Source organism: Podarcis vaucheri (assembly GCF_965113315.1).
Source record: "Podarcis vaucheri genome assembly, chromosome: 4".
Lineage (NCBI taxonomy): Eukaryota > Metazoa > Chordata > Lepidosauria > Squamata > Lacertidae > Podarcis > Podarcis vaucheri.
In genome coordinates, this window is record NC_138762.1 from 21,485,791 (window position 1) to 21,547,724 (window position 61,934).

The window sequence follows — 61,934 nt, forward strand, 5'->3', positions numbered from 1 at the left end:
TGCACGCACACCTGACATCTAGTCCAACTCCCTGCAGTGCAGGAATCTGCTGCTTTACCTTATGAGGATCGAACCTGCAACCTTGGCGATATCAGCACCATGCTCTAACCAATTGTGCTATCAGAGAGAGAGAGAGAGAGAGAGAGAGAGAGAGAGAGAGAGAAGCTCCTTAAGAGTAAAACCTGATACCAGTTACATTGAGAGTAGGGAAAGGAGCCTTCTTGGTAGTTTCCTCTAGGCTCCCCTGGGAGAAGATCACCTTTCCCCTCTCTCTCTCCCTGTCTTCTGTTGTCTGCTGAACGCCTCTTTTAAAAGAGCATTGGAATAAGCCCTGCTTCAAGCCGCCTGTTAATTATGCCGCTACTCTTCTTGCTGCCGTTGCTTTTATGGAATAGTGGATATGCCCACAGCGCAATGTGATTCTACCTCTCTGTTTTAGGCTCTTTAAATTGAGCTTTGAATTTTAATTGCCTTTTATTGCCCCTGCGTGTGTGTGTGTGTGTGTGTGTGTGTGTGTGTGTGTGTGTATAATTTTGTGTTGTAAAGCTGTCTCGCCTTGGGAACATTTTTCAGGAAAGGCGGGATGCAGTTTCTAAGTAAAGCTGCAAAATAGGCTTGGTGATCATGCTTAGCCACCCAGACATGCAAAGAAGTCAGAAATAGGCTCGGTAACATGGTAGATTTTTAATGGTTGGTGTTCTATTGCGTTTATCATATTTTTGGGGGAGCTGCCCAGAGTGGCTGGGGCAATCCAGTCAGATGGGCGGCATATACAGTAGTAGTAATTATTATTATTATTATTATTATTATTATTATTATTATTATTATTATTATTATTATTTTGTTGAGGCAAGGAAAATTCCCAACAGGTAACAAATTGGAATTTCTCTGGATAATTCCCCAAATGGCAATATGAATGTACAATTTAAAGGAGGGGGGACACAGGAGACTGGGCAAGTAGGAGCTGTAACAAAATGTTGCAGTATAGAGTGCTCCTGTTCAGGATTCCATTCGCCCTTGACTTTGCATTCCATGGCCACTGAGCATGCTCAGTCTTCATTGGGCTTTTTTTTTTTTTTTTTGAGGGGAGTGCTCATTTATTTATTTTTTTGTACTTCTGCCAACCTATGAGGATCCCCAAACTTGTTGATCCCTCGTTTCTTTGATAAACATTTTGGTTCACCTTATTTTAAAAGGAGCCCATTATTTTAATAGAAGCCTGTATTTTAATAGGAGCCCATTATTCAAACACAAAATATTGCTTTACTATGATATGAAGATTTTGAAACCAGGTTGTGTCCATGGCATACATTTAAAGCATATGGCTTTCCCCCAAATAATCCTAGGAACTCTTATTTTGCCAAGCGTGCTGGAAATTGTAGCTCTGTGAGTGGGGGAAACTACAGTTCCCATGGTTGTTGTTTTTTTGGGGGGAAGGGGAGCCATGTGGTTTAAATTAAAGGTAAATATGTGACTGAAAATACAACAAAAAAATGATCAAGAATGGTGAGCAGGAACCCAGACATCTCTTTTATTTTCTGGCAACTGGCCCAAAAGGAATTCATCCAGACTTTGTGGTGAGGTGAGGGGAGAGTTAGTTAGCAATCCTCACTAATGCTACTGCCAGGGGTGCTGTGCAGATCAGGGAGCTGGAGGGAGAGCAGCTGGGAGTGTCTTGCTTTGCTCCAGGCACCGTTGAACATGCTTCAAGAGCAGCTGAGACAGGGCAGCAATGCACCATTGGCAGAGAGGAGAGCCCTGTGCTCTAATAGAGTCGTTCTTTTGCTGCCTGGAACTGTTGCTTTTCCTGCACGGTAGTTGCCACTGTGCCTGAGGCCTGGCACTTTAAGCCCCTCTTTGACCTTGGAGACAGCAGAGGAGGACAGACACGGAGGAGGAGATCCTATAGGCTTGACAAATCCCAATACTTGACTCTCTCCTTCTGCCTCTTCCTGCAACTCTTCCTCCCTCCCCTCTGTCAGCCCCGCCTCTTCCTCTTCCCCCAGCCCCTGTGGATGCCACAGACACTCGCCCCTTCCCCTAGATTCCCCTCCAGCCCCCTTGCCTCCTCTACACAACCCTAAAAGTCCTGCCTGTCCTCAACATTGGGGCGGCTTTCTACCTCATGCCACTTCTTCTGTGGACCCCAAGGCAGGCTGGATGCCTTCCTTGTCCCCACAGCCTGTTCTGACTGTCCCTCCATGACTTGCCTGGACAGCCCATCCACCACCTCTCATTGCGCTGCAGCTCACAGTGCCATCTTTCTGCAGCCACGCAAACTGCAGGGTGACGACACTCTTATATGCTTATTATATAGGTAAGAAAAACAGCTTGGAATAGCCAAACTTTTAATGCCTGTTTGAGTCCAACCAGAGAAGAAGCTGGACATACCTCGTGTGAGCAAATACTTTCTTTTGTCTGCCAGTCAAGCTCCATTTGCTTGATGGTGACAGCAAGTTAAGCGCATTTCTCAATGCTTCCCGAGTTTGGTTTATTTTAATAGCATGTTGATATTTTCAAAGCATGTACAGTACAGATATTTCCCACAGCATGCTTCCCTGTTTCCTGTTTCAAAACCTGTGACCTTTATTCCTGAGAACCTCTTTAAATAGATTCCAGAGAAGGGTATGAGCTGATGTTTTATCATCAAGGGAAATATGTGAAGACAGCCCCCACATGACATAGGAACTGGCGGTGGAGGAGGAATGTTCCCATTACCCCAACATGATAAACAATTGCGGCATTTTCTTTTAAAGTTTGCACAGTGTTAGCTTTCATGTGAAAAGGAAGCAAATTCCTCGTTTTCACAACACTGTACGCTGCTGCATCATCTGACGTCAGTCTGCTAATATCCAGAACTAGCGTGTGTCTTTCTGGTATGCACTCATCCTCAGAGCAAAGAGCTTTCAGAAACAGATGTCAGCAGGTTAATCAAACATCACCTAGAACCAGTTGGTTTCAATCCCAGCAATGCCAGGGCTCCTAAACCACTGGACATTCCTTACTCATTGATGGAGACCATAAGTCAGGCTGGTATTTATTCTATGAAAGATGAGTCAGTGCCAGGAACTGCTGGATTCTTTTTTAAAGCACATTTATTCGTTGAGTATATCTGGAAAAACCAAGCTGGGGTGATCAATAAAGCCCCAAAGGGATAGACCGGTGAACCAAATAAACAATGCAACCAATAAAGCAGCCTATGGGCCTTCCCTCGCTTACTTCCAGGCAGCAGCCCCAAGCAAGGGAAGGCCAATTGATTTATTTATTTACTTCATGGCAATCCACATAAATGCAGTCACACATGAGTGGAATGTGCATAAGGGAGGGCTGCTCGTACAGTGGTGCCTCAGGTTACAGATGCTTCAGGCTACAGACGCTTCAGGTTACAGACTCCGCTAACACAGAAATAGTACCTCAGGTTAAGAACTTTGCTTCAGGATGAAAACAGAAATTGTGCAGCAGCGGCAGTGGCAGTAGTGGCAGCAGCGGCAGCGGGAGGCCCCATTAGCTAAAGTGGTACCTCAGGTTAAGAACAGTTTCAGGTTAAGAATGGACCTCCGGAACGAATTAAGTTCTTAACTCGAGGTATCACTGTATTGGACATAGCAACTATCCTCGTAGTGTTTGTTGGCATCCGTCTTTCTTGGGAGACAGTGGAAGAGTCCGCCTTCAGGGTGCGGTAGTTGGGTCCGCTTGTCGAGTGATACAGTGGCACCTTGGTTGTTGAACTTAATCCGTTCCAGGAGTCCATTCAAAAACCAAGGCGCCACTTCCGATTGGCTGCAGGAGCTTCCTGCACTCAATTGGAAGCCGCAGAAGCCACGTCGGACGTTAGGCTTCTGAAAAACATTTGCAAACCGGAACACTCACTTCTGGGTTTGCGGCGTTCAGGAGCCGATTTGTTCAGGAGCCAAGCCGTTTGACAACCAAGGTACCACTGTACAGTGGTACCTCAGGTTACATACGCTTCAGGTTACATACGCTTCAGGTTACAGACTCCGCTAACCCAGAAATAGTACCTCAGGTTAAGAACTTTGCTTCAGGATGGGAACAGAAATCGTGCTCCGGCGGTGCAACGGCAGCAGGAGGCCCCATTAGCTAAAGTGGTGCTTCAGGTTAAGAACGGACCTCCGGAACGAATTAAGTACTTAACTCGAGGTACCACTGTACTCTAGTTCCAGGCACCTATTGAAGCAGGCAGACAGTGGCTGGCCAGCACTTCATTGACCGCCGGTTGCCCAGCTTAAGGCGGGCGGTAGCTGACCAGGGAGACACAATGAACTCTCCCACCAAGGAAGGCAAACCATAGTGCCCGTACCTGATGCCGATCAGGTCGAGTGCGTAACTCATAACTGCTGCCCCCCTCGTGCTGTTTTTGCTGTGTTAGCATCACCAAAGTGACCTCCCTGGAGGTCCTGGGCTGCCCAGACAACAAGACCCCCCTCTGGGCCACGCTGATGTGGTCCAGGGGAAAGGAAAGCAGCACATGTGGGTGTATTTTTATTTATTTATACCCCATCTTTCCACAGAGGAGTTTTGAGATGGCATACATGGTTCTCCCCCTCCTCAATTTATCCCTGCAACAACCCTGTGAGGTAAGTTAGGTTGAGATATAGCTGCTGGCCAAAGTTCACCCAGTAAGCTTCAAAGCTGACTGGGGATTTGAACCCAGGTCTTAGTCTAATACTCTAACCACTACACCATACTGTTTCTCCCTATCTCTAGTCCTAGTGTAAAGGGTATACGGGTTCAGTGAATCTCATGGGCAGCCATTTTGATAAGAGCATTAATCTCTTATTCATTCGTGTGGTTCTAAGCTTTTCCTAAGAATTTTTCTTCTTGATTCTCATGATCTACCCTTTGCTTAAGAAAAATAAATTGTTAAACTACACGTATTCACCCTTACAACAGAAAGCTAGAGGAAAGGGTCAAGCAAAGCCCTTGGGTTTACACAGGAAACTTCTCCTTAGCTGCCCAGATCTAAATAAGAAACATGCATTTTCCCAGCATGGATAATTTTAGACATGGCAATCTCCACTTAAGAAAACCAAATGTGATTGAAATCTTTCAGGATGCAAAACTGTACACTTGGCATGCTACGGATCTGGATAAGCTCTGTTTATCAAGGACATACATTTTTCATTGCTTGTGATAATGAGTTTTCCACTTGGCACTCCTAAGAAAAAAAGATGCCTTCTCAATCTGTTTAATAATAATAATAATGATAATAATGATAATAATAATGATAATAATAATAATAATAATAATAATAATAATAATAATATATTCAGCAATATTCTTTTTGAGTCAAAACATTGCATTCCCCATAGAATGAACAGGACCTGGCCTTGCTTGCTGATGAAGTTATGCAGCTCTTTTTAAAAGGGGAGCCGTGTGGGTTTTGAAACAATGTTGTTATGATTTCTGTGCTTTGTACACTACCTTGTGAGAGCAATTGCCTTGTAAGGCGCGGTTTATAAATCTTTTCAGAAATAAACAAGCTGCCCTGAGCTCTTTCGAAGGAAGGGCAGGAGATAAATGTACTAGGATATAATAAATAACAATAGTAAATTTTCTTTTCTTCCTCCTGCTCCTCCCTCTTGTTTTCCCCTCCTACCTACAGCTTTTTAGCTTTTTTTCCCCAAGAGGTTTCCTCCACACACATTCCCCAGTTAGGATTGTTGCTTGTTTTGTGTGTGTGTGTGTGTGTGTGTGTGTGTGTGTGTGTGTATTAAAGCTTTCCTTCGTATTCTGGAGAAAGAAGACTGCTGTAGAGTTGGCCACGAGTGCAATCAATCTACACATTTATTCTTTTCCTTTGCCTGAGCAGTTATTTTGGGTTTCGATGACGGTGTGCGTGTTAGACTGCCCTTCATGAAACCCCACTTGATATATGTGCTTGTCTTTCATAAAACGCCTAAACTCCACAAATTGTCTTGTCAAAACTTATAAGCTGCCTGTCATACCTTCGACTGATTAATGTCCCAGAGACACTGTATTCATAAACCTATTCAAGGTCTTTGTGTGTGTGTGTTTGTGTGTGTGTGTGTGCAATATTCTGGGAAGGTGGTTTCAACACGTTGTCAACCTGCAGGCTTTGGGCTGTCTGTCTCTCGGGTTTATATCTTGCAGAGGAGGGGAAAGAAGAAAAGTCTGGCTGGAAGATGCTATGACTTCATTTCCATAGGCAATTAGGGGAAGAAAATAATGGGGACAGCTCTGGCTTAAGGCTTATCACTGGCAAATACTGCAAGGAAAAGATGTTCCTTCACTTGTTCATCCATTGAGGGCATGAAGATAATGCTATGGGAACTGAGCTTCTCATAGCCAAAGGATTTTATAAAGTCATTAAAAAAAAAGGTAGATTTTATTTTTAAAAATTTATGCTGTCCTAAGCCAGGTATGGGGGAATCTATGACCATCCAGATATTGTTCGGCCACATGGAACAAGGGCCCTGAGCTAGGCCAAAATTTGGCAGGCTCTCTCTCTCAGACAGACAGACACACACACACACACACACACACACACACACACACACACACCAATCCTTGCGCTATGCTGGGCTTTGGGAAGGAGGCATGAGGGCTTGGACAGGGTCCTAGACCCATTCTACCTCCTTCCCAAAGCTGGGCAAGTGCTAACTAGGCTTTGGAAGGAAGAGGGAGGACTCTAGGACCCTGTCAGAGCCCTCACACCTCCTTCCTGTAGCTGGGTACCCTCTCCAGTGAGCCAGTGTGGTGTAGTGGTTAAAAGCGGTGGACTCGTAATCTGGGGAACCACGTTTGCTTCCCCGCTCCTCCACATGCAGCTGCTGCGTGACCTTGGGCCAGTCACACTTCTCTGAAGTCTCTCAGCCCCACTCACCTCACAGAGTGTTTGCTGTGGGGGAGGAAGGGAAAGGAGAATGTTAGCCGCTTTGAGACTCCTGAAAGGGAGTGAAAGGCGGGATATCAAATCCAAACTCTTCTTCTTCTTCTTCTTCCACTAGGTGCCCAGTGAAATTGGTTGCACTGCCCTCAAATTGCCTCTGCCCTCACCGCCATACAGTAGGCCCAGTTATGTGCCTGAACATGTACTCAGTCGGCCCCTGAGCAAGGTATACAGTAGTACCTCAGGTTACATATGCTTCAGGTTACAGACTCCGCTATCCCAGAAATAGTACCTCAGGTTAAGAACTTTGCTTCAGGATGAGAACAGAAATCGGGCTCCAGCGGTGCGGCGGCAGCAGGAGGCCCCATTAGCTAAAGTGGTGCTTCGGGTTAAGAACAGTTTCAGGTTAAGAACGGACCTCCGGAACGAATTAAGTACGTAACCAGAGGTACCACTGTACACCACTTACACCCCAGCCCTTGCCCAGTCCAATGACCACAGATTCTCAGTATACCAAGGAGCAAAATGGACTCCACAACACTGGAGTGATCGTGTCAATGGCCCTACGAGTCCACAGTCCCATAGTGAACCTGGGGCCTCAACAGGATCACTTGCTCCATCCATTGGAAACTCCCCCAGAGCAGTTAGAGATCCGTCTGATTCCAGTCTCCAGAATATGATGACCATCCTAGCTGGTCCCTCAGCCTTTCAAGGGAGAATCATCACTACAAGTCCAAACCTCACCAGGAAGTGGTCAGACCATGCCCATGGGGTGATAGTTAACTCCACCGCATGTATGTTGAAGTAACTCCAAATGACAATTCTGGGTTCCTCCAACATCGCACTTGAGACAACTGGGTACCCAGGTGGGCAGAGATGAGTTGAATCTGACCTGCTCTGTAATGCTTGTACTTCTGCAAAATTGTCTTAGGCTGCTTTTTACTACATATTAAACAAGATGACTCGCAGCCTGAAGTTTGGAAATTGAACAATTGAGTGCTTATGCACATAAGGTATTTGGCTTAGCCTGCTATAAAGTCAAATCATGTTTAAAGTTTTGCTTTGGCCCTTAGAATAAAATCTAAGCGCAATCATATTTTTTCCTCCTCTCCTTTTCAACCTTGCAGAATAAAAATATCTACACTTCTGACTCATAGAATCATAGAATCATAGAGTTGGAAGAGACCACAAGGGCCATCGAGTCCAACCCCCTGCCAAGCAGGAAACTCAGATTAAGATGTAAAGATTTCCACTTGACATAATCCAAAATGGCAAATTGCAAAACACATTTCTATTTTTAGTGTACCATAAATAGCTTCTGAATATTATCGTTTTTAAAAAATGTCTTTATATTCATTCTAGATCCCTTGCTACATTCCTCAGCTAGAAGTGCATCCTAAATAAACTCCCTAGAACATACGTCCTGCTGAACGCAAAGAGACTAACTTTCTGGCAAACATGAAGTGAATTGCACTGTAAAAGTTAAACCCTGAATTGCTGAGACTCGGCTGGAAACAAATCTACCTAAACTTGTACTTTCTGAAATAACACACAAACCAAAACACCACCATCCTTTGAAATTTGCTGTTAGAGTAAAAAAAACAACAACTTGTCAATGCCTTAAATGAGACTTTTTGAGGAATAAACACTCAGGATTATTAAGGCTACAATCATAGCTCACCCACCCGGGAGTAAAGGACAGACTTTTGAATAGGGATGGGTGAATCTATCCATTACGGTTTCTCTCAGCTTCTAATTTTTTCAATCTTAAGTCCAGTCCTGTGCATTTCCACATCAGCTTGTGATTTTGATTTTTTTTTTTAAGGTCCTTGTGAAAACTCTTCTGCATTTTAGTGCAAATATCTCTTAATATACACATGTGTGTTTGCATTCTGGCCTAATATACATAATTTTGCAAAACAGTTATTCCATGATATAATGCATTTTGTATGTTATTGTCACCAGTATTTGCATTTTTATCGATACTTTGCCCCAGTATATGCATTTTCGTACACATTACTTGGCAGGAGAACTGCACATTTCTCAGCACTGTAATGGGGGGGGCGGGACATCTTTTGACATTTTTTAACTCACTCAACTGAAATTAATTCTGATGGCTTGCAAATCCCCTTTACACAAATCAGAACAACAAGGCTTTGTCCTGGGACTTTGTGCTGGGTCCGTTGTGGGGAGGATCGAAAGCACACCAGTACAAGTAGATAAATAGGTACCGCTGCAGCAGGAATGTAAACGGCGTTTCCGTGTGCTCTGGTTTCTGTCACGGTGTTCTGTTGCACCAGAAGCAGTTTAGTCATGCTGGCCACACGACCTGGAAAGCTGTCTGTGGACAAACGCCGACAAAAGCAAGATGAGCGCTGCAACCCCAGAGTCGCCTTTGACTGACCTTAACCGCCCAGGGGTCCTTCACCTTTACCCTTTTGTATTTGCGCTTCACTCGATACTGAAATATGCATGTGATGGTTGGAGTGACTGTTATGTGGCTCTGAAAATCTAGTGGGCAAGAACTTCAGGATACAAATATCAGAAGTGATATTGATACACACGACAGTAATAGGATAGGAACTCCAGTGCCAGAGGGAAGAACATTCTGGCCTCTGTCACTGAGCAGAGTCACCGGGATGTTGCACTCACTGACTCCCTGGAAGAAGGTTATGCCAAGGGGAAGACCAATCTGGCCTCATACATTGGCCAGAGAAGAAGAAGCAGCTGGGTGAAGTGGCAGACCAGACCAGCTTCATTCATCAGCCACTGAAGAAGAAGGAGCAGCTGCAGGAAAGGCGAGACCAGGCTAGCCTCATCTATCAGAGGAGGAGAAGCTGCACAAAGCTGGAGACCAGGCTGATCTCATTTGAAATATACTCGGAGTCGAGAGTGGATTTCATGCTCTTTATTCAGCTCATAGTGGTGAGGAGGAATGGAAGTTCCCCCAGAATGTCTGCTTTATATACATTATTTATACAATGGGCCCCACGTGATTGGCTAATTCTGGGATTCTCCTGTAGGCCAATCAGGTTGCGGATTCACTTCCACCTGGAGCTGGATTGGGTGGCTCCTGTGGACCAATCAGAGTGCTGCATTCTGAATCCTGTTGTCAGAGCCAGTGTGGTGTAGTGGTTAAGAGCGGTAGTCACGTAATCTGGGAAACCGGGTTCGTGTCTCCGCTCCTCCACATGCAGCTGCTGGGTGACCTTGGGCCAGTCACACTTCTCTGAAGTCTCTCAGCCCCACTCACCTCACAGAGTGTTTGTTGTGGGGGAGGAAGGGAAAGGAGAATGTTAGCCGCTTTGAGACTCCTTAAAGGGAGTGAAAGGCGGGATATCAAATCCAAATCCAAACTCTAGGACCAATCAGACTGCTGCCTTTTGGATCCTATTCAACTCAGTACATAACATCATTCATCAGCCAAGATGCTCCCATTACACACACACACACACAGCCCTAAACAGAGGGCAAACCTCTCTCAGGTTCCAACGGGATGGAAAGTTTTTTTTTTCAAGGGAAAAAAAATCACGTCCCCACCCCACCTTCTTCCTGTTAGCACAACCCATGATTTTTGGATTTCACAAGAAGGTAGAATGATTTGCTTCTGGGAGTTTTTTTAATGTTCTTTCAGGCACAGCGATATCCTACATATTACAGTCTGGGAGCCAGTCCTTCTGAGCAGCTCAGTGCAGCATATAAAATGTTCCCACCAATCAAAGTATTAACAGACTCCCATCTGCAAAGCTTAAGCAAAGTGGCTGCATTGTACGCCCGCAAAGCCCTCAGCCGCCGAAAACTTTGAAATCAATCCCAGTGTGCTGTGCTAGATGCAAATCGCCGGAATGTAGGGATGCTAACCATCAAAACTTTGATATTTCATGTTTAGTGTTACTGAGAACAGCCAATTATGGTTTCCATCCAAACCCCTAAAGAGCAGCAATGATCCAGAACTCTCTGCATTGCATTTACAAAGGGTTCTTGAACAGCGCACCATCCTGCGCACTAATAAGAATGCAGGTGTGCAGATCCCTATCAAAAGCAGCCCAATCCATATGCAAAAGGGGTGTTTGGGAAGTCGCAGGGTAACCCCAAAGTTTGCAGCGCTGCAATAAGACCTCAACTGGCTTGGTAGTTCTGCCAACTTCAGAAGTGCATGGAAGGGTAGCCAGACCAGGAGAAGGGGTTTCTCAGCAGCAGCCCCTAAATTGTGAGCTCCCCACACAGGTGTATCTTGCATCTCCATAGTCTAGCTTTCGGTGCAATGCTGAATTTGCATCTCTTTACCCTGGCAGTTGAGAGTCCAGTTGACCTGTGATCAATTCGTATAAAGCACTTGGTTTCTTTGCTTCGGCTGCCACCTGGTGGCTCAAATTATTACAAGCGTTTGGCAGACAACTGGAGAGGGAAGCCACAAACTCTAACTGAGATGTTAAAAGCTTGCTTCTCATATGAGGCGATTAAACCCCCAGATTTAACCCCCAAACCAGCCTTGGGAGAACTTTGCCCTGTTCTCTAGTTTACCTGTTGTAACTGAAATGGCTATCTGGTGGCAGCTTAAAGCTAACCAGCCTGGAGAGCTCAGTTGGTTAGACTAGCATAGTGCTGCTGATGTCAAGGTTGCAGGTTTGATCCCCGTATGGGACAACTGCATATTCCTGCATTGCAGGGGGTTGAACAAGATAATCCTCAGGGTCCCCTTCCAACTCTATGATATAGATGGAGACAATTTATTTTTCCGTAATTGGGCAAAACGTACTTTGGCAGCTATGGCACATTGAACTTCAGGCTTAAGACATTTAAAATTGCTCAGACATCTTGCTTTCTTATTTTTTAAAAAATGCCCAAGACTTTAAAATTTTGCCAGCCTTAATGAATAGGTGAAGAATCTATCCACACGACACTGGCATAAAAACCCTGCACGTAAATGAATGAAAGTTTTCTATTCCCCTTTTTTCTCCACTATTCTCTCTCCCCACGTCTCTTCTGCCCCAACATCATGCAGCCTATAACAGGAGTGTCTCCTATTGAATGTACAGTGGTACCTCGGGTTACAGACGCTTCAGGTTACAGACTCTGCTAACCCAGAAATAGTACCTTGGGTTAAGAACTTTGCTTCAGGATGAGAACAGAAATTGCGCAGCGGCAGCGTGGTGGCAGCAGGAGGCCCCATTAGCTAAAGTGGTACCTTAGGTTAAGAACAGTTTCAGGTTAAGAACAGACCTCCAGAACAAATTAAGTTCTTAACCCGAGGTACAACTGTAACTGATCTGTAGAAAGGACTCCATGAATTGAAAACAGATGCGTCCTGTGTACTTTTGTACACTGTTATGTACCGAGCTTGGATCCTAGAATAGGCAGGTAGGATCCTGACTGGTCTACAGGAGCCGCCCAATCTGGCTCCAGGAGGAAGTGAATCAGCCTATTACTAGCACAATAGGCAGAAGGCAGCAACCTGATTGGCTTGCAGGAGCAGCCCAATCAGACTCCAGGAGGGGAGTTGAATCAGCCAATCACGTGGGACCCATTGTGTAAATAATGCATATATAGCCAGAGGTTTGGGGGGGAATTCATTCGCTGTTTACTATGAGCTGAAATAAAGAGCATGAAATCAATAATCTACTCCAAGTATATTTCATACACACAACTTCTTACTGCTGCATGGCTGGAACATGTCCCACTGAACAAAGGTAAGAGTCTCATCCCTTTTGCATTTAAGAGAATGTGACTCTCTGGCTGAAAAACGTTCTCCCATCCCTGCAGTATAGGTTTGACTAACGCTGATATTCCCAGCGCACATGCCTCTCTGGTTTTGGAGCAGGAATCTCCCAAGAAAGCCTATAGACCACTGTCCTCAAGGATACTTTATCACTCCCTGGTTATGTACTGATTCTGGATTTGGGGGAGCCAGGGGTGCCAACTTGAATAAAATAGGGCGGGAGGTAAGTCCCATCCTGCATAATTGATCACAAGATGCAGTGCACACACACCATTTGGGATCCCACAGCTAATTCTCCCCTGGTCTCCTCGCTGGCCCAAATAGGACTAATTTAGCCAGCTAGCCCTGGTGATCATCTAATGTTTATTGGATGGATTTCCCCCCTAAATTGATTTTTGAATTCTGAATTTATTGTAATTCACGTTTTATACTGTATTTTATGCTGTTTTTTGTTGCATCAATTGTTTTAAATTTGTTGTTAGCCGCTCTTGAGCCCGGTTTTCTGAACCAGGAAGGGTGGGGTATAAATAAAAATTTGTTGTTGTTGTTGTTGTTGTTGTTGTTGTTGTTATTTGAATGGCAATGCCCATCAACTTTACTTACAGAGGGTGTCCCCTCTGTAAATATTTTTATGGAGGGGGAGTCAAAGGATTTCGGCCCCTAGGAGTTGGCTCCTATGGGGGGAGCATCCGTTTCTTCTTTTTCTTCCAGAATTAAAATCCACCATAATGTTTAATCATCTCAGGGTCATGGGTTCGAGACCTTCACTGGGCATCGCAGGGGGTTGGACTAGATGACCCACAATGTTCCTTCCAACTCAACAATTCTATGATATCAAGTATCTGGCTCCTTAACCTGGTACAGTGCAAATGCACAAACAATTAAGTGTACGTCAATACATTTTACAGGGAGGAATTCAGCTAACTCTATTTATAACGCAGATGGGCACAAACACTAGTCCTTTTGAGTACATTTGCAGAGACTGTGCAGCCCAGACAAAAGGGTTTTCGGAGCAAAAAGGAAACTCCTTGGACGAAAAGACTCTGTTCTTTCCAGATGTTTAACACATTGAGTGTCTGCTGCCACGTCGGATGGAGTCTGGCTGTACACTTTCTCACTTGCTGCAGAAACAATTTTTTCCGCTGCTCAGTGACACTAAAAGACATCTTGTATCCGAGACTTTTCACATGCAAAGTTTCCAGTCTAGCATGTGTTAGGACTGAGAAAAGGCACTCGTGAAGGAGGCTGCAGGAATGGAAGATTTTTATTATATTTCATATTTGCAGTCCTTCTGCCGCCCATTACCCACTTCTGATCCTGTGCTCACTCTACTCCAGCTACTGATGCAGGAATATATTTATATATATTTGCAAGAAAATACCAATTTTCACTTTCAGAAATGACTTGTGACCCCCAAATGCAGCCACCCTTCAAAATCTCCACTTCCGAAATCTGACTTTTGTGATGCACGTCTCCTAGCAAATCCACAAAAATGTGTATGTTATGGGAAATAGTGTCTAGAAATGCATATATTCCTGAAAATAAAATAGTATTCTACCAAGGAAAATGTGTGTATGGGGGGGGGGCACAAAAATGCTGGTGAACTTTCATGAGGACCTTTTAAAATACAGTGGCACCTCAGGTTAGACGCTTCAGGTTACAGACTCCGCTAACCCAAAAATAGTACCTCGGGTTAAGAACTTTGCTTCAGGATGAGAACAGAAATCGTGCTCCGGCAGCGCGGCAGCAGCGGGAGGCCCCATTAGCTAAAATGGTGCTTCAGGTTAAGAACAGTCTCAGGTTAAGAACAGACCTCCGGAATGAATTAAGCACTTAACCTGAGGTACCACTGTAATAATAATCACAAACTGATGTGGAAATGTGGAGAACTAAAATGATTAGAAAAATGAGAAACTGCAACAGACAGATTTATCTGTTCCCACATCCAGTCATCTTTCTCCTCAGTCTTCCTCTATGCCATGAAAGAAGTGGTAATTTTGATGTGTTTAGTATTTTGACTTTTAAAATACTGTTGTGAATTTACTGTTTCTTCTTCTTGTAAACCACTTTAAGGGGGGGGGTGTAATCAAGCAGCATATAAATTTCTCCAGCTAAGTCATACTCAGAGTAGAACTAATGATATAAATGGGCTTAAGTTATGACTAATATGGGATATTACACATAATTCCTGCTAACAATCAAGTGATTGCGTAAGCAAGAAAACAGATCCTGCTCTCCCTAAACAAGGAAGCCAGGATACCCACCACTGTGATGGTAGCAAATCACATGCAACTTGTTGGCATCTGTCTGTCTTGAGAGACAATGAAGTGCACCGCCGGGGGTGAAGTCAAACTGCTAGAGAATCACAGCGCCTACCGTGGCTGCAGAGACTGGTACCTTGTAATTGTTACCTCCTGCATTGTTTTTGCTGCACTTGCAGCACCCGAGTGACCTCTCTGGGGTGCAAGCCTAGGCAGTGTGTATAGAGGGCCTGGGCTGCCCAGACGAAAATAACCTGCTCTCTGCCTTGCTGGTGTGGTCCAAAGGAAAGCAGAACAATGCGTTTGGCACCAGCTTGGCTGGAGTTGCCAGAAGGAGGCATACATGGCGCCATCCAATTGTCAGGGACTGCACTCCTGAATTGTGTATAGTTTACTCCTTAGCCTTTTCTTCTCCCAAAGATGTCCAGCAAGGCAGAGGGTACATATTTTTCCCATAGCCTTTTCTTCTCCAGAAGATATATCCCACAAGGAAGCAGAGGTTGAGGATCAGAGTTTTCCTTCTCCTAGATGGGATACCTTCCCAGGTTGATGAGCCCCATCTGCCCCTCATTTCTCTCTACAGAATGTGCAGAAACTGCCTTCTTGACCATTGGACCCACTATTGGTCTTGTCCGCTCAATTCACCTGTCTTTGCATGCAGGGGAAGTCCCTAACTCATGGAGGGTTTGAGACCCATCTGCTACCCTCACCTGGTTTAGCCGGCCAGCCAGAGCCATTTCAGAGGGTGTGTCCGCTGTCTCATGCTAACAGCATCTAAGAGCCACAGGTGAGAGCTAAGTAGCAGGGTGGTGCCCAAGGGTGGACAAGCTACCCCTGAAGGAGCACAATGTGTTCCCCACCAGAGGTACTACCCCTCCGTTAACACCCCATACCCACAGAGAAAGTCAGGAAATCCCCCCCCCCACAAAAAATTTTTGCTCAAACATGGGTTGTGTGACTCAACACTGCCCAGAGAGTGGGGGAAGAGAAGCAACAGGAACATATGCTATATTACTTTATTATTATTATTAAGATTTCCACAAAACAGAAGTTTCAAACACACAAAAAAACCATTAATTTTTTTAAAGAAAGACATTGGGAACAATGTTAATATTCCTTCCTGCTGGGAAACATTCAATCAAACCACAGCAAGTTGTTTTATACTTCAGAAAATAATGATGTGAAAAGCAAGCCCTATCATTTTGCATAATTATATAAAATAACAGCATGGTGGCTTAGCACTCTGTATGAACCCTATCAGTGCTCCCAACTTCAATGATTTTTTTTTAAAAAAACACCATCTGTTTTATTCATATATCTCGGGGGCAAAAATCCTAAACAAATTGGTGGTACCTTTTGGAAGATAAGAGACATAATTTTATGGATATAAGTGAGTACCTGGGCATTTTAAACAATGAAATAATATTCATGTTCTGTCAACACTTAGAAAAAGTGTGCCCATTTTAGCCGTATATCTTTGAAAAGTAAGTGCTTCAGAAATCTTTGGGAAGGAAATTTTATGATGCACAATAAAAAATGCCCTCCACCACCCCTTAAGTGATTCCTTTTTATTTTCTTTCCAGAAGAGAGAAATAGCCTTATTAGTTTCCTTTCCTGGGGCTGAAATTAGCCCCAAAGGGGCCAATTAAAGCACATTTCCTATTATCTGAGTCTATCTGGCACAATGGTAAAACAAGTGTGGTACCAGCGAACAGATTTCTTTTCTGTGAATAAATATGCATGTACCTGATATGCCATCTCAGAAGAAAAGCGGCTTCTACCCAACTCACACCTCCTTCTCCCTGTTGCCTCACTGCCTGAGGAAAACAGGCACATATCACTCTTCAGTGGGTAAGATTCCCTTCCAAATCAGATCCCCAAATGCCAACAGTCAGGTTTGTATAGACCAAGAACACAGGAAGCTGCATTATAACCCAGTCAGGGCACTGGTCCATGCCATTCAGTATTGTCTAAACTTCCTGGCAGTAGCTCTCCAGGGTTTCAGGCAGAGAGGCTTTTCCAGTCCCACCTGAGATGGCAAGGATTGAACAGGGGACTTTCTGCATGCAAAGCAGATGCTCTCCTTCTGCCTCCCCCTTTCTTCCAAACCTTTTCCCTTAGGATGATATCCCAGATGTTAAGTTATGTTGACTCATTTTAAAGATAAAGAAGGCTCAATTGGCAACGCCGACCAAGCTGGAATTGTAGAGATCGATGCTTAAGGCATCGCGATTGAGCCAATAATGGCATCCAGGTATTTCGTGAAAATACTAGAAAAGAAGCTACAACATAGTGGGATTATAATTATGTTGTGCTGGAAAGTGCTGTTGCAAAGTAAGGTGTGCAAAATGCCTCTAACATTTCTAGAAATGGACTGCTAAACTAAAACTTTGCGTGCTACAGTCTGAAATGAGCTACCAGACAGCCTAATTTCAGAAAGTCAGGCATTGTTCCATTATTTGAAATATGTTCTTCTGATTTTCATCGAAACCGATCTAATTTTGACTGGTTTGTCATTCACTGTCCAGGTTTCCCACCGAATCCCCGTTGCCAGCATCCTCCTTGTGACCCGGTGAATACCATTGAGATTTGCAAGACCGCACTGGCTGAACCACCAGCCTGTTTTCTCACTAAAGTTACTGCAGCTCTTCACGGGCTGCTCCTGGAGAGAGCAGGCTGGATTGCAGCCATCATTGTCCATATCAAATGTACTAAAAGGTAACGTGTTCTGGTTGTCTTGTTTTCTGTATCCCCGAAATGCATCACCTAAATTATAGGAACAAAAAAAATAGGGAAAAGTAATTAAACACATCTGAATTAAGCATTTAACAGTGCAGGTCCTGACTAACTTGGGCCCCACATACTTACTAGCTAGTAACCATGAAGGCAGTAATGCTTCTGAATACCAATTGCTGGAAACTGCAGGTGGGCAGAGTGCTGTTGCGCCCAGCACTCCTGCTTATGGTCTTCCCCTAGGCATCTTGGCCACTGTGAGAGCAGGATGCTGGACTAGATGGGTCATTGGCCCAGTCCAGAACACTCTTAGGATGACCTTGAGTGATGTTCTTACATAAATTGTCATTCTACTGCACTTCTTCCACACGTCACAGATTCAGGCAGAGGATGGGAAATAGTCTCTGCTAATCTATATTACACTTAAATAGACACAATAGGAAGTGCTTCATTCATGAATTGCTCCTAGCAGCAATATCTGGAAGCAGATTTATAGGGCAACTTTCTTTTCTGTGGCCTGTTGAATTATCTAACACTGACTTTTGCTTCTGCTGTGAGCGAAGTATGTGTGATGTCACCGAAAAGCTCTTTGTGCCTATGAAACATCTACCAAATACTCTTCTACTGGAGGACTCCCACAGCCTAAGCAGGAACTTTTTCCAGAATTCACACACTACCCTTGTAGTATGAGCTGGCTTTCTGTGGCTAAGTATCAAAATATACACAGCTTGACTTTGACTGCCTCAACTTGTTTGCTCTAGTCTCCCAGCAACACCTATGGCTTCTAGACTGGCCAAAAAACATCATCAGTGGAGTCTTAAAGAAGACTTTAAGTAAACTCTTCACTTGCCTTGAAATCATTCTGCCTATTAACTAAACTGTGTGTAAGGTTTTGACTTAGATTATTCTGAAATAGCTGGCCTAATACATTGCCTTACCACCTAGAATCATAGAATCATAGAGTTGGAAGAGACCACAAGGGCCATCGAGTCCAACCCCCTGCCTAGCTCCGTGCTATCAGTAAAATCTCAGTTATCTTTTCCTCTAAGAAACAAACAAGGGATTAGTAATGGTGGCTGAATCCTAGTTTTAGCAACTGCTTGCAACACAGCTTGCTGCAATTCTTGGCCTATATTAGCTTTCCACAACCTGGCACCCTATAAATGCTAACTCCCATCAGCCCCAGCCACGTGGCCAATGATCAGCAGGAATGATGAAAACTGTAGTCCAAAACATCTGGATAACGTAAGGTTGGCAAAGGCTGTCCTACATTACGGATGCTCACAATTGTCTATATACACATGTAGTCTTACATTACTAGAAAGACATACAGTAAACTGTGTGGGGGTTCCCATGCAATCCCTTCCAGTGTCCCCAGTGTCGATTAAATTATTCCCTTTCCAGATTTACACACCATCTCTCAGCAAAAGGTTCCCGAGGCAGTTCACATAAGCAGCCATAATGTGTAATATGGGAGCTGAGTACCTTGGCCATGACAACATCGGTGATCTCAGAGTTTGGAAAATGTGCCTCTGAAATCATGATACTTGCTCCAGCCAAGACACAGGAGCTCCTGGCAGATGTTCTATAGTTTATTGTCTATATTTGTTGACTTGCCACCCTATTTTCACATTTGCAGAGCCTATCATTTTAAAGCTAGACTGCTGCTCCCATCTGAGTCTTACCGGCATTTCCAGAGTAACGTCCTAAATGTATTTTAAAAGAGCACGCTTCATCCTCTAACCAAAAACTGTCATACGATGCGTATGCATACGTGTCATCTTCAGCCTCCAAGCCCACATAAAGCATGAAGCTGGCTGTTTTCTGGTTTGCTATGTGGAAAATATTTCGGAGGCCGAGCCAAAATTCCCCTGTAAACAGAATTAAAATAAAACTCTAAAAGAACAGAAGTGAAGATTTATCCCTCCCCCCCCCCCCACACACACACACCTTCAATCTGTTTGCTATTAATGCTGAACCAGTTAAAGGAAGCTATGTTTAATTATTGATTTATACCCCGGCTTTTTCCTCTGACACACACACAAGGCAGCTTACAGATAAAAATGAGAACCGTTAAAAACACAGAAAAAACTATTATTAAAACAATTGTTAAAAAACAATTATATATTGATAGAATTAAACTAGCTACATAATCAATCTGATCTATTTAGTTTTTCTACCATAACAAAACAATGATCTGAAACTTCACGTATAGGTTCAGTTGAACAACAATCTGCTCCCTCAGTCAGCCCAGATGTGGGAAATGCTCAGTACACGAAGTGGGAAATATCAGTGTATTGTGCTTGATATGGTTCCATTAGGATGCTCTGCCCTTGGAGGCCAATGGATCCATTGAGTTTCCAAGCAGCTGGGGGGGGGGGAATTTCCAGGTGATATGACAGGCGTTCCTATCAGAGCCCTGGCACATTATAAATCATACCCCACTTCCCACAGGTATACAGCTCAGGACCTCCACTCTTATTAACTCTCAGACGTGTTAGGTTTCTATTCCTCTCACTGTGCAGATATTGTGTAGGATTGGTTCATCACATGTCTGTGTTATGCATTCCAGCACCAACTGTTGGAATTACGGGAGTGGATGTTTATTGTACTCTGTTTCTGTTTGTTGTTGCTTTCATTTCTGACTTCTCTCTGAGGAAGATCAGAGAGAGGAGACATGTTTTCTTTGGTTCTGCCTTATGCTTAATAAAGGAGCTTCGTGCTCACAACCCCAGCCTAGCTCTGACTGCGTTTTATCTCTGCTGGACTCTGGATGTGTGCTCAATGTCTCCAAGACGTGAGTCACTATAAATTGTTGGGGAAGGCTGTCGGAACTCCCTAGAGCTGCACGCTGAGGGGAGGGACAGGCTGGAAACGTTCCTATTGTTCGCCTGGGGGTCGTCCATGCCCCTGGCCGACCCAATAAGAAGAATTTACCTCACCGGGTTGTTGAAAGGATAAAATGGGAAGGGGACAACCATGTGTGTCACTTTGAGCTCCTTGGAGGAAAGGGAGGGATATAAATATGATAACAAAAACAACCATGGACACACCAAATTTGTATGCTGGGCTGGAGTAACTAGAAAAGGCCCTAACAAATAACAAATTGCTACCTTCAAGGTCACCAAATCCATTCATATAGTCAGACCATGTTCTCTGAAATTCAACGAGCCCCTCAGTTCTCTTCTGGATCACTGTCCAGCCCCCTCCTCGAAAATCCATCTCACACAATACCTGAAACGTACATAGATGATGGTGGTGAAATCTTTTTGTAAAGAAGCTGGCAAATTCCCACCGCACGCACACACACACACCCCGGCCAAATTAAGCAAACACTAACATTTGAACACAATATGGATTTCTACAAAGATTGGCTTTCAGTTTTTCACAGTGAGTTCACTAATTCTTCTCATTTTCTCTTCCCTTTAAAGAGGTCTTGGAAAAATTCTTGGAAATAATTTGTTCAAGCTAGGTGCAGCAATGTTATCAACACAGGACACACACATATCTATTTATATGTATATATGTATGTATGTATGTATGTATATGTATACGTATATGTATATGTAAGAAAGAAAATAGCTTTCCTGAAGCTTGCAAGGATTGCACCTTTGGCATGCATACCTGGGGCTTAGAGTCAAATTATTAGTCAATGAGCGTATAGATTCAAAGCTAATTTCTTTATTTTCTTTTTTAGATGTCCTCTGTCGATAACATTGCTATAGTTATATATAAACGGAGCAAGGGTATTTTAACAGTGTGTGAGAGAAAGAGAAAGAGAGAGATGTTTGGACCAAATCCAGCCCTCTCCCAAATAGCTTGGTGGGTGGATATCAGCTTTTGCAAAGGTACACAGTCCTGATAACTAGACCAACCAGAAATGAGGGACATACATGTGGCACCCATTTGTGTATGCTGTTTCCAATTGAATTAGGTGTGCTTTCCATGTGAATGGCCTCTAGCAGGCAACTGCTTTCCCTTTTTTGCAATTTAACTTCTATTCAAGAAGAAGAGAAGAAGAAGAGTTTGGATTTGATATCCCGCCTTTCACTCCCTTTCAGGAGTCTCAAAGCGGCTAACATTCTCCTTTCCCTTCCTCCCCCACAGCAAACACTCTGTGAGGTGAGTGGGGCTGAGAGACTTCAGAGAAGTGTGACTAGCCCAAGGTCACCCAGCAGCTGCATGTGGAGGAGCGGAGACACGAACCCGGTTTCCCAGATTATGTGACTACCGCTCTTAACCACTACACCAGACTTTTCTGCACCTCTCCCTTCTCTGTTCTGAAGTATCTTCATCTGGCCCCCTCCGAAATTCAAAATCCTAATTTTATTTTCAGTTTTAACCTCCTCCTTAGTTGCTACACATCCTATAACCATGTTTTTCCATTAGTTCTTGATCGCCAGCCAGTGTCATAAGCAAACATTTTTACTTATTTGATGACTTCAACTTCTGTAGACATTGGCAGTCATTCCTAAACACTGGAAAGGTTTTTATTTTTTTAAAAGAAGGAAATATGGAAGTTAATTATCTTAGTTATTTCAAAAGTATCCTCCAGTGCATGCTAAACTATTTCATGATTTATATATTTAACTCCTGCAAGCACAAAATTGAAGTAAGGATTTATAAAAACAAAACACCATGGGAATGATACTGTCAATGTTAAGCATTTTCTTTTCAGGCCACAATGTTAGATTGAATCAGGGGTGAGGAATCAAGCCTGGGGGCCAGATGTGGGACTCCTCTTAGACTAAACCCTCTCCTTACCCACACCCACTCTTCCCAGGCCATGCCCTTTATCATCTCTGTTCACACCCTCCTTGAATGTTTTTCCTGGCTGTAATGTGTCCTTGTAGTCTAATACTGCCTCTTGCTTCCCTGGATGGAAGATAAAGAGATGTGTGTGTGTGTGTGTGTGTGTGTGTGTGTGTGTGTGTGTGTAAAACTACCTGTACCAAAAGTAAAATTTACATTTGTCACTCTGTCCACTTTTGCTTCTTGAGTGCAACACGCCTACAAAGTTGGGAGGGAGTAAGACTGGTTTGGCAACCTGTCGCTCACTCAACATGTCCTGACTACAGCCTAGGTGGCAAAGCAAGGGGTGTGGGGATGAGCTCCCCGCTTCTCCCCACCTTGCTTGCTTCCAGGACACCCACAATGGCAACATCACCAACATCAGGGCACCATAATTTGCCCTATGATGCAGTTGTGAGAGAAGAACTCTGCCCCCCCCCAAAGCTCCTAGAGGACTATCTTAGTATCTGCTTCAAAAAGCTTTAGATTGGTTGTGACTAGGGATGGAGGAGAAATTTGATTCAGTATGCATTTAAACCCAAATCTACCAAATCTGCACTTTCTGAAATAATATGTGAATCAAAACACAGGATCATTCAAAATTTGCACTTATCCGAATTTTGCAATTCAACCAAGCAATGTGAACAAAAAATATATATGGATATTTTAACTATAGTGTGCATTTGATTGACATCCTATGCTCTTTTAAAATGAGGCTTTTTGGGCGGTATTGGGTTGTTGTTTTTATTTTGATTATGTATTTTGTGGTTTTATATTTTGATTTTATTCCGTGAACCACCCTGAGACCTCTGGGTATAGGGCGGTATGTAAATTCAATAAATAATAGAATATCACTGAAAATAACATACTAAAATACATTGCTTGCAAAAATATGTACATTAGTCAAAACTGAATATAAAACAGAAGCAGAAACAGAGAGAACCAGAATTGACAGAACCTTCCATCCCTGATTGTGACACTGCCACTACAATGGCCATGGGAAAGAGACCACCCCCGTTCTTGCGTCAGGATTTTCTTTCCAACCTGCCCTTTATAGTGCCAGGTTTATACCAATGAGAAGTTAGCTAGAGTTTCTGTAAAGAGACCTTTTAAAAGTTCAGTTAATTGTGAGTTCTGATTAATAGTAACTCTGTAGGTACTCCTTTAGCTTGTAAACACTTGCCCACCTTTTATTCCTTGTGTTCCCGCTACACAGTCCTCCAATTTAGGATCTGGAGTGCACAATCAAAAGCACATTTTCTTAAGTCTTTATTAGTCACACAAGGCTGATCTGGCAAAAGCAACGATCCCAAGACTGATCTCAAGAGGGAGCGTTTGTTTGGCAGGTCAGTTCAGATCTCTGGAACAGTATTCTGTGCACTGCTGTGACTGCATTCTTGGTTTTCAAAATCATAGTTCAGCTAAGAAGCAAAGCCCCATGTTAAACCCTTTTTTCTCTCTCCCATAGGGGTTGAGGAGAAATTCAATTCTGTTAATTCGCACTTTCCAAAACACTATGAGAAGTGAAACACAGTTATCCTTCAAAATCTGCACTTCTTAGAATTTTGCAATGCAGCTCTCCTGCCAAGTAATCTGTACAAAAATTCATATGTGCATATAAATGCATATATAAGTGAAAACAAAATACAAAAACACATATTAAGGGAAATTGCTTTGCAAAAATCTATGTATTAGGCAAAGCTGCAGGCAAAAATGTGTGTGTTAGGCAAAGCTGCAGATAAAAATGTGCATATCAGCAGAAATCCACACTAAAATGCTGGTGAATTTCCATGAGAACTTTTTTGGGGGGAGGGGGGTCAAAAAACTGATGTGGAAATGTGGAGAAGCAAATTTAAGAATGGAAAAATAAGAAACCGAAACTGACATGTTTATCCATCCTGGGGGTGTGAACGCAGCTTTGGCAGCCACTTTATCTTTACTGTTAAAGTGTCATATAAAAGATATGTCACATTGGTATTTATTATTTTTCTTGTCAACTACACAAAAGGAGAGAAAGAGCTTCGCGCTGTGACAAATGGGTGTTCTGTCTTGTTGGCATTTGTAAATGAATTCAGCGTTTTCTTACAAGCATCACTAGTATTTCATTTACTGTTATTCTGCAATTCAGTGAAAGATCAGCAAAGTTATATCAAACACAGTTAAATAATTAAGCCTCCTCAATTTTGAAGAGACTAATTTACACAATGCATTTTTTGCTCCCATAAGCAGACCTAGTCTTCCCCTATATTTGTGTGGGCATACAGTAAAAGGCTGGAGTTCTGTGGCAGAATACCTGCTTTGCATGCAAAAGTTCAATCCTGCACATCTCCAGGAAGGACTTGGAAAGACTCCTGTCTGAAACCCTGCAGAACCAATACCAACTGGGTAGTCACTCAGGACTAAACTACATGGACCAATGATTCAGTATGTCAGCTAGTGAACATCAGAGGAAGTCAAAGACTGCTCCTTGGGGTAGTTGTGTGCTACTCCTAGGTATTCATGGGACCCCCTATATCTGCTCTTCCACCTACTGCTAGTGATAGCTCTGAGCCCTTGGAATACTGCTCAAAGAAAAACAAGTTGGCATAGCTAATGAGCTGTCAGTCTCACAAGGTAAGCTTTTCATCTGTAGGAAAGTGGCAGTTCTCCCTTCGCCCAGACTAAACCATGATGCTCAAATGGTACAGCCATCTAAGCTTCCCAAGAGCTGTAGTCTCTCAGGGTGTTTGTTAGCTGGGAAAAATTACAAGCAAGAGGATTGCCTAAGACTTCGAAGACTGCTGACATGCTATAAAAATTATTATACTTAGTGCCAACATTGCAATTCTTTCCTATGGGAGTTGAGCCACACCTGCTAGTTTTTAGTTTGGGGGAAAAGGGTACTTGAAATGCCTATGAAAAATAGTGAATCAGCCACATTGTACTCATCTGCTTACCAATGTTTCATGCTACAGTCAGTACATTTCAGTGATTATGTTTCCTCTCCTCTAAGTTACAGTACTTCCAGTTGAACAAACTGACCCCCCCATATAAGATTTAAAATATTGGCAGTTGGTGGCGGCTTGGAAAGTGTTAAAACCACTGCTAAAGCGACAGGGACTGCTTTAATGCAGCCATAAGAAGAGGGGGGGAAACAACAATCTAAGCAAACAGTAAAAATGAAAAATCTGTATTACCTCAAAGGGATAACTTGATCCTTCTGGATGGATTATGTAGAGACCGCTTGGAGTTTTTGTAACAGAGCCAATGGTATCTTTAATATCGCTGCAATCCAAACCTGGCAGACAACATTACCAGAGGAAGTTCAGGTTCAACTTTGTAAAAAGGAAACAGAGTTAACCTTTTCTCTGACAGTCACTTTCCCCCTGAACTGCCTCCCCCTGGCTTTGACTCTCTGCCAAGGTTTCGGACCCATATGAATATAAACAAGAACAGGGAACGCAGGCTTTTAGGCAAAGTGACTGGTAGGTAAAGGTTAAAGCATGCACACATATGCACACATTAGTTGCACCTGATTGCAGTGCAACATGTCTTTTGACCCATAGATTATTGTACCATTCCAAAGAATTAGTTTACCCACATTTGAGCATAATGTAGCTGTTAATCTGCATTTTCCCATTTGCATTAGACTTGAGTAGCCCACATTGGCATGTATTTGAATACAAGGAGCGACTTCTGTCTTTCCCCTTCATATCCAATCAGATGGATGGCAAAGAAAAACAATTTATTACTTCTTATTAATTATTATTATTATTGCTATTATTTCATAAAATTTATATACCATTTATTAAAAAAAACTCTCAAAGCAACTTACAAAAAGAATACAACAATGAAATGATCAATAAACACTTTTGTTTTTGCAAAATCAGTAATGGCAAACCACTCCCCCACCCCCAATCTTTCTTATTTGTACCACTGCCGTACCAGGAGGAGTTATGGAGCAAGAAGAGAAATGGAAAAAGTCAGGATGCAAAAAGTATTTACCGTGAGACTGAACAGCTCGATGAGGAAATACATCAATTGGTTTTCTAGATAGTTCTGTGTTTAAAATCATAACCCGACTCATCAGTTCATTGACCTGTGGGATCACAAGAAAAACTTTAAACCATTCTTAATGTTCAGGGGAGCCCAGCATTGCCTCTTTTCTTTTATTCATAACCTTGAAACAAACATTAACATGGGATGTAATTCAGCCCAAATTAGGTACTTCTACAATCCCAAGAAAAATTACTAAATGGGGCTTAATTCTGAGTAAATATACTGAATATACTGAATATACATCTGGTGGCACACCCCATTGGTTTTGGTCAATTGAGCATGTTTTATGTAGAGCAATCCTAAGAAAAACTTCTCAGAAGGAAGTAACACTGAGCTCAGCAGGAGTTAGAAATTAAGCTGAGGACAATAGCCTAAGTATCTCCTAGTAAAATCAATATGACTGAAGAATGATTAACTTCAGCTAGCTCATGCACACGGTTTATTATTCATATTTTTAAGAATACAGCTGCCATTTCCCACCTATTCACTGACTCATACAGAATAAATCTGAGGAGGGTCCTACATAAAAAGCTAACAATATATTTGCTGACCTTAATGGCTCCCTCATATCTACTCAAAATGCTGTTTGTGGCACTGTAAGAAATCAGTAGTTTCTTCCCAATGCAGAAAACAATAACCAAATATTTGCTGTTGCAAGACAAACTGTTTTTATGACATGCGCTCACTATGTTTGTAAACTGGATTTTGACATTTAGTTCAGCTGAATTAAGATCATTCAGTAGAATTAGTCCTGTACAGAAAGAAATGCATTCTGCAAATAATAACTGATACCTGATCGGAAAGATAATCGAGAGAAGACTGGTGATCTTCCATCATGTTCCGTATCATCTTCTTGGTACTTCTTGCATATTCAACTAGAGAATTCTGCAAGTTCCCTTTAAGCAAACAGAGCGTCAGTCATTTAAAAAGTTACTGAAATAATGCAATGACCCATAACAGAGCTTTCTTCAGCAATTAGCGTTGTGTGGTAATATTTCAAGCAGGGTAAAAGCCTGACTACATGTGATGCTAACAACTGTGGTGCTAACTATCTGCGTGATTAGCAATCAGGTTGTTGGTTTCTTTTTAATTAAATGCCAGGCACAGGGGACAAACAGCAATCAGCACTGCAGTGCTACGGCAGGTTTAAACCTTCCCTCCCCAGCTGTGGGCTTCCTCAAACTCGCTGCCATAGTAATTGACAGTAGGTTGGAACTCCCATTCACATCAGTGGGAACTTTCATCTTTCTAAAGATAATGGTGGTATGAAGACATTTACTGAGATCACAGCTGGGGAGAGAAACCTCAAATCATCTCTCCTTGCACATTGTGAAGTTGAAAACAATCTCTGCTTCTCCATGTTTGTTTCTTTGTTTTCTAAGCCAACATGATTACTCAGCACTTCGTTAGCATCACACACAGTTAGGCCCTAAATCGGCTTTTTTGTAAAAGTGGGATTTGGATGATTTGTGGGTTTGAATCAAATTGCTTAGTGTTTTAAGGTGCTGGGGGAGATGATGATACCTCAGTCCCTTGTATCTCCAGTTCAAAGAATGGCAATAAGCAGGGCTAAGGAAGTCATCTGTCAGGATAACCTGAAGAACTACTGTCAGTCAGAGCAGACAGGACTGAGCTGGGTGGATCAACAGCAGGAATAAGGCAAGTTTTGCATGTTCATACCACTTAACATCAATGTCTGCATTTGTAGATGCAGAAAATTCCTGAAACAAACCAGAGTTGCAGCAGTAAATGAAGTATTTATATTACGAATGTGGAAATTTTCAGCCTACTAGGTTTAGAACTGTTTCACCCTGTGCTCAACCAGCCCCACGGAGCTTTAGATATATTACACCTGTGTTGAGTGAATGAGCTGCACTAGCTGCCTATTGACAACCAAATCAAGTTCTGAGTTTTGCTATTGATATTTAAATCCTAAACAACTTGGGATCAGGATACTTAGAAGTCCCAGGATGGACCAAGGCAATCGTTAAGAACAGGCATTGGCAAACTCGGCCCTCCAGATGTTTTGGGACTACAACTCCCATCATCCCTGACCACTGGTCCTGTTACCTAGGGATGATGGGAGTTGTAGTGCCAAAACATCTGGAGGGCCGAGTTTGCCAATGCCTGGTTAAGAATTTTCAAAGATCCATAGCCAGTGGATTGCCACTTAGCAGCAACATGGAAGTAGGCATTCTCAGTGTAGCACCCACCCTCTGAAATGCCTTCCTTCATGTTACTCATGAGGTGGAGATAGTAATGATCTTTAACAAATGCTTTAAAATGTGTGTGTTCACAGTTTCCCTTAGTTTTAAACTTTTAGTTTTGCACTCTGCTCAGTTTTAATTGTGATTTACACTTATGATGTATTTTTATCTTATTTTTATCTACTTTTTAGGAAGCTTTGCTGAGTGTTGTTGCATTTTAATTGCATTTATGTAAATTTCTTAATATAGTGAAAATAGGTTAGTATATTTATTTTTAATAAATAAAGTTAACATACTGTGAGCGAAATACAAATAAGTTCAATATTGTATCATTTTAGCAATATCCCAAGTTAGCTTGCAACAGTGAATGAAAGGAAAGAGTTTCTAAAATACAAAAGTACATACTACACATGTAATGTTTTTCTTCTCTTAACACTTTAGCTTGAAAATCACAGGGCACGTGGCATTTTTTCTTCTCCTGTGGATTTTCTGAAGATTTATTTTTTGTTCCTGGACTGGCTGCCTCTTCCACAGTGGTTGTGGCGAACGTACCCTGGAATACCAAACAGAAGGGGGGAAAGATCTGTACAGAATGTAGATAAAACAGGCTCTTGATTATCAAGAATTTAAAAAGATGGCAAACATTTTCATCTCAGAATAAGATGGTTCAGAAGATGTGAAATCTAGGCTGTTAAGTGGGGCAGTGTAGAGGAGCACATGGCGCCAAAAAGCTGCACTGGCTGTCAGTGTTACCAAGCCAAATTCAGGGTGATATATACTGACTAAAGTACTGTCACGTTTATGCTTATTTAATATGTGATCAGCTTAGAAAAGAGCCAGCAAATCTCTGCAGCAGTTATATAATTGGGTATTACCCAGTTTGACCCAGGTGATTTCCAGGAATATGTAACCCAGCCACAGAGCACAAGGCGTAATACAGTGCCCCTTGACAAAGTAAAAAAGGGGGCTTTTTCCTCCTCACTGAATGATGAAAAAAACCACAACCAACCCTCAGATGTTGAATTAAGGGTAAAGGTAAAGGTAAAGGTACCCCTGCCCGAACGGGCCAGTCTTGACAGACTCTGGGGTTTGTGCGCCCATCTCACATCTATTGGCCGGGGGCCAGCGCTGTCCGGAGACACTTCCGGGTCACGTGGCCAGCGTGACAACGATGCTCTGGCGAGCCAGAGCCGCACACGGAACGCCGTTTACCTTCCCGCTGGTAAGCGGTACCTATTTATCTACTTGCCCCCGGGGGTGCTTTCGAACTGCTAGGTTGGCAGGCGCTGGGACCGAGCAGCGGGAGCGCACCCCGCCGCGGGGATTCGAACCGCCGACCTTTCGATCGGCAAGCCCTAGGCGCTGAGGCTTTAGCCCACAGCGCCACCCGCGTCCCTTTGAATTAAGGGTACAGAGCTTAAAAGCACAGGGTATGACTTTTCAGTCACAGGGTTGTATGGCCAGTACCTTCCAGTTTACAAATTAAATGCTGATGTTTTAATGCCCACATTTTAGCATAAAAATGAGAAGTTAAGAGAGAGGTTTTAAAAATGGAAATATTGAACTGTTGAACTTCCTGAAGCAATGAAGAAAATGCCATTGGCTTTCCAAATATTTCCTTCAAATTCCTCTCCTTCCCCATATAAAGAAATATTCTGTTAGCACAGCTCATAGTTTTGATTAGACTGTATTCTTCGCAGCTCTCCTGCAGCCCCAACAAAATATACTTATTTATTGCTTTAAGGCCACAATCCTAAACACTCTAGGGAGTAAAACCTATAAGTTGCCTTATACTGACTTAGCCCATTGTTCTACACAGCTTAGTATTGTCTACACCAGGGGTCAGCAAACTTTTTCAGCAGGGGGCCGGTCCACTGTCCCTCAGACCTTGTGCGGGGCCAGACTATATTTTGGAAAGGAAAAAAAGAGAGCAAATTCCTATGCCCCACAAACAACCCAGAAATGCATTTTAAATAAAAGCACACATTCTACTCATGTAAAAACAGGCTGATTCCCAGACCATCAGTGGGCTGGATTTAGAAGGTGATTGGGTCAGATCCGGACCCCGGGCCTTAGTTTGCCTACCCATGGTCTACACAGAATAGCTCTCCAGAATTTCAGGCTTGTTTTTCCCCCCTCAGTACTACCTAGAGGTGACATGGACCTTTTGAGACCTTTTGTATACAAGGTATGAACAAACTAAGCTACAGCTCTTTCCCACAGTATCTTCCCCTTCTGGCAGGAGCAACATCATAAGAATAAAGCAATTACTAAGGGCAAAGAACTGTAAGCAGCCAACTATGCAGATTTTAAACAGTGTTAAGTAATTAGAGAACTGAGGTGAGAATGAAGCTCAAGAAATTGCCTTACATGCAATCCTACTATACATGTATACTCAGAAGTAACTCACATTAAGTGAAATGGGGCTTACTCCCAGGTACGTGGGTATAAGGTTTTAGCATCAATTACAAACTGACCCTCAACAAAATAGCAATAACATAACCAGATGTTGGTTAAGTAACCTAGAACTTTAGGGTTTTTCACACACACACACACACACACACGGCCAGAAAATTATAACACTGAAATGTAAAGGTAAAGGTAAAGGTACCCCTGCCCGTACGGGCAGTCGTGTCCGACTCTAGGGTTCTGCACCCATCTCACTTAAGAGGCCGGGGGCCAGCGCTGTCCGGAGACACTTCTGGGTCACATGGCCAGTGTGATGAAGCTGCTCTGGCAAGCCGGCACCAGCGCAGGACACGGAAACTCCGTTTACCTTCCCGCTATAAAGTGGTACCTATTTATCTACTTGCACTTGGGGGTGCTTTCGAACTGCTAGGTGGGCAGGAGCTGGGACCGAAAGACGGGAGCTCACCCCGCCATGGGGATTCGAACCGCCGACCATGCGATCGGCAAGTCCTAGGCACTGAGGTTTTACCCACAGCGCCACCCGCGTCCCCCAACACTGAAATGTAATCCTCCCTTTAAAAAAAAAGTTTTGAAAAACATTTTTAACACTGAAATGTAATCCTCCCTTAAAAATGTTTTTCAAAACTTTCTACACAAACCCATTGAGAACCTCTAGATGTATTGCAAGAAAGGATCAGAATGCCCCATGACACAAGTAAAATAAAAACAAATGATGTTATTTTGTATTTACAGTAGTGTATGTGTGTTTAGAAGACGATCCAAAAATTGCAAAGGCCATTTACTATTTGTGAAGAGGTATGCCTCCAAGTTCAACTTTTATTAATGACCTGATAAAAAGCCATGCCTTCACAGATGTTAATGTCAAAACTCTCAGTAACTTTAGTAAAGACTTCAGTCTATCTTTTCAACTAGGCAAGCAACTGCATTTACTATGTTAGTTGCATTAATATAGTTTCAGCAGGGTCTTTTCAATAGAAATACAACTGCACTCTATAGACACAATAGCCCTCCGAAGCAAAAACATGTTGAAAGCAGGATTTCCTTAATCTTATCAAGGCAATACATTGCAAACCTTACCATTGCAGAACATGGCTTGGCATTACCAAACACAGTGTCGGCCCCAATGAAAAATATGATATTTAGGAAGATCAGTGAGGATGCACTGAGATGGATCATCTCTGAGTTGTAGAAATGAAAAGGTTTTGAAGAATTTCAAAATGCCTTGGAAAAGACTGTCCACTAACTGATGAAGTCTTGAGTTAAGAATTCAGGAATGTGTACAGCATAAACATTAGCCAGAAAGCCAACCCTTTTATGCCCGGACTTCAGAAAACTTACACAAAATTTTATGTAACCCATGTCTGCTTTAATCCCCCAAGCAATTGTAAAGCATAAAATCATTTGATCCTAAAAGCAAATATTGCTGACATAAAGCAGTTGCTACTTAATTAAGATCTGAAAATAACTGTTCTGGGAGGGTTGGATCAGTGCCAATGTTCTGCAGGACGAAGTGCAGGGCTCCTTTTTTATATGGCTTGCCAGTGTCATCAGATCTTTGCCCAGGCCATAGCATCTAGCCACCTGGAGCAGACCACATTGAAGGGGTTTCTGGAGATCCCCCCCCATCCCCAAAACGGCTTGCCAGAAAGCCCACCCTCCCCCTCCACCATTCCTCTCTTCATTACACTATCTGAATTGCTACGGATCTTCCTCCCCTCTACCTTCTCTACGTTCCATCCTCGCACATGCTCAGGTCTTCCTCTTTCCCTTTCTCCATGTTGTTTCAAGAAGTGTAGAGAGAAAGAGAAGGCTGCCAGGGAAAATTCAGCCCACAGGATGCCAGCTACCAATCCCTGTTCTGGGGGAGAAAACAGCACAAAATCCTAACTACTGATTTCAGACTCTGACCATCTGGAAATAATATACAGATCCGCTTGCACTAACTCACAGGAACAAAAAACGCCACTGACCTCAATAAGAAATGGCTTAGGTCCATGGTACCTCAGGGCAGCCTTCACCAACTGATGCCCTCCAGATGTCTTGGGACTGCAGCGCCCATCAGCCAGCACCAGCACTCATGCTGGCAGGGGCTGATGGGAGTTGTAGTCCAAAACGTCTGGAGGCCTCCAGGCTGATGAAGGCTGCACTTCTGTATATCAGAGGCTCAATGAGGGTGGGGACATCTTGCCCACCCACAGTCACACCTGAGAGCCAGTGTATCATAGTGGTTAGTCTTAAACTAAGACCTGGGAGAGACCAGGGTTCAAATCCCCACTCCTCCGTGGAACTCACATGGAACCACCTAACAGGGTTGCTGTTGGGATTAAATGAGCAGGGATAATAGAATAATAGAATTGAAGGGACCACAAGCCCAAACCCCTTCAAGGCAGGAATCTCAGCAAACAAATGCCCCTTTTTGTTTAGGCAGGTTTTTGCCTTACAGTTTTTCACTTAGAATCACAGAATTGTAGAGTTGCAAGGGACCCCAGAGGGTCACCTAGTCCAATGCATAGGTAAGCTGCCCCGGAGTACTAGAAGGACTATAAATATATAGTATAAATAGTACTATAAATATAAAAACGTGGTGGCATAGCCAAAAAAATCAAGACAAATACTTAACTGACGTTCTGCCCCCCTAACATGAAGCCCGCCCCTCCCCAACATAAATCCTGGTTACACCCATGCATATAAATGTGACAATGATATATGTATATGTATTTATTTATTTTTTACAAACACAAAAGAAGGGATGGGGCCAGTCAAGCCTTACCTGATTTATTTTTATTCCACTGCTTATCAATTATATTTATATATCCTTCCCTTCTCTAAGGAGCGCAAGGTGGCATACCAGGTTTTCTCTCCCTGTTCTTTTAATACCCACAGCAACGCTATATATCAGCCTAACCTCGCATGAATCTTTGTACTTTTGTCCATTTACTGTATTTGTTTTTCCTGATTTTAACTATAAAATGGCGATTTTCTTGAGTCAAAATCAGAGTGCCCATAAACATTTTTTTAAGGGAAAAAAAACACTGGTTAAGCGTATATATACATATGTACCGGTATATATGTATGTATGAGTATACACACACACACACACATATACATATGCAGTTATGTATATATGTGTGTGTATTTTTTTGCCTATATACCACATATTGGCAAAAAAAACCAAACCCACAACATTCCCCCCAAAAAATATAAAAAATTCGAGATAGATACACACACACACACACACACACACACACATATTGTTGTTTAGTCGTTTAGTCGTGTCCGACTCTTCGTGACCCCATGGACCAGAGCACGCCAGGCACTCCTGTCTTCATTCTCATATATATGGCCGTTTAGTCTCTTACCCGCCCTCGATATATATATATGAGAGAGAATGAAGACAGGAGTGCCTGACGTGCTCTGTATATATATATATATTCCTCGCCGTCGAATATATATATATATCGAGGGCGGGTAAGAGACTAAACGGCCAGCAGTATATATACATGTACACATATTCGACGGCGGGGAAGAGGCTAAACGGCCAGCCCGGAAAGGCCTCTCTCCCCGTCAGAGTCTCCGCCTGGGCGCGGCCCTTGTCTCCGCGCCGGCCCCTGCGCATGGCGCTCCGCCCCTTCTCCTCCTCCGTCTCCCTTGGTTTCCGTTGCGAAGGAAGCGGCGTCGCCGGTTGCTAAGATGGCGGCTGGGCGGCGGCGCCCTGGAGCCGGGCGAGGGGCTTCGGCGGGCGCTTCTGAGGCGGCGGGGAGGGCTCGCTGGAGCCCCCCCGCTGGGCGCTGACGGGGATCCCGCGAGCGAGACGAAGGGCGGAGAGCGAGGGCGAGAGACGGAGAGAGAAGCCGGAGAGCCGCTGGGTGCGAAGATGGCGGCGGCGGCGGAGGGCGGCTGAAGGCTCGGGGGCGCGTGGATGGAGCCTGGCGGAGGCGCCAACGGCAACGTGATCGGCGGCGGCAACGGCAGCTTCTACTACTACTCCAGCTACGGGCGGGCGCCGGCGGCAGCAGCGGGCGGGAGCCAGGCCGCCTCGGCGTGGGAGGCCGAAGGCGCCGCCGAGCCCGCTGCCCCCGGCGCGAGGAGGGGCGTCTCGGAAAGCGGCCTGCCGCGGGGCCTCGGCCGCCGGGCCCTGAGCGCCTTGGGCCCCTCCACGTATCCTCCTCTCGGGGATGGAGAGGCCGGGGCTCCTGTGGGGCAGGAGGAGAGAGGGCGGGAAAGAGGCGGTTGTTGAGGGAACAGGTGTGGCGCTCAGGCCAGGGAGGACAAAATTTGGCGAGCCGGCCCCCTAAATAGTTCTTATTTTCACAATAATTCATTTTGGTACAGTTGCTTCTCAGGGGTCTTCTCAATAGGCTCGCTGAAAGTTCACTAAAATGCCATAATAACAACAACAAAACAAAACAATAATAATAATAGCCATCTCCAGGTACAGGGTGGTATATAAAGGCAATAAATAATAAAATTAAAAAACCAGTTGGTTTATTATTATAATTATTATAACAAAAGCAGAAGTTGATTTTTTTGTTGTTGTTACAGTGGTGCCCCGCAAGACGAATGCCTCGCAAGACGAAAAACCCGCTAGACGAAAGGGTTTTCCGTTTTTTGATGCGCTCCGCAAGACGAATTTCCCTATGGGCTTGCTTCGCAAGACGAAAACGTCTTGCGAGTCTTGCAATTTTTTTCGCTCCCCCCCCCTTTTTCTAAGCCGCTAATAGCTGCTAAGCCTTTAATAGCCGCCAAACCGCTAATAGCGCTAATCCGCTAATAGGGTTGCTTCGCAAGACGAAAAAAACGCTAGACAAAGAGACCGCGGAACGGATTATTTTCGTCTTGCGAGGCACCACTGTATCATCATCTTCAACATCATCGGTGCTTTTTCCCTGAAAAATAGGTGCCAGTACTCAACACCATGAAGTTGTTACAGTAAGTACCACACTTTTTAACAACAACAAGAGATGCCGGTGTGGTGTACCCTTGAGCACCCTGGGGGGTGGGGGGAGCACTGAAATGAAAAACAAAAAAGCACCTTCAAGAAATTAAATTTGGGCTGGATGTCTAGGGTTTTCGGTACAGTTTCTGTTATCTTTAATGTCATGATCAGAAATCTAAAGATTCTCCTTGAAAGAGACTTATCAAAAGAGCGTCATGAGTTGCTAAAGGATCAAAGACTGTTTCGTAATCGAGCACGAAAACATTTTCTAGAAACAAATAAAAGGAGGAGGTATGTAAATATAAGGCATGCTTGATATTTTAGTTGTGGTGGTAAATAATTGTTTGTGGGACAGAGTGGTTCAAGTTATTTGGAAGGGCAGTTGGTACAGCCCCTCAAGAAACCCTTTTGCGACAGCTACCTGCTTGGAGCCAGGTACTTGAGAGGGTCATGGCAGATAGGCTTCAGGTGTATTTGGGGAGACATACTATTTAGACCCATTTCAATCTGGCTTCAGGTCCATTTGGGGCATGGTTGGTTCTTTTCATTTATCAGCTGTATCAGAAGATATACAGAGGGAGCATAGTCTTGTTAGTCCTACTGAATCAGCAGATTTTGATAGTTGGACCACAGTTTTCTCCTTCATTGGCTGTGGTGGGCTAGCAAAAGAGGCACTGTGAAATTCTTGATTCTGCTTCTGGCTGAAAGACTGCTTCCAGGTAGAGGCAAAGGGGAGACCTCAGCTTAGCCTGATGGCAATTAGGTTGTGAGAGCCTGCAGGGCTCTGTCCCCCCCCCCCCCAATCTTGTTTAACATATACGTAATGCTGCTGAGTGAACTCATCAGGCGATATGGAGCATACATAAGTATGCTAAGGATACTCACCTTGTGTCTCTTCCTACCATCTAAATCTGGAGAGGTTCTGCTGGTGTTAGACCAATGACTGAAGGCAGTAATGGGCTTGATAAGAGCCCATAAACTGAAAGTGAATCATAACAAGTCAGAAGTCAGTATTTAAAAGGTGTAAAACTGTCTGCGGACAAACGCTGGCTCCCTTGGCCAGTAAAGCAAGATTAGCACCGCAACCCCAGAGTCATTCGCAACTGGACTTAACTGTCAGGGATCCTTTACCTTTAATGTCCAGTAATTGAACAGATTGCCTATTCTGACTGGGGTTACATTTGTTGTGAGGAAACAGGTGCACATTCTGGAGTTGCTGTAAAATTAATCTCTGTCACTGGAAGCCCAAGTGGCTTGGAGCTCTGATACCAGCTATGGTCATTCCTGGACAGCGATAGTGTGGCTACAGTGATCACGCTCTGATAAGCTACGGGAAGAGCAGTGACAGATTTGCCAGCAGAGCACCCAGTTCCAAAGAGTCTACATTGCCTGCCTGTGTGCTATTAAGTTAATTTCAGGTGTTTAATGTTGACTTGAATGGCGTAGGAAGGATCCAGTTACCACAGTGCTTCCCTCTGTATCCCCCTACCCAGGCCTTACGATCAGCCGAAGAAGCCCTGCTGCTTGTTTCATTGCTGTGTGTGATTCATGCCTCTGTGGCTTATGAAAAGGCCTATTTGATGGTGGCTCCCTGGCTGTGGAATGCTCTTTCACTTAAAATTTGACTGTTGCCTATATTGAATGAATTTTGTTGACAAGTAGAAACTACCTCTTTAGCCAGGCTTTTAATGATGTAGGATATGTTAGGCCACAGGAAAAAGTAGTAGTTGTAACATTTATGGATTTTATATCATTTGAATATTTTATTGCTATTTGTTTTATTTGCTACTTGTTTTATAATAGCAATACCCTACCCTAGGATCATTTGATTTGCTAGAGTAGAATAAAAATGAAGCAAATGAATAAAATACGGTAATGTTCAAATGATACTCTTTAAATTTAGAATTTATAAAATGCTGCAGATTAACTGAGGTCCTAATCTAATTATGAGTTTCCAGTGTGGCCATGAAAATCTAAGAAGTAGGAAACCATGGCTTAAAGTTTAAATTAAATATAAATTTCTTTCAGGATAGGCAGTGTGGCTAGAATAAAGGTGATCATGCCTAACACTTTAAGTGGTGGCCTTTTGAGATAAGTGCTAAACTAAATCATACCTGGAAGATTGAGTATCTTGTTTACTTCTTGTTACACTCCTGCTTTGCCCTGCTGCAGTCAAGAAATGTTCAGAGTTCATTAGTTTGCACAATGTGAAATAGTATACATTCATGTAACAATAGATTCCTTGAGTCAGTGTCTGTGTTATGAACTGCTACTAGTATTACTTTCTGACATGATACTCTTAGTACAAGAGGCACTTGGTACAGATTTCAACAAGCAGGAACTTGCGATAAATCACAGATTTAGAGAGGGAGTTAAAGAATAGGGGCAATGCAGTGGACTTATTTTTATTAATTAAAATAGTTATATCCTGCCTTTCCTCAAGGGAGCTAAAGGTGGCTAACAACAATAAATTAAAGTGATAAACACATGAGAACAATAACACCCCCAAAAACAGTAATGAATCCCATCCTGGGACCACTTGATTTAATGAAAAAAGTTGTAGCTTATCCTCAACACAGACCCTATGTCCAAACAGTCACCAAGAAGCTGAAGAATAGGAAGGCACAGTCTACCTGATAGGAGGTTGATGGGAAACTAGTCTCCACTTTGTTGGAATTATTTGTACATAGAATAATTTATAGTTTTCAGGTATTATATTATTTCACTGTTAGAAATCAAGCTTCTATGCCAAACAAAGAAGTAAATCTCCCCTGGATTCACAAAGCCCCGAAGGAACAGAATATACACTTTAAAGTATGTTATCCCTCGCTTGATGTGCCAAGAAATTGAATAAATCTTTCTAAGAGTACTTTTTATTATAACAGTAAATCTTTATACGTTTTGAATGCAGCTTTTCACTCATTAATACAGACTTTTCTGCTAAAAATATGAAAGATTATTTGTTCTTTATCCTGGGGGTGCCACATATGCTAGCAATCAGATCTAGTTACTCCATGGTAGCTTATTACTTCATTTCCCAGTGTTCAAAGGTGAGCTTGCAGATACCAATAGGGAAATCAGTGATTGTCATGTCAGGGAATGGGTATTTAAGAGTGAGTGTGTGTGTAGACAGAGATGGGGAGGCAAGGTCTGTGCAATGCAAACATGCCAGTGGAGACAATCCACACACTTCCTGGCACATGCCAGGAGAGAGGTCAGGACATGACTGAGTTTGAAACATGCTTCACTATGGATGCATAGTGGATCACTGATGTATTTGGATAAAGAAGGATTTGAGCCACTTACCATGGTGATTATTTTTATTGAAAGTTGTAGTTGTTTTTACACAGAGCACTTGAAGAAAAATGGAAAGACGTTGAAGAAAAAGAACAAAAATTCAGAGAACAAATTTTGCTGCAGAGGAAACTGAAACATCAGGAAGCAACTGAAAGGTTCCAGCGTGGTCATATTCCACTTTCACAACGGAAGAAAGTAGAAGGTTTGCATATTGCAGATGCAGCTATATCTATAATGCTTGCATTATAATGCGTGTTAGAAATAGTTTTCATTCCAGATTAGTATCTGTCAAAAAAACAAATATTGCAATACCTTAGGGCCATTCCATAAAAGTGTATTAAATGAACAAATTATTTTTTCCTTTTAAAAAAATTGATAAATAGTTTAAAAAGTGAAATGTTATAAAAAAAAAACAAAAACACCATGCCCACAATTATGTTGATCCTGCAGAATCCGATATTGTAAACTTAATTTAGCCATCTGAATAGCCAAAAAGGTCAGGAACAACATGTGCTAGACAATGAGAAGTATATATAAACCGAAGGAAGTCTATAATTTTCATAATACTGTTTTAGTGTGTTGACTGACCCTTGAATTGTTGAGGTTTTGAGTAGTGGCTTCCTTACTGCTACTTCTGTTTAATCCCATGTATGCTCTTGATGGAGCCAATGCAATGCTCTTCATACTGTGCCCACCAGCAATGCGTGGTGTTGGGTAGCCAGGAGAACAAAGCGGCTGCATCTTACCAGCTCCTTCTGCCTACCATTATGCACTTGCCTAACCAGGTCTTGGTCTCTGCTCTAGCAGTGTAGCAACCCCCACCTGGGGCAGACCAAAGTTGTTGAGTTTGGGTTTTTTAGGAAAGTTGTTGAGCTTTCAGGACAAGGGGAAAGGTGGTAGAAAGAAGTAAGAAGTGCTCTGGCCATTTTTAGCTCTGGCCACAGCCTCTGCTTTCTGGTGGGGTTTTCCCATAGATCATTGGATGCAAAACAGCTGGCGATCCCTGATCTAGTAACATGGTTGTGAGCACAGAAATAGTTTCCAAAGGCATATCTACACTACTGACAGTGTAAAAGGCTACTGTGCTTTGGGAGCACTGCATCTGTGATGCAAGTTTGGCTCTCTAGCCTAAGATTAGCTCTGTCAAAACTGACAATTTTGATTGAGCTTTAATTTTGGGAGGGTGCAGTGCCTCTTCAATGTTAACTGCAGCAAAGAGCAGTAATTTTAGGAGTGAAGAGACTGTGCAATGTGGAAGACTTTGAATCTTGTGATAATATAACCACTGGCACATGTATTACATAATGCTGACTTTGATTCTATGATTCAGCCTGCAATCGATTTCATTTCAGTTTTTCTGTATTTTTGTATGTGATTCTTTGCCTTGGAAACCTGGGTAGGGGTGTGTGTAGAATGATGCTGAGCCTTTACTGTTAGTGACCAGGATTGCAAACTGTTTAAACTCAATAATTTCAAATTACTTTATGTATCATTGAAGTTGGTTTCATACGTGAACAAACTTCATACTTCATTACTGGGCAGTCCTATGAGATGTAATACAGTAATTTTGTATATTTCAGGGGGTTTTTAGTATTTAAATACAGGATCCCTATTTCAAACTTGTTTTTGATGACACAGCATAACAGTTGTGAACGATTCACAAACACACGTTTGGTTCTGCTCCAGTCTTTATAATTCTCATGAATTATAAAGTACTCTCTCAGGGGCATCTAACAGTTGTGAGCACAGACAGTCTGATGTCTCAGTCAACTTTCCAAGGTTGAAACTATGTGATATGGTATTTCACTTAAATATTCTTCTCCACTCAGGAAGTCATGAGTGCATCACCTCCGATTCTCAGTGGATGTTTCCTATCCACTAATCAAATGAAAGACAAAAAACCAGCATTGGTAACTTTTGATGGTTAACAAATTAATTTCACTGTGTGTGCCTGTTTCATCATAATTAATTATTGAATTAAAGGAAGCCACCCATGAATAATATTATTGATATAAATATCAGTCAATACCAGGCCATAGCTCTGTGGCAGAATGTCTGCTTTGAGTGCAGAAATGAACTGGGAGCCAGAGATTTTCTCCTTTGCGTGGCCTGTTGGGTGCAGAAATTATTTAACTGCTGCATTTTATTTATATTACTTTTTATATTTATATTACTTTTCAAAACAAGGATGTACTTTCATATATATATATATATATATATATATATATGCAGGTTTTGGTGTCTTCGGGTGTCTTCCCGTGTAAGAGTCGGGGTGTCTGGGCGACGTTTCGACGAGGTCTCACTCGTCATCTTCAGGCTGGTGCTTTCGGCTTCTTGTTACTGGAACAGAGCAGAGTCTGGTGTTTGAGTTCCTATAAATACTGTTGAGGGGTGTGGTGTATAGCCTCCAACGTTCTGGGCAGAGAGGAAGTTCCTAGATTAGTGTGCCTTTTCTTCTTTTGTTCCTTAATTACTTGAGGGATATCTTGGGTGATTTCATGAGTGATATTCTGAATACCACTGGGTGGGTCATTAAGTGTAGATTAGTTGCTAAAGCTTTCGTGTCTTGACCTCTTGAGCTTGTGAAGAGTTTTTCTGAGAAGATGGCTGTGCTGCATTTAGTTGTGCTCTGGCTTGGCTTCGTGTATAGGGGCGAGCTGTGGTTTTGTGCCTTGTGCCAGCCAGATCTGTGTAGGGATTGCAGGGGGGTGCAGCATCCGGAGGTGCCACTATAGTTTGGCTACTGGATGGAGTCTGTAATATGTCTGTGGAGAGGGTCTGGGTTTGGGTCTGGTGTGGTTGATTGGTGACGGCGTTCTGTGTGCCTCTGGTTCTGGTGTCGGTTTTTGTGGGGAGGGCTAATTTCCAGATGTCTGGCAGGCGGGACGTGTCGTCACGCTTGTTCATGTTGTGAGGGTGTTTCTCTATCTCGATGGCTTCCATGATTATTCTCTTGTGGTGATGTTCCATGTTAAAGAGCAATTTGGAATCTGCAAAATTAATTTCGTGTCCTGTTTCTTTCATGTGTTGGAAAAGAGAGGAACTTCCATATATATATGCTTTCGTAGATTTTCACGGGTACAGGAATGCAGGTTTTGGTGTCTTCGGGTGTCTTCCCGTGTAAGAGTCGGGGTGTCTGTGCGACGTTTCGACGAGGTCTCACTCGTCATCTTCAGGCTGGTGCTTTCGGCTTCTTGTTACTGGAACAGAGCAGAATCTGGTGTTTGAGGAACACCACTCAGACCAATAGTCAGCTCCATAGGCTCACCTCTACAAAATCTCGCTAAATTTCTCGCTAAGCAACTTCAGCCCTATGCAGAATCCATCGCTTCACACGTTACTAACTCCTTCCAGTTCATAGAAACAATAAAGAAGCAATACCTACATCCCGATGACCTACTTGTGAGCTTCGATGTTGTATCTCTCTTCACTCAAGTGCCCATTAATGAAGCCTTGACAGCCATTCAAAACAAATACAACCCCCCCAAATACATCCTGGACCTGACCAACCACTGCCTAACCAACACGTACTTCATCCACAATGGACAAAGATACAAACAGATAGAAGGAGCACCTATGGGATCACCCCTCTCACCGGTCATCGCAAATTTGTACATGGAACACTTTGAAACCAATGCTTTAGACAAGTCAGAACACAAACCCAAACTTTGGCTCAGATATGTTGACGACACCTTTGTAATTTGGCCACACGGGAAAGAAAAACTAGATAGCTTCCTCACACATCTCAACAGCCTACACCCCAAAATACAATTCACTATGGAAATAGAAGACAACAACCAACTCCCCTTTCTTGACGTCCTAATCTACAAAAAACCTGATGGCTCCCTAGGACACACTATCTACCAGAAAAAAACACACACCAACCGCTACTTACATGCACAATCACACCACCACCCTGCACAAATAAACTCCGTAGCCAAGACTCTCATCTCCAGAACCAAACGCCTGGCTGACAAAGACCACTTGACAACTGAGTTACAGAATCTCTCAAATGTGTTAATCGCCAATGGATACCAGAAAAACAGGGTTACGAAGCTAATCCAAAAAGAAACACCCCCCAAAAACCAAGACACAGAAGAAAACAATGGCATGGCCCTCCTTCCTTATATCAAGGGCACTACAGACAAAATCAGCAAAATCCTCCATAAACACAATATCAAAACAGCCTTCTGCACCAACCAAAAAATAGCCAATATCCTCAGAAACCCAAAAGACAAAATCCAGCTGGAAAACCAAGGGGTCTATGAAATACCCTGCAAAGTCTGCCCAGCCACGTACATTGGACAAACAAACAGACGAATAAATGCACGTATCGCAGAACACAAGAATGCCGTCAAAAAAGAAGAAAAAACTTCCTCTCTTTTCCAACACATGAAAGAAACAGGACACGAAATTAATTTTGCAGATTCCAAATTGCTCTTTAACATGGAACATCACCACAAGAGAATAATCATGGAAGCCATCGAGATAGAGAAACACCCTCACAACATGAACAAGCGTGACGACACGTCCCGCCTGCCAGACATCTGGAAATTAGCCCTCCCCACAAAAACCGACACCAGAACCAGAGGCACACAGAACGCCGTCACCAATCAACCACACCAGACCCAGACCCAGACCCTCTCCACAGACATATTACAGACTCCATCCAGTAGCCAAACTATAGTGGCACCTCCGGATGCTGCACCCCCCTGCAATCCCTACACAGATCTGGCTGGCACAAGGCACAAAACCACAGCTCGCCCCTATACACGAAGCCAAGCCAGAGCACAACTAAATGCAGCACAGCCATCTTCTCAGAAAAACTCTTCACAAGCTCAAGAGGTCAAGACACAAAAGCTTTAGCAACTAATCTACACTTAATGACCCACCCAGTGGTATTCAGAATATCACTCATGAAATCACTCAAGATATCCCTCAAGTAATTAAGGAACAAAAGAAGAAGAGGCACACTAATCTAGGAACTTCCTCTCTGCCCAGAACGTTGGAGGCTATACACCACACCCCTCAACAGTATTTATAGGAACTCAAACACCAGATTCTGCTCTGTTCCAGTAACAAGAAGCCGAAAGCACCAGCCTGAAGATGACGAGTGAGACCTCGTCGAAACGTCGCACAGACACCCCGACTCTTACACGGGAAGACACCCGAAGACACCAAAACCTGCATATATATATATATATATATATATATATATATATATATATATATAGCTTTTTTATTTCTTTACTAATATTTTTATGAATTGTTAAGCCACCTTTAATGTCATTTATGGCAGAAAGATAGCAAGCAATCTAGAAAATAATAATTTTGACCAGACATTTCTTATAGTCACTGCCCTCCTCTCCTACCTTTATCAGGGCTTTCTATTTCCACCTACCAAAAAAATCTACTGGCACAATCTACCAGGAAGTTTTTTTTTATATGGACCCCATTAAAATGAACTGGACTGAAATAAATAGCACAAGAAGGCTATCGTGGATTGTGCTCTTTTTTTGTCCCTTGTATTGAATACTCCTTGTTGCAATCACTTATGCTTAATTTAGGGTCCAGTATCATATGTAAATTTAGCCTTAGTTGTAAATACACTATCATTATTAGATGCCTCAAAAATTCAAAAAAACAGTTTAGGAATTGCAGTAATTGTTGGTGCATTTAAATAAGTCAGAGTGTGCCGAGTTTGCAAAGCCATGCTGTATGGGAACAACAAGGCAGAAGAAGAAGTTAAGGACTGTAGTAGTAGAGGGCTAATGTGGGCACAGTTTTAGATCTGTAGGAGCTTTCTAGGGGTGGGGAACTATTCTTGAGTTTTTGTGTTTAAAAGCTTGACATTTTATTCAATATTTCTAAATGCTGTCCTTCTTTTTAATTCCTAGTGCAGAGAAAACCAGAACCTAAATTAGATGAGGCTTTTAAGAAAATTCAAGTAACAGGATTACATTTGTCACCATCCAAAGTCATTGGAAGGTAGATATTTTATTTGTTTAATTCAATCATAAAATGGCTGCAGTACTTGTGGGTGGAAGTTAAATGCAAGATCATATAAAATGTGCTTTTCCTCATTCCCTAGTGAACAGTGTTGGGTGAGGGGAGGTCATGGGAAATGTTTCTTCCATTAACTTCTGTAAATTAACGTATTAGAATCCAGGCCCAATTTTGGGTGAGCCTTCCTACATTCAACAACTGCCACATCAAATCCCATGTTGTCCAAGGTCCCCACAACTCTCCTAAGAAGCTTTTCAGAGGTGCAGGTAGCTGCAGGAAGGGGCAGAAAACTTGCTTTCTATGAAGAGGACACATATTTCCCCCAGAAATATGCATTTAGCAAAGCAAAGTAAGAACTTAATGGAGTATATAAAATGCAGCTAAATGCAACACCAGCAGAATCACTTTATTCCTAGTTTGGGGCAAATTTTTACTGAAATATGTTTTTCACAAGTACATTGTAGCTACTAAATTAATTTTAGTGTGCAGAATGTTTCACTTTAGATGTAATTTTTTACTGTGAAACTTTTTTGTGAAAGTAGTAAAAATGTAGCTGGAAGTGACTATAATGTTTCTTCTCTGCAAGAGCTGCTGACACAACTTCCTCAGCTACTAGAAATGATCCCTTTTCCTGGAAACAGAGCTCAGTGAAAGCTGGCTGTGATAGGATAATGCAGGAAAACAGTGGTTCAAACCCGGACAATTCCCGGCTTCTCTTCCAACAAAATCTGAATGAAATGCAGCAGCAACTACAAGAACAACATTTCAGCAACCTTCAGGTATGATGTCCTGGCAGTTATTTACATCCTCTTAAAGGTGCAATTCATAAACCATCTAAGTAGGAGTACCTAATGTACCAACTTTTTAGACCCATTGCACCTGCTTCAGTGCCAGTTTAAGGATCTAGAAGCCCAGGACTTCTATCACCTTGAAAGGTAAAACAGCATTATAACCCCACACACAAGTAGAACTTCACATGAAAGGACATTAAGGTGTTAACAGAATCTTCCTTATCCTAGGCATGTCACCCCTGTGAAGGTGCACATCACTGCTGAGCCAGGTGTGTTGCAGTATCCTCAGCTGAAGCTGCTGTTGCAGTTGCTTTATCAGTCAAAGTGCATCAAAATCCATTCACTGCTTATGTTTAGGTTTCTTTCAAGCAACTGTATTCAGTTTGGTCTGCTGCTTGAATTGCAAAGCAATACTATAAACAACTTATTTTTCTTTTGCATCGTTAAATTGCCACTAGGGGCCGCTGGGGGTTTTCTGGCAAAGCAGATACAATTTTCCAACTGTTGAAGATAATTAGCAGAAAGGGGAGTTGCTTATACAGTCAGACCTCAATTGTCGAACGTAATCCATTCAGAAAGCCCGTTTGGCTTCCGAAATGTCTGACGACCAAGGCGTGGCTTCCAGTTGGTTGCAGGAGCTTCCTGCACTCAAGTGGAAGCCGCGTTGGACGTTCAACTTCCAAAAAAAGTTTGAAAACTGGAGCATTTACTTTTGGGTTTTTGGCATTTGGGAGCCGAAACATTCCAAAACAGAGGCGTTCAGGAGCCGAGGTTTGACTATAAATATGTAAGAGTTTAAACATACAGACAAACAAATGCTACAGAGTAACCACTGACATTGTTTCACTGTGGTGCATGGCTCTGAAACTCACTTTTAATAAGCAAGGGTGAGTGGAAAGCAATAGTTGAATAGGCTGCTATAGTCAGTCAAAATCATTGCAATCGACTGTATACCATATCTGTATACATTATGGTCATTTGAACTCTCACTTTGCAGTTTTACAGGTCTGGTAGGATTACAAAGATTCCTAAAATCCCCCCTTTTAGGGCATATAAAAAGGTCACTATGCCAGTATGAATATTGTTTCCTATTAATATATCCCTTTAAAATCAAACAAAATTGCAGTTCTAAACCTAATTCATTTCTAAGCCAGAATATTGCTGTAATATAGTCACCACAAGGTTTGTATTACTTTTTTGTGATTTTTGAGTTATAGCGCCCGCTTTCAAATAAAATTCAAGGGCCTGCAATAAAAATTACTGGGCTGATATCCAGTAATATTTTTTATCCCAAAGAAACAAGCTTCACTGGTTCTTAATTATAAGCAAGGACGAGATAAGGTAAACTTTTTTATAAGACTTAAGCTGAAAACAATGAAGCAAAATCATCATTAGTTTGGATGCTATTGTGGTTTCCAACTATCTGATAAAAAAAAAATTAACACATTTCTATACCTCCCTTCATTTCTCAAAGTGGTTCACAACAAATTTTAAAATACCTTTAAAATACCTTAAAGCAACAAATGCAGCAGCATACAGAAACCAGGGCAAATACAACAAGATGGTATTAATGGCTAGCAAAAGCCTGGAAAAACAAGTGAGCTTTTAACAAGCACACATTAGCACTGGCGCTTAACTTATTTTATTCCTGCCAGGTTGTGTATCCCAGGGGCTTTCATAGGTAATTTCTGTCTAAACTTGCAGCACCAGACATTTGAAAAAACATTCAGCTAAATAGACTGAAATTAGAGCTAGAAAAATCTCTGGCATGTGGCTGCCTATAAATTCGATATACAACTGAAATGAGTTCATCCCTGTGCAGAAGTGGCACCCAAAATGTGCGGTGTATGAGAACTTGCAATATTTTTCTAGCACTGAAAATCAGTGACCAAATAGAAGCTCCAATTAAGAATACTGGCTGCTTGTGACATTTTTAGAACACTTCATCCTGTGTGCATAATGATATTCTTACTTGCAGAGATGACTTGAAAAAAGATCTTTGAAATTTATTCTACAGTTTTCTATCAAATTATTCCCAACTTTTTCCTTTTTGATTTGGTAGAGTGTCCACAAGGGCATATCAATGTTTATTTGAAATGCAAACCTGAAAATCTTACTACTTTTCACACACAAAAACATAAGGACCTCCCTGATTTACCTAATTTTCTCTTAAACTTTAGCAAGAAGATGTGTCTTAGTGATATTTATAAGCTGTTTGCTTTTCTATCTTAGGATTTTCATCAAGAAGTGAATGAAATAGCCCATACAGAAAGTGTTTGCAGTGTGGACAGTCTTGAGGCTGCAGATCCAAATGAAGGTTGCACAATACCCAGTGAAACATCTTCTTTATCTGCACAGTTGGATTCCTCAGTACACAATTCAGAGGAATTACAGACTAGAAATAAAAGTTTCTCTGATGAAACTGATATGACTTTTTCTAAAAATCAGCATGTAAATAATTGGCTTACAAATTTAAATACCTCAAATTTCCAGACAACCTCCCCCTTTCGTGATATTTTAATAAAATACAATGTCATACCTTCTGACGAGGACACATGCAGTCCTGATCAGAAATCATTTGTTCAAAGTAGTTCTGAACAAAGAGAGACTGCAAGAGATGCTTCTGGTGAGAATCTAACCTTTGCACAAAATGAAAGAGAAGAGAAAAGTTTTCTGTCAAAACGTCCGTCTTCAGGCACAGAGGGTCCTGTAGCTACTGACAGCCTGGTGCACGAAATAAACAAAGCTTGGGCTGGTCCTGATCCTTCAATTGTTTCACTACAAGAGAGAAATTCTCAGCTTCCCCAGAACAGAACCTCATCAGCACACGTCTCCTGTCAACCAACCGCAACCCCTGCGGTCTTTCCAACTGCCCCTTACAATAACAGCTTCTCAATTAATTGCATGGAGAAGGGAAATGATCATTCAGCAAGATGTACTGAAGATATAGACTGTGTGGCAAATGCTAAACATGAAAAGGTTGTAGCATCTTTATTTGAAGAGATGTGTAAAGGCTGTATAAATCAACAGAACGCTAATGGAGATAATGAAATGACTAAAAATAGTTTATCTATGTCTCATGAAGATTCCACTGCTAATCTATCTGATCTTGACCAACAAGGGAACAACTCCAATGAAGAAAAAGTAGTGAAATTTCCAAAAAGCATATTGAAAAAAGAATCTAAGTATGACCTTAGCAATTTCAAGGCAGTGGTTGTCAACAGGGGGGTCAGATTTGGGACTCAGCCTGTGATTCCTAGAGACAGTGTTGAATTGGCAAAAATGAAAGGGAAAGATGCAGAGCAAAAGAACTGTAAAAAACTTAGGTGGTTTGATGAAATTAACAGAGCAGTGGGTGATGAAAAGCATTCAGAACAAAATATCATTGAAATACCTCATGCACAGCCCAGATCACCTGGTTCTCAAATTAGAGCTGCCACTTCTAGAACTAATGTTAGAAGCATTCCCGCTTGCACTCTCAATTCTGTTTTTCCAGAATATCTCCAGGAGAATTCTCAGGCATCTGCAAAAATTGCTACTGTTAAAGACTCAGATAATGGGATGCAGAATGCTTTTGTATCTAAAGGATATCATGTTGCTAGACAAGCATGGATGGCGCCAAGAGGTGAAGAAATGCCCCTAATATATAATTGTGAACTAAAAAATCCCAAAAGCAATCCATGTAAAAGTAGAACGAAATTGATCAAAAGACCAAAATCTGCCAAAGCCACATCAACTTTCACAACTAAAAACCGAAAGGGCACCATTATCCGACCACAGTCTGCTAGCGAAGCCACAAAGGTTATGAAAAATCAGGGCAAAATCATGGCACCTCACCCACCAAGTAAGCCCATACCAGGCAAAAAAATGGATGAAAATCCAGCAGACAGTGTGTCTCAGTCAGGAAATCTTTGGAAAGCTCACACAGATACTGAAAATAGTCATTTCTTGCCTGAAGGTCAAGATTTATGTTCAGATACTACAGATTCTCCATCTTCAGGTACTGCTTGCAATTCACAGGTGGCCACTATGCGACCTTCGTATAGCATATTTACCTATGAGCTGTTGAGGAAGAAAAAGGCTACTGGTCAAGCAGTTGCCCGGTGCAACAGCTTTCCAAAAGGAAACCCTGTGTACTCAGAAAATGGATTATGTCGAGATCGCACAGCAACCGATGAAGAAATCACAGTTTTGTGGCAAGGAGTGCATCGTGCACTGGCTCAAAAGGATGGTGCTGCTGGTAAGATTTATGTGTTTTCACTGAATTAGAAGGATTTATAAGACTGTATATTTGATAAAATCAGAACTAATAACAGAGGGCCCATTCAGAGGGACTTTGAAAGAAGTTTAATTTCAGGCATATTGTGCCAATTTCACATTATCGTCAGAAATAACAAAAGGGCAGTAGTGTACTGAAAGAGAAAGACCAAAATTGTTTCTAACAAGTGGTATTCTGCCCATTACTGGTTTTAGTCAGTCTCTGACCATGACATTTACAAATAGGTGTGACTAGCTCAGCCCTGATGAATGTGGATAAAACCACGGTGCCTTTTCTGACTGGAGGATAAAAGCTCCTTTAGAATTTTTAGTAGAGTTGAATCAAGCCATCCCTGATGTGTTTTCATATATAAACAAGCCCAGCTCTGGGTTTGGAGGAGCCACGAGCAGGCTGCCCTCACCCAGCCCAGCACTTCCCACTGTTTGGGCTCCCTGATGTTAACAATACTGCAGCCACCTCCTTCACCCCCCCCCAAGCAGGCTTATTTGGCAGTGGGCCTAGAGCCAAGTAGGTTATCTCTGCTCGACACCTGGTGGCTGCCATATTTATCTCCCACAGTGTTGCTGCCCTTGACTTGCCAAATGGAATGAAGTAGCCATTTCCTCCCAATACATTTTAGCACCAACATCACCAGATTAGCCCATTTGCAAGGGGAAGGAGAGGCTGACAACTACAGGAGTTCTCAGTGGCAGCAGGTACGAGAGGCAGTCCAGGCAGGATCAGTGGCAGAGCTTCATGCTCCGGCACCAGGGGGGGGCAGAGAGCAGGCGGGGCGGGGCTGGTGCGCGTCCCGGGCATGGCGCGCCACCCGCAGGGGTGTGGCACCCAGCACGGGTGGGAGGGCAGCTGCAATGGCACCCCACCAGGATCGTGCTGCCGGGCTGTGCGCTCCCTCTGCTCCCCTCTTCCTCCGCCAGTGAGCAGGATATCAGCCCTCGTAATGCAAGCAGATTTCCCAGTATGTTGTAAATCTCAGCTCATCTGTAATTTCAAGGTTGGATTACTGCAATGAACTCTTTGTGGGGATGTTGAGGATGGTCCCGAGGCTACAGCTAGCACGCAACATGTTGCCTAGGTTGCTTATGGGAGCAAACTGTCACCAGCATATAACACATTGCCTGTGGGATCTGCACAGGCTACCAATCTGATACAGAGCCAAGTTCAAGGTTTTGGTATGAACATACAGTGGTACTTTGGTTTGCAACCATTTTGGATGACAACCATTTTGGATGACAACCACGTCAAATCTGGAAGTGTGTGTCCCATTTTTTGGATTACAACCCCCCCCCTTTTTTTGGGAAGCCCCATTGGTGAAAGTCCACCTTGGGTTACGACCTGTTTTGGTTTACAACTGGACCTCCGGAACAGATTGTTGTAAACCAGGGTACCACTGTATAAGGCCCTATGCAGTTTAGGACTAGGTTACTTGAGAGACTGCCTTACTCACTACATACCTAGTAGGCCACTGCATTTTGCAGGAGGATCTTTCCCTGAAGTTCCTAAAATATCAGAATCCCACTAAACAGTAATTTGAAGCAGGTGTAGCTGTCACTGTTAAGTGAAAAGCATCCCTGTTGAGATACAACAGGTGCCCACTATCTGGAGATTGCAGAAACAACTGAATATGCTTTTGCTTCACTTTGCCTTTCCAGCTGAATGGCAGGGGGCGGGGGGAACATGTCTCTGCCTTGTGTATTGTATTGTATTTAAATTTATTTTTACTTGTTTCACTTGTTTTGTTTTATGGTTGTAAATTACCTGTAAATTTATCTGAAAGGTGATTTATGAATTCAACAATAATAATATTAGTAGCTGTTATCTGATATAACAGATTGCTACTAATGAAGTGAAAGTTCATTTTTGGTAATGACTGAGTGCTTTGGCTGTCATCTAACAGAGTCCTGGACAGTGTGCTTAAACCTGTGGTGCTTCAGTAATGAAGGGAGATTGGATGCGCCTTGAGTGAATGTTTAACTTACACATTCATACATTGATTTGGTCTAATCATCTGCTGGTAAATTAGGTCTTGCTGCAACTTCACCCCACATGCCTTAAAGCAAGTGGATGAAATAATACTGTTGGTTGTAAAACACACACACATTCCTGACTAATTTCTGAACTGCTGAGTGAAGTTAGCCTGACAATACAATTTTAAAATCTTCTTGTGTGTTTTTCTTTTCTTTCAGGAGATTCACAACATGGTGTTACACTCTGTAATAATTCAAATAATGGCGACTTGCAACCCACTAGACCTAATGTGACTCACATCACAATTGATGGTGGCAATCTGATGGGCAGTATTAAATCAGGTGTCAGAGTGAATCCAATATTTGCTTCTCCACCAAGCAGTAAGGTTCTTCCTTTATCAAATTTTGTTGGGGGGGGGGAGAGAAAACGAGAATATATATAGGCCAAATTTAATGAATCTTGAATAATAAAGCTTATACAGTAATATATGTATAGTTAAGGAATATATTTAGTCAATGAGCCATTTATGAAGTTTGGATAGAGTCTGTACCCTAGTTTCAATTCTGTATTTCCGCACTGGCAACTTTTTGAGAGTAAATACAGTCATACCTCATGTTACGTCCACTTCATGTTACGTTGTTTCAGGTTACGTCCCGCGGTGACTTGGAAGTACCAGAAAGGGTTACTTCCGGGTTTTGCTGCATGTGCAGAAGCACAAAATGATGTCATGCACAGACGCGGCGAATCGCAACCCTCATGTGCGCCGCTGCGGGTTGCGTTCTTTTCATGTTGCAAACGGGCCTCCGGAACGGATCCCGTTCACAACCAGAGGTACCACTGTAATGTAGAAGGGTACCTGGGATAGGCATGTATGGTTGTGGAACTTTCCTAAGTACTGAGAGTTCATATTGATAAATTAGAGTATGCTGGTATATTCTGAAGTGGTTTATTCTATAGCTCACATGTTAATCGAGGGCTTTATTCATGAAAATTCTTTTGCATTTGTCTTTTCCAAACATTCCTTTATACTATCAGCACTAGTATAATTTTTAGTATTTTTACCACAAGAGGAAAATTAGAGAATTTGAAAATAAGCTAAATTAACAAATATATCCTTAACTTTTAACTTCATTGATTTGAATTTGCTCCCGTCAATAAACTAAAGCTCTATTTAATTAATCTACCAATTAAAGTTTGCAGCTCTAGTTATAAACTACTCCAAATGTTGACCCATAGCTCAGTGATAGAGCACATTCTTGCCTGCAAAAGATTCCAGGTTCAGTCGCCATCATCTCCTGCTAAAGGAATCTCAGATAGTTGAACTAGGAAAGCCCTCTGCTGGAGACCTAAGGCCCAAACTAGATGCGATGGTGGGAGATCTATAATTGGATTCTCGTTTTGTAAAGAGTAAATAGAAGTGGTTTGGAATAGAGCCATGGTACAGGAGGAAGTTTTTGTTGTTTTCCTCGCACGGGTTTTCTGATCCACTTCTCTCTCAAACAACACACACCCAGAATTGTACATTTGTTCCATGCATATGTGTACCATACAAGCAGGTTTGCCATCTGTCTTGCTCAACACTACTGATATAATCCAAAAGTAAACTCAAGTTAAGCCATCTGTATTCCTTTTTTCTGCATATTTATTTATTTGTTACTATGTTTTCCCTATATGTGTTCAAAGTGGCTTATAAACAAAAGATAACATTGAAACTATAATTATACTTTAAGTATAAAACAATATAACAAGGTGTGTGTTTTGTGGTGCTTTTTTATCCTTTTCAGCTACTTTTGCCATGACAAGACGAAAACAAAGTATTGAAAATAATGAAAATAAACGCAAGGCTCTTTTAGAACAGAGGAGACAGAAGGCAGCCTCTGCAGTATGGAAGCCCACTAGTGTCGTACAGGTATATCTGATAAATTTCTGACTGAAAAATGCCAAAAAATGCTGTCCCAGGGAAATGGATTCTGTATCGTGCAGTTAAAAAATTAAAGAAAATTAAAGAAAATTACAATGTTACTTCCAGTAGAAAATAGATTCTACAGTTATCTCTAGACCTCTTGCTTCCACTTCTCTGATAAGGCAGAATATAGAGAGAGGGTATTCTGTACGCTATAAAGGAAACTGTCTGGTGGAGTCATTTCACAAATAACTGTTCAGGTTTACTATATCCTGAATATACTTGCATATGTAACCTGTTCATGGGTTATCATAGAGCACTATGTGGGAATCGCAGTCTATTAAATTTTTCTGCTGTAGTTCAGTATCACCACTATCACAGGTTAATGTCCTCCATAATACAGCAGCATATGTTATAGATCTCTCTTTCTCTGTTTGTGTGTGCCTGTGTGTGTGTGTGTTTTAAGGTTTTTTTCATTATTTGATTTTCATTTCAGAGTAATGTTAGCACTTCTGGACCATGAAATGCCAGGATTTATTTTTTCAAGCAGTTTGATAATAAAATTCTTTTTTTATAGAATACGACACAAGCTGTGAAGCGAGGACCACCTCATTGTGCAAATGATATAGTGCAAGCCATGGGTGGCATCAGTAATTCTGATGAAGGTAATACAGCATGTTTCAATCTGACTGTTGCTATGAATTATTATTTTAAGGTTTTTATTATAAACCTATTCTTTGCTAAGTATCGTGTCCTTCCTAATTAAGGAATATCTTTGAAATTTGCATATAAACTCCCATTTGTAGCTTGTAACAACAAGCTGTTTTACATAAGTCAAAGAAAAAGACACAGTCTTAATACACAAGAGGGTTCCGGGTAGTGAGAAATGGTAAAAGGTTTAAGAGCAGTTGAAGAAAACCACAGAAAAAGGCAATTTTTAAAAAGATCGCGTATCTGTCACGTGTCCATTTCTCACAGAAACATTATAGGAAAGTGATGATAGTCTTGTGTCATTTGCTTTCTAAATCAAAAGTGGGGGAAATATTTGGATGCACAGAAAAGACGTATAAAAAAAGGTAAAGGACCCCTGACAGTTAAGTCCAGTCGCGAACGACTCTGGGGTTGTGATGCTCATCTCGCTTTACTGGCCGAGGGAGCCAACGTTTGTCCACAGATAGTTTTGCCGGGTCATGTGGCCAGCATGACTAAGCTGCTTCTGGCGAAACCAGAGCAGCGCATGGAAACGCCATTTACCTTCCCACCGGAGCGGTACCTATTTATCTACTTGCACTTGGACGTGCTTTCGAACTGCTAGGTTGGCAGGAGCTGGGACCGAGCAACGGGAGCTCACCCCCTTGCGGGGATTTGAACCGCTGACCTTCCAATCAGCAAGCCCAAGAGGCTCAGACCACAGGGTATCCTCAAAAACAATTCTAATGTTGCTCGGATAGGGTCATGATGCTCTGTGGGAACAAATATAAATAAAATTATTTGTGAAAGATGCACAAATACATGTTGTTAGTAATGGAGAAAGGCTGTAAAAGGTGGATATTAAAACAAATTGACCCCAGGAGCAAATCCAGTTTTTTGTTTGTTTTCTTTCTAACCTTTTCTACAATACACATTTCTGTTATTAGTTTCAGACAGTACTACACAGTTTATGCTGGCAGAAAACTTAGCAAACACATCAGCTACAGAAAGTGACATCTTGATTGATTTGGACACAGTTCAACCATACAAACAGACTACAGTGCTAAACAGACCTGCACGGCAAGGAATGAGTGCATTGTCATTTGAAGAGCACAAAGTTCTTCAGTCACTCGACCGCATTAATCAAAAGCTACTTAGTAAGTAGTCAGCAGATCATGCTATGAAATTCACCAGGGTAGTCAACTCTATCAATGCAACTCTCTGCCTGTCTTCTTGGTAGTAGGTTCCACTGAGATCAGTGGGCCTTCCAGTAAGTGCACATTAGTTTGCAGTTTAAATGTAAATAAGCAATACTGCCAGAATAATCATTTCAACTTCCAACTGTGTTGTCTCCCAGTTTTCTAACAAATATACCATGCAGTGCCATAATAATTATTTAGTTATAAGGTTATGTGATAGTGGAACTGCTGTTCCTAGATGCTTTATTTAGCTTACAGTACAGAAGAAGGGAATGTGACAAGCTACCTTTCATTTCCCTAGTCAAATAGTTGCCCCCATTTGCAGCCATATGGTATGTATGCAAGAATCGCATGGCAAGGCCAGTTTTTGCACATAAGCACTTTAAAGCAGATTGGAGCCTCTGTGAAGATCGTAGATATAGGGGAGGTCTCTAGGCATGAGGACTCCCATACAGCTATAATTGGGGTATTTGTTTGGTCAAGCAAAAGTCCATTCTTTTCAAAGACAGAGAACATCCAAAGTTGCTTCAAACCTTACAACTTATCCAATAGTAGGTATGATCTCAACAATTTTCTATCCTTCCTGCTTCTCTCTCATGCTTTAGGACCAGAATGTTTTGTTACTTACACTCTATTTTGATTTATGACAAATCTGAGATTAGGCGGGGGGGGGGATATTGACGGAAGGAGGAGATAAGAAGTTCAGAATCCTTTGTCATTTGCTTTTGAACCCACCCCTGTCAGAGGACAAGCTACCTCATTCCACAGGGTAGCCCATCAAATGATGGCCGCCAGACTTAATTCTGAAAGGGGTGCCTACCAAGTGGAATTCGTGGCAGGGTGCATCTGGCTACAGTGCCACCTTGTCCATGGATCCCAAAGTACTACATGCCTGCAAACTGAATAGCCAGAAAAAGCTGTGCTGAACGCTTGAGAACATAAAAGAGCTTTGTACTAGAAGAGTTCATATCTCGTTTCCCACAGTGGCCATTCAAGTGCCTTTTGGAAGCCCCCAAGCAGGGGTTATTGCTCTGCAGCAACTGGCACTTAATGCCCCACCACCTCTGAGCATAGTTTCATATACCGCTATGAATTGTATACATTTATAGACCTCCTCTCTACAAATTTGAAATTAAAAAATAAATATGAAATAAAATTAATGCTTCTGCAGCCTTGCAAAGGGAACAAAAACTGTAGGTAACATAGAGTCTGTATTATTTACAATCTGAAGGAAGAATAAATTATTGTACACCTTGTTTTTCCCCACCATAAACTTGAAATTTCTTATTTTATACCATTTTAGATGTCCATGAGACCATGAAAAAAATCCCATCCTCCACAAATGTTTTACAGACTCTTTCCCCTTTGGTAAGCATACCCATTTGCTCTCCCATTGTAAAATGCATATGAATAATATGTTGTTTGTTTAGGATAAAGATGCAGCAGAGATAATCATCCACTTGTACTCTTTGAAAGACATATGGTTGCCTGCTGTCTGAACCAAAATGCTGGACTATATGGATTTTAATCTGATCCAGCAAGATGTGTTCGTCTAATATCCTGTAATAACTGTGTGCTAATGCATGTAACAGTGTCCTGGATGCCTTTTTTAAAAAAAGAAAAGAAAAGAAACAAAGCTGTTTCAGGATGGTATGCGAGAATTTAAGGCAGAGAATAGACAGGAGAGATTACTTAATACTTTTCCCATCTGCCATTTCCCCATTCCAATTTCCCCCCAGCTTAGTGGCTCCGCTGCAAAGGAGGCAACTGGAGATCCATCTCAGATCTGCAGTATGTGAACAGACCCAAGCCTGGTCTCTGTACCTCGAGACTGAGTCCCTGTAAATCTGGGCAGAGTCCATCCTGCTGTTGGTCTCAACATGCATAAAGGCCTCAACCCAACTGCCTATTTCTTTAGCTATTAATGAAACCCCAGAGAGTGATGCTTGTCTCAGCCAGCATTCAACATCCTCCAGTAGCACTTCAGCACCTCCTTCCTAGAACTATTTGCAACCCCTCTAAATGTAAAGTACTCCATGCCAAGGTTCATTTTGAACAGGGTGGAGGAATTCGATCCAGGCCACTTGCCCTAGATGAAAGGCTTCCTTTAATTAAGCCTTTCCTCTTGTCCCTCTCCATTCAAGACTCTTGAGAAGGATAAGTGGGGAAGAAGCCTCGGTCATCCTCATAGCCTCTCAATGGAATGGACTCCCTCGGGAGGTTGTGGACTCCCCTTCATTGGAGGTTTTCAAGCAGAGGTTGGATGGCCATCTGTCATGGATGCGTCTCCACCCCCATTATTCAGCCCAGACACTGAGGTCCAGCTCTGAGGGCCTTCTGGTGGTTCCCTCATTGCAAGAAGTGAAGCTACATGGAACCAGGCAGAGGGCCTTCTCAGTGGTGGCGCCCACCCTGTGGCACACCCTCCCATCAGATGTCAAGGAAATAAACAACTATCTGACTTTTAGAAGACATCTGAAGGCAGCCCTGTTTAGGGAAATTTTTAATGTTTGAAGTTTTATTCTGTTTTCAGTGTTCTGTTGGGAGCTGCCCTGAGTGGCTGGGGAAACAGCCAGATGGGTGGGGTATAAAAAATAAAATTATTATTATTATTATTTGAGATTCCTGCATTACAGGAGGTTGGACTAGATGACCCTTGGGATCCCTTCCAACTCTCCAATTCTATGATTCAGTGGCCCAGAAGATAGGTTGGCCACTTGTCAAATCTCAAAGACCCACTAAGAGCCTAGTCCCTCAACCTACCAGACATTTTGTCTCTAGGTCTGTTGCACCCAGATTCTGTTTGGCTACACTAACCCACTTGGTGACTGAATAACTGGCTGTACTCAAACAAGGTGCCTGATACAGTATTTTCATCCAGGAAACCTTAATGTTGCTTCAAGGCTATCTGTACTTGGGCTTGAAACCCAGTTCCCTGTGTCACTGGGTCTTGGCTCTGGTATCCAGCATCTCAAAAAAAGAACATACACTGCTCGGAACCTATCCTTACCTCCATCGTTTCCGGAGTGGAGCCACCATCCTTAGCCTCTTCAACTGCAGGCTGCAGTTATGAAGACCATGAAGATCACTGTGAAGGATAAATACAGTGGTGCCCTGCAAGACGAATGCCTCGCAAGACGGAAAACTCGCTAGACGAAAAAGTTTTCCGTTTTGGAGGTGCTTCGCAAAACGAATTTCCTATGGGCTTGCTTCGCTAAAAGCCGCTAATCCGCTAATCCGTCAATGGGCTTGCTTCGCAAGACGAAAAAACCGCTAGACGAAGAGAATCACAGAACGGATTCTTTTCGTCTTGCGAGGCACCACTGTAACAGTCTTAGTGATTCTTCTTTCAGTGGCTATAAAAGGGTGAGGTGGTGAGAGCCTTGAGAACTCTACATACCATAGTTATTCCAGAACAGAGAACCTGTGCCTCATCAGCAAGCTAAGGTGGAGATAAGGATAGGTTCGCAGGAGCTATCCATGCTTTTTTATATGGTTAGAGTCACTACACAGAGATCTAACCTTCGTTCAGAAAGAGAACTCAGTCTCCTATCCATCACAGCAAGGTAGTCTATTATTGTTGGCTGGTTAATATCCTACAGCCTTTTAAATATGTCTGTAGGAAGAGGGGGTTGTTTTGTTTTGTTTTGTTTTGATTTAATTATTTACTTGTGTTTTATTTTGTATTCTGTGAAGTGCCCTGATATCTTTTGATGAATGGTGGTATATAATAATAATGTATTGTCAGAATACTTTAAGCTGTTTGTGTTGTGTTTTCTCTTGGTCTTCCAGGTCGCATCTCCCTCATACATGGACATCATCCCTACCATGCAGAGATACAAGAGCACATCAGGTGACCCTCGAAACCTAACGCAGAGAAGATACTGATTTGGTCTAACAGAGGCTATTGAACTGGGATCTATTTTAATATATTCTCAGCTGCTATCTTTGTAACATAATTATTTGCAACATGCCTTAAATGCTATTAAAAACAACTCAAACAAAATAAAAGATGTAACGCAAGTATTGATTGCTTGTTACCTAGTTTACCTTTAGGGCAAAATATAAATTTTTATATGCACTTTATTGTAAAATATATTGTATTTTTTTAAAAGAATGGAATACCTCACTTTTAAATGAGTGCTTTTGTTTATAAATTTACTGTACATTTTTAATTAAAAAGAAAAGAAATTATTTTGCTATTGATTAAAAATTATGTATAAGTTCATCTCCCAACTTTATTGCTTTCATTAACTGCTAATAAATTTCTACTACATTTGTAAAAGGTATGTTGTAGAAAATGATAATCAATTATCTGCAGAGCTAACTAGGTTAATAGTTTCATAATGGTTCTACTCCTAGATTCAGAAAACAATACTTTAAAGTCATAACAATGATAGTTTGCTCAAGCGGCTACTTACTGCATCTCTCTACTCAGTGTCCTAAAAGAAAAATGATATGGCTCATTGAATAACTTGAAGATAACTGAACAATGGTGAAAGGTTTTGGAACATCACTTGTTTCATCTTTTATCCAGTTGCTGTACAAAACCACTGAGAGTTAACTCCCATAACTTTTACTGCTGAAATTTACCCTACATTTTCAATCACTTTTTAAAACTTGTTTTTATTTCGACTTGCCATATTTTACATGAAGGTATATTCCTGAATGAAACAAACATATATTGTAGAGTCAGAATGGATGTACCAGTGTGTGAGAGGTTTTATCCCAATACAGGAAAGGATTGCAGTTGGGAATCCAGGACTCTGCATGACAAAGTGAAAAGCCCTGACGGCTTAAGGGTTTTCATGAAAGTACTGGCATTTTTGTGGCAATTGAAGACTATGGAGAGACTGATGGTAATCTTCAAAGATACAGGTGTTTCCTAAGAGGGAATGTGGATTGGTTGTCCTGGTCTTCTGTAAACAATGTGAGAAATAATTAGAACGAATGGAACCACTCCCATTTAGGATTTGTGTGTGTTTAAACTTTAGACTAAGTAAATCCCATTTTATGGCCCTGAGAGGCTCCCAAAATGACTTACAAATTGGGAGGATATTTCTAGCTTTCCAAGAAAGATTTGAGGAGATCCTGGACAAAGTGCCCTCTTGTGGAGCTCCTAATCTATCGGTGAGCCCTGGCAGCAGTGTCATGTAACAATGCTTCAAACACCACCTGACAGCTGCCATCTCAGTTTTCTACAATGCTGCAGGCTGATGATACATTGGGGAAAATTAAAATGGTAACTGGACCCAGCCACTCAGAGCACTAGACCAGGAAAACAAATTCAAGGATACCATAGGTCAGGCAACCCTCTGCAGCTGCCCAAGAATGTCTGGTGCTGTTGCCAACTGTGTGTCCGAACAAAATAAGGAGGCAGATAGACTGCAAGTATGACATTATAGTTTACAGCATAATGTAAGAGCACACATACGTTCCAAATACAGTTCTGTAAAATTGTCTCCTATTAGGAAAAACGGATATCTTTGCAGATGATCAACTACTATCCTTTCTCCAGTCCGCAACTCAAAAGAGTGAGAAACCATAGCTCCCTTCCAAAACACATCCTCTAGATCTAACATACAGAATAAACGTTTCCCCTTTTCTCAAGAAAAAATCTCATATTTGTCTTTTTTTGCCATATAAGTCAATTTTGCCAGAACTCGCAAGTCTTTACCACACTTCCAGCATCTTCACTGAATAGTTCTTACTGCTTTTTTTGTATTCTGCAACCTACTTGTGCTCTTTTTTTCTAAAAATAATATTTAGGGGTACGCTTCTTTTGACTCAAGAAAATGACTATTTTAAAGTACGG

General features: G+C 42.2%; 2 protein-coding genes across 4 annotated transcripts; one reads left to right on the plus strand and one right to left on the minus strand.

Annotated features, from left to right (window-relative positions):
- Positions 1 to 15,853: 15,853 nt before the first annotated feature.
- Positions 15,854 to 32,700, minus strand: ANGPTL5 (angiopoietin like 5). The gene is made up of 8 exons (XM_082219472.1): positions 32,128 to 32,700; positions 29,026 to 29,173; positions 27,206 to 27,309; positions 26,360 to 26,453; positions 25,552 to 25,652; positions 20,698 to 20,818; positions 19,270 to 19,455; positions 15,854 to 17,617 (listed from the first exon to the last, which is right to left on the minus strand). The coding sequence occupies exons 1-8, from the start codon at positions 32,224 to 32,226 to the stop codon at positions 17,307 to 17,309; spliced, it is 1,164 nt and encodes a 387-aa protein (XP_082075598.1). The 5' UTR covers positions 32,227 to 32,700; the 3' UTR covers positions 15,854 to 17,306.
- Positions 32,701 to 34,567: 1,867 nt separating this feature from the next.
- CEP126 (centrosomal protein 126) lies at positions 34,568 to 60,142 on the plus strand. 3 transcript variants are annotated; one of them, XM_082219011.1, is made up of 12 exons: positions 34,591 to 35,208; positions 36,158 to 36,277; positions 39,337 to 39,485; positions 45,181 to 45,271; positions 45,876 to 46,068; positions 48,313 to 50,320; positions 52,546 to 52,707; positions 54,112 to 54,236; positions 54,808 to 54,895; positions 55,868 to 56,077; positions 57,423 to 57,487; positions 59,912 to 60,142. In XM_082219011.1, exons 1-12 carry the CDS (start codon positions 34,970 to 34,972, stop codon positions 60,005 to 60,007), a joined length of 3,546 nt encoding a protein of 1,181 aa, XP_082075137.1. In that variant the 5' UTR covers positions 34,591 to 34,969; the 3' UTR covers positions 60,008 to 60,142. The 3 variants fall into 3 exon arrangements, with proteins under 3 accessions (XP_082075139.1, XP_082075138.1, XP_082075137.1); XM_082219012.1 differs by lacking the exon at positions 55,868 to 56,077 and having other exon boundaries at positions 34,585 to 35,208; XM_082219013.1 differs by lacking the exons at positions 45,876 to 46,068; positions 52,546 to 52,707; positions 54,112 to 54,236; ... (2 more) ...; positions 57,423 to 57,487; positions 59,912 to 60,142 and having other exon boundaries at positions 34,568 to 35,208; positions 48,313 to 48,511.
- The last annotated feature ends 1,792 nt before the right edge of the window (positions 60,143 to 61,934 follow it).

Excerpts from the sequence above, each read along its gene's own strand:
- ANGPTL5 (XM_082219472.1), bottom strand. The coding sequence starts at position 32,226 with ATGATCCATCTCAGTGCATCCTCACTGATCTTCCTAAATATCATATTT. Across the intron at positions 25,653-26,359 it reads TCGAGCTGTTCAGTCTCACG|GTTTGGATTGCAGCGATATT; the intron begins GTAAATACTTTT and ends GTTGTCTGCCAG. Across the intron at positions 20,819-25,551 it reads GATCAAGTTATCCCTTTGAG|GTATTGTGTGAGATGGATTT; the intron begins GTAATACAGATT and ends TGTACGTTTCAG.
- CEP126 (XM_082219011.1), top strand. The coding sequence starts at position 34,970 with ATGGAGCCTGGCGGAGGCGCCAACGGCAACGTGATCGGCGGCGGCAAC. Across the intron at positions 45,272-45,875 it reads CCATCCAAAGTCATTGGAAG|AGCTGCTGACACAACTTCCT; the intron begins GTAGATATTTTA and ends CTTCTCTGCAAG. Across the intron at positions 56,078-57,422 it reads CATTAATCAAAAGCTACTTA|ATGTCCATGAGACCATGAAA; the intron begins GTAAGTAGTCAG and ends ATACCATTTTAG.